Raw genomic sequence first — 72,089 nt, 5'->3', positions numbered from 1 at the left:
TATATTTTAATGTGTTTTTATCAATGACCTGGAAGATGATATAAGAATATCATTAACAAAGTTACCAGGAAGGACTAGAGCTTGGCAAATAATAAAGAAGAAATATTATTAACAAAGGACAATCTTGATTGCTTGATAAGCAATAAGCTTGCAAACAGTGTGTGTTTTGATTCAAACAAGCAAAAAAAGAGAGACAGAAGGACTAAAGAATAAAGACCATAAATGATACTAATGGGAGAGGAAATGCTAACACAGGAAAGAGTAATTCTGGGAAGATCCATGCGAATGGTCCTGCTCTGAATTGATCTGAGCTTCACATGAGATTCTGTGTTTCAAAAGGCTTACAACATCTTGAATTTAGTAAAAAGGGGGTACTGAGTAAGTGTAAAGAGTCAATACACTTGTATATTTCTCCCAAAGTAAACATTACTAGAATACTCAAAGAAATTCCTTTGCCTGCAGTATAAGAAGGATTGATATTTGGAAAGAGTTCAGAGAAGATTTGTGAGAATAACTAGATTATAAAAAAACATGACTCATAGCAAAAATATTCCAGGCACTTTGTCTTTTGAAGTTATGAGGTGATTTTGGCCTACTTATACCTATGTAAGGAAAAAAAATTAAAAAGGGTTATTCATGGTCTATCTCCAGTAATATCTAAACCAGGCTAGTCTGATGTCCTATGTCACAGGCCAAGGTAATTAACCACATTAGTCCATTTTTGAACATAACCTGTGACTCACACAATACTACTTATTTCAAACCAAGCAGAATTACAAGTTGAATTTGAATAACTTGAATTAAGGTTATATTTTTGAGACAGACTTCTGTAAGATATCACATCTTAAAAAGTTTGTCTTGACTTGATAGGACCTATCTAGCAGGAATGAAAATCAAAAGTTTTGTTAGAGTATAAGAATTACAAGTCTTAGTTATAGATGACATACCTCAAATATATAGAGAAAAAAGGACTAACTTTTTTTAGGAAGCAGAATATCTGTGAAAAAGATAGTGTTCTTTTTTAGTTCTTAGTTAAACTGACTTTTTCTTTTCTAGTTAAGATTCAATACTTAATTCTTTGAGATAAGTAGGAATGAGAAAAGCAGTTCAATTAGAATAGGAAATAAATCGCCTCTGTCCCAGATTCCAAACATGGATGACCATGTGAAGAATGAGGTCAAGACAAGGGGTCACTCAGTCTAAAGAGAACAAGTAATTCATATTATTAGTTTTGCTCTGAAAAAATGAAGTAAAAATAACAGGCACATCTGCTGCCTGAACTACAAGTGCAGCTGCATGCAGATACACAGATGCAGCTTTAGAGAGAAATACAGCATCTCATCTGCAATAAGAGACAATTGATAGTCATATTACTCAATAAGCTGCAATCATTGAGCCAAAGAGGATACTTATTAGTGTTCAAAATGTTTCAGTGCACAAAAGGGAACACAAGAGGAAGGACAGTATCACCATCAACTCTTGCTTATAGAACATTGCCTGTCTTAGCATGCTTTGCTTTATGGTTACAAAAGTTAAATTCAGTTCTTTCAATTTTCTGACTGGAATGGGTGGAGAAACAGTCAGAGGTGTCTGCAGAAGGAAGTGACATATCTATGAAGAGTCGATGATGAATCGGAGCTCTAGTTTAGATAAGGAGAGGAAAAAGGAAGAAGTAACTGACAAATATTCAAACTTTTTAATGCCTTATCCAAGTCTCTCTGGTCTGGACACAAAACTGGAAATAACTCAAACAGAATTTCTTGAAGGATTTCCAGAAGCACTTTGTTTTGGCTAGGTCATTAGTACAGCAAGAATAGACTATCTGGTGTATTTCAGTATTGCTGTTTCCCATCTCAGACACAAACAGAAAATTTTGGGTCTCCCTTCCCTTCCCCTCCCCTTCCTTCCTTCCCTTTTCTGCCTTCTCTCTCCCCCCTTTAAACATTTCTAAACAGTTCAGGCTGTGGTTCAGCTAGAGGTCAGGACAAAAGCTTTGCTTTGGTTGAAACAAGGGTCACCATATTACCTATGTGCTTTCCCAAAGAAGATTGACACACGGCAAAGCCCAGGACCCTACAGGGAAATAGGAACATTTGGTACAGAAAGGAAATGGAAAGTTAATTAATATTATCATTCAGGAAAATATATTTCTCTTTCTCCTTGAAACTATTGTATATACAGAAGCACAAATGTGTACATGCACAGATTCTATCCCCAGCTATGCTCACACTGTTCCCATTGAAGCAAGGAAGCCAAACACACGCATTTGAGGGCAAAATGGGGAGCCAACAGCTGGATGTCTTAATGTAGACACATTAATTACAGAGCTCAGTTACCACAGCATACAACTGAAACTCTGACCACACTGAGCAGACCAGCCTTGTAGTGCTGTTCCTGGCTCCTGGATGGCAGACAATGATGTCTGAGGGAAGAGAAACAACACACTTTTGAAAATTCTCATCTGTTCATTCTCTCTTTGAACACTGGCATTGGTACCATTCCTTCCTTCACCAAGGACTGACTGTTACATACATGATCACACACAAAACCTGCCCGGCAGACAAAGAACTTGTAAACCAAGCATTGTAATCTATTTTGCTGGCAGTACTTAGTGCTATGGATGGAATTGGGATAGTGGTGTTGCTGACTTGGGGAGAGTTTCTTTAGCTGTTTCTGTTAACATTTCAAGATTTGGCTGCTACAAGCCTTCCCAGCTGCCTTCTTTCACTGGCTTGGTTCAAAGGCCCAAGTGAATTGAGTGTATATAGACTGGTTTTACTTTGTTCTGGTATGTATACATACACACACAATTAACTGCACTTATTGAGTTGAAAGTGGTTTGCTATTGACAGCTGAGCAAATGAAAATAAATTTCAGACTTGTGATAATAAAAATATAAAATATTCTAAAATTAGAAAAATATGTGATATTAATAAATATTGGGCAAAAAGGATACATAACTTCTGGGTGCTGTACAAGGCCTTAAGAAATGCCCACCTGAAATAAAGCAATGTGCTTTTTTCTCATAGAAAAGAATCTGACACAATACATTTGATTCTGGTCTCACCTTTGGTGTCTTTGGCAAAAAACATGCATTTTGGCCAGAAAGTCTTGTGGAATTACAGCATGTTGAATTTTGCTCATTCACTGTTTGTTTACCTCTTCCTTTGTTTTGATGCCCAACAGCAACAAAAAGGTTCATTCTTTGGGAGAATCTCGTTCTTAAAAATAGAGGAAATACAAATTACTCTTTCCCAGGAACCTGCACTACTGCACAGCAGCAAAAGAGTTACTTTCTAACAGTACGTCATTAATTTCGCTTTGTTTGCCCAATGTTGAATGCACCTTTGAAAAGCGGATGGAAAGGTGAAAGAACCTTTCCCATACAAATAATTAGCTTGGCTTTTTTTTTTTTTACAGACACAGTTCAACATCAGAAAGCCTGACTGCATTTTACCAACTGGAAATCCTACCCTACAAAGCCAGAAGGCAGTACCACTATTAACATCAAGAGGAATGACACAACGTGGGAAAGCATTGCCACCACGAAAGCATACCACATCAAGGGACATCTGCAGCTAATAACAGTTTGAGGGGGTAGTTAATTTAATTGTGCACTACTTGATTTTGATTTTTTTTTCTCCCTGAAACTGTTTTACAAATTTTTTTACAAATATTTTAAATATTTTTTTTCTCCCATATGACAGATTGGAAACATTTCTGATTTACTGACTCAAAGAAATGCTCACTGAATGCACAGTCTCCACTACAGATGATTCTGTGGTCCCAGGTTGAAAACCTTGCTCTGATTTTTAAAATGAAAATAAATTATGGTCTTATAATATGCTGCAAAATTAAAAAACCCACACCACAAAAACAGTGGTATTTCTTTAAAGAAAGAAGCAGTGTTTTTCACAGCAAGGAACAATACCCAGTGCAATTAAAGTAACAAAGAAAACAACAAGAGAATGGGCAATGACTATAAAGTACTTGCAGCTGAGATGTTTCCGTTTGCTTGATGTAGACCTTGTGTTCCAGATGCTCGCTTAGTCCTCACCCTCAGTCTCTTGATCTTTTTTGAGTGAGGTTCATTCATTCACCTTTGTTCCCTATACTGTTAATGGAAGTGTCATTCCTTGAGTTTGTCTTTATGTAACCATGATTCTCTCTTTTCTTTTGGCCTCTTAATATAACATTCAGCCAGTGATGAGTACACCTAGATTTTTCATTTCTTCACACCTCCTTTACTGTTCTTCAGACAAGGTATTTGTACTTATTGCCTTGAAAAGAGTATTAAAAGAGAGAAGAGAAAACAAGGAACAGAATCTGCTGACCAAATGGATTTCCTAAAGCATCTTCCTTTTGCTGAATAAATACAATTATAAATATAATATAGATTCTTTATATATATTCATATATTTAACACAGACTTGCTGAAATAATATTTCTTTTAAAGATACACTTTCTAAGTGTTTTCCCAGGTATGTCACAACACAGATTCATTAAGTACGCATTCCTCAAAATTATATTTTCCAGGAGATAGGAACCTTTGTTCTGAGGCTGTAATCTTTAGCACTAAAAACCTGATCATTAAGTAATATTTAGCCCCTGACATAGGTCTGAAAAAAATTAGTTTCTGGCATTTTAGCAAAACATTTTTAAATATTTAAAATGAGAGCTTTTTAAAAGAAAATGGTATTTTGAAATAATATACACAGATATACTGATTATACATAGAAATACTGAGAAAATTATTTTTAAAAAGAACATCATTGAGTTTTTTAATTTTGGTAGAGGAAGTCAGGTTTAAAATAGCAAACTATTTACAGTTTAATTTTTTGCTTGCATTTTTGCCTTCATGGAGTATGTTTCTGTTGCAGTATGAAAACATTCTCTGCTGTAGTTGGGATAAGTCTGCTGAAGACATGACTACGTGTAAGGAGGGCAAAGCCATGTAGAAATACCCATGTTAACTTTAAATGAACCACCTTAGAGACTTGGATGAAGAGAATTTCTTTAGTGGGATCCAACACTGTGGAAAAAAAATTTGTATCACTGTCTTCTGATACACATTTTAGCTCATTTAAGACTGTTTCTTATATCTTAGTTATGCAGTGCCTCCTCTGAGTTTACATTTAGTGAGTTTAATGCTTCAATGGAAAACCCTTGAAGGATAGCGTCCCATGGCTCAGTTCAAGTCTGCTCTGCTGAATTTCAATTCAGAATGTGTGAAGTTTGGACTGCATCAAACACCTTGATGCAAAAGACAGCACATCTTTTAATAGCACCAAAGGGAGGATACTGCCTGCCTTGCAACCTGGTCAAGAAACTGAAGGAGCAGATGGCAAAGAGATTTGCTGCACTGTCTATCTGCTCTAATCTCACTCCCCAGTAGTTCATATCATATTGCCTCATGATTCCACTGCCTCAACTGCTCCCTTTAATTAGAAATTCTGCAGCTAGACAGACATTAGGGATTTTCAGTTCAAGATTTTTAATATCATTACTTAAAGTAAGAGATTTTTAATTCAGCCATTGAGATGGTCAGGAGCTATATAGCCAATTCCTTGATATTTTCGAGTAATTGCCAAAATTTCTCACCACCTGCTGAGTCACAGACGCAAGTCTCTGTCTAAGGTCTATCCACAAGTATACATATATACATTCACTATAAATGTTAACTTCATAAGAAAATTCTTTACTTTTAAGTAATTTTTGCATGTATCATTCTAACTTTATTCTTAATCTTTATTGATCCATTGGTATAAATATTTCATGATCAAAATCAAGTATATGATTAAATCTCATATCTGAATTGAAGCATAGTGGTCAATATTTGATTCTCATTCACTGCAGAATTGTTAAGGATCCTGAATACATAACATATACACCATTTTCATCATGAGGCATGCCATGTTTTAGAACACAATTCTGTCTCAATATCAAAAAATAGCTCAAAACGCCAAATTCTAAAAATTTTGACTGGCATTCATCTCAGTGAACTTTTAAGAACTGATGCAGCAGGCACATACATCCAAGTTACTCAGCTAGATTCTTCTTATTGGTTTTTGGGAGAAAATGGCATTATTAAATCTTACATTTATTATTTAAGTCTATTAATCAGGATGAGATGAGGTGTTTATTAGGCATAGCCATTCTCAAAGCAATCGACAAAAGGAGACTGGAATACCCTGTTAGGTATAGATTTCTACAACACAGATACCTATACTAGAGACATTTTGAAAGCTACTATTGTTGTCTGGCTATAAAGGCATCTTCTGAAATACAGCCATTCAGAAAGAGCTATATGGGCTCTTATGTACATTAGATTGTTAAGTTTAATTACCTATTTATCCTGTGATTTCCTTCAATTTGCAAAACCTATCTCTTGGTCATATTTTTTTCCCTATGAATAATGCAGATCATGTCCCTCTTTCCTCTCCTCATGAAAAAAAAAAAAAAAGAAAAAAACAACACAGTTGTATTTCCATACGGATGAAACAAAGAAGAGAAAACTAAATATATTGAATTCTGTATAGAAGACATATTCTATTAATATATGTAGGATAAATAACAAGATACACAGATGAATGAACTTCTTGTATCCCTTATCCTTCTATGGTTGTAACATGTTGCTAGTATAGCATTACCTTGTGATAAGAATGTCTGCAGCCCTACATAAGATAGGAGTTGAAAAAGAAAATAAATTAATTAGATTTGTATTCTCAAGGCCAGTAGCAAATTGTGTCTGAAATAACTCATGTTAATTCATCAGAAACTTAGTCCAAAGACCTTTGCTTATATCTTTTCCAAGCTGTACTACTAAACCATTCAGAACAAAATAAATAGGAAAATAGATCATAAAAGAATTACAGTCCCAAAGGTAGTTGATTGAGGCTCAGATGCTCTTGGCAGCATGACAAACTACGCACATATGATCAGCAAAAAGCATGGAAAAGATGCAAAAAATAATTACATATTTTGCTATTGTATTTATTTTGCTTCTATTTTGTTCATTATGTACAAAATTAGAGGTAGAGGTCACAGCCAGAAAGCAACAGCTCATTACAAAGTAAAACAGAAAACCTATTCAAATAGCTGTCTTAAATAAACTGGAAAAAAAATGAGGAGCAGTAACAAAACGAAAGAGATTTTGAGTCAGAAGATAAAAAAAATAAACCTAACAAAAACAACAAACTAAAAAAAAAGAAAGCCTCATTGTTACATCTTTTCAGTGATGAAAAGATTGAGAAAATTATAATAAAATAAAAATTAAATCATTTTCGGTGTTTAATTCCGGCATTGTCTTCAAGACAAATTCCTACTAGAAATCTCTGTGAGAATACTGCAGCTTCCCTAGGCCCTACTGCTTCCCACCTTCACTTCACTGCTCAGCCATGCATTTGTGTCATCATCCTCATCACTACCTGCTGAACACAATGAATTTGTGGAGAAAAAAGAATTTGCTTCCTTAACAACAAACCCAGTATGATTCCTATAAAATTTCTTTCTACATTTACAGAAAATATATTTGTAAAAGTGGAAAAAATATCAAAAAGTCAGATTTTCTGACACAAAAAAAAAACCCTGAAGTTTTTTTGAAAGGCATTCTGTGCCAAATAAAATTTTAAACGAAAATAGTCCACCAGTTCCAACTTAACTGTTTTCACAATCATTTAAACCTATCTTTACAAGAACATTTTGCACTCTCTAAATTCACCCAAGTTTTTCTGTAGGTTGTGCAGGAGGATTTAGTAAGTACAGGAACCTCATGCAGATATGTTCATATTGGTAAGCTTTTGTGTTTTGACTCCAAGGAGATATCTTGGTAGCTGTACTTGTGAGAGAGTGTCCCTGTAAACTGCCTTTTGCACAAATTGATTAATAAAGAGAAAACTAAAAACTACATTTTGCCTTGTGAACCCCTGCAATCTAACAGCTTCAAGAGCTGTTGAGCTCTTTGCTCTCCATTCATGTGAGCCTGTGAAAGACAACAGGGTAAGCATCTCAAGTAACTTTCATTATCTACCAACCCATTCTGTGTTCTGAGTTCCTTTCTTTATTTCAAAGCTTTCCTCTAAGAGCCATACAGGAGATTAAATAGAGACTGAAAACAGTGCAATCCTGTTATTTTTTCTTCCTTTTCCGTTTTAAAGGATTGGGGTTTATCATCTTTGTATTCTTCATTCCCTCAGCTGAACTAGGTGCCTCTGAAATTTTGTGTTTTCCCTCTGGATTCAAATTCAGACTTGCCCAAAACATACATACAGACATAAAATTAAAAAAAAAAAAATACAGAGAGGAAAAAAATGGGGTTTTTGGCTCTAAATTTCCATGTGACCTTGGACAAACCAGTATAGAGTTATCTGATTCAGATTCCTCACCAGCATAATTTTTAAAGACTATTTTCCTTTTTCTGACAAGTTGCCGTGGTTTGACCCAGGATCAATTTTCAAACCCTCTACAAATTTGCTCAAAGTTTGAGAGAAGTTTTCAGACAGGCAACAGACTCAGCATGGGGAAATAATATCAAAATTTATTGCTAACAGAATAAAAACTAAAAAATAATATATACGACAATCATGACTAATTCTCCTATGATGATAAAACCATGTATTTACAAAAATCTCGCCTTCTGCCCCCATAAAGTCGAGGAGTACAAGTTTCTCTTTCACTCTCAGGGCCACAGCTCCAGTTTGTAGTAGCTGGAAAATCTCTTTCTCTCTCATCGGAATGCAGGGAGTCTCTACCCCTGCCTCTAGCCACTCAGCTACCGAGGGTTTACCATGGGCTTTCGAGGGAACACTTGTGTCACCATGTCGTCACCATGGAGTACAGGGAGTTAAAGCTTTAAGTCTTTATTCTCTGCTTGGTGGATGTTCCTTCCACAAGGAGTTTTGGGGGATCCCTCTTCAAGCAGGATCGACCCCTTCCTGGGTCAAGGGTTCTGGGGGTTTTGGCTCAGTCCCTACCCCAAGAACATTTCCAGCTGGTTTCTCTCTCTCTGTTTGTTCAGTTCCTGGACGCAGGCTACTCTCTCTGCTCCATCTTGTTGCTGTTGCTGCTGCTTCAGCTGCTTTGGCTGCTGCAAACTCAGGATCTGGCTCCGTGACATGCTGTGCTGCTCCAGGCAGCTTTTCTCTCGCTCTCTGAAATTCTTCTGATCTCTACTTCACGATCACCCCCCCTGAATTCAGGATTCCCCCTCGGCCACCGCGCAGTCTCTAATTCTTTCTGCGCAACAAAGTCTCAGTGAGGGGCTCTGCTCAGCTGCTGTGCCACACCTGGTCGGGGGGAAAAAGCACCCGGTCCCCACTGGAAAATCTTCTCTCTCTCTCTATGTCATGGTTTCTAATTCCAACTGTGCCAACACCTTCTTTTCTGGTCCTGTAAAAATATGTCATTTTGCAAAGGTGTTATCAAGCTTCCGATTGGCTCAGCACCAGAAATCCACTCCTGGAGCTACCCATCTTTGTTGACATTACAAGCTGAAATTAAATTATTGCCAGAAAGTCTGCCACGGGAGTTTGAGAAGCAAACAGAAATGGATGAAAGACTGAATCCCTACAATAATCCCTTAAAATAGCATTGGTGATTATTCCAGTTTATGAAAGATTGCACTAGTACTGCTCGTGACATCCCTGTTGTGCATGTAAGGGCGTAAATTTGCTCTCTAGGACTGAAAAAGCCACAAGTTATAAATTCACTACATAAACAGACAAAACGCTAAAACATGTTTCTACTTTCTATGTGTGAATTGTACTTGTAGCTTTCGTTTATCAGCTCAGCACTCCACACATACATGTAAAATTAAGGTGATTGCTAAAGACTTAAAGGTTAAAACCAGAACCAAGCTATAGTCCATCAATAGTTATAATGTACTCCATCCTTTTCTTTTATCAGCCAAGTGTGAAATACAGGCAGAGAGACTGAACACTGGTTTAATTGAACCACAGTTGCTTAAGTGCTCTCAAGAGGTGATAAATTAAAAAGTGTTTTATCAATGAAAGAAATAGGTTTCTCTAAGTTGAAGAAGCAATATGGCGTGAATCTAGTAATAAATTTTTGTTTATCCACTAACACCAAATTGCTACCGATAAAAATTATCTGTGAGATTTTTAACAAGGAAGGAAGAATAAACAGAAGATTCTAGCCCAGACATGACATTGTTTTGCCTTTTTTTTTTGGTCAAATTAATGTCACGTTAAATGGAGAGCTAGTCAAATTATTTCTTGGATGTAATTATTTAAGGTAATTTGATTTATTTTGTCTTGAATAAGTGTTCCCCTGGATATATTAAATGGTTTTGTAGTTGTTTTCCAGTTTTAAAACTATGACTTTTTTTCTGTATTTTTTTTCCTGAAAAAAATCTTGTCAATTTTTAAAAGGATTTGCATTCCCAAGTTGTATTGCACTGGTTATGTGAAGTCACTGAGTAGGTTAAAATACTTAAAGGTTTACCTACAAAAATTTTTTCTATATTTTAATGCAATTGTTTTTCCTTAAATTTTCTAGGTAAAATCCTGACCCTAAAGATAGTTGATTTTACAAAGGGCAAGATGCCATATTGCATGTCTTCTAAGTAACTTGCAATGGAATAAAACAGGAAAGGCATTTAAAAATAAGTAAAAAAGGATGGTATCAGGTAAATTTAAAAATATTCCCCAGTTATGATGTCTACCTTTTCCTCCTGTACTGGTTTTGGCTGGGACACAGTTAACTTTCTTCATAGTAGTTTGAATGGAGCAATCCGTTTTAGATTTGTGGCTGAAACGCTGTTGGTAACACACTGATGATTTAGTTACAGCTGAGCAGTGCTTTCACATCATCCAAACCTTTTCTGTTTCTAACCCCATCCACTAGCAAGGAGACTAGGAGTGCGCAAGGAGTTGAGAGGGGACTCAGCTGGGACAGTCTGTCTTTTTTTTCCCTAGAGATATTTCACAACCTTCTCTCTCTCTTTTCTCATTTCATATTTGAATAGAAGTCTTTGTTATGGAAATAAAGATCATAGCCACAACTTTATTAAGAATAAAATATAATCATATACTTTCTTTAGAGGCCTGTTCAATAAGTGGAAACAGATATAAACACACCCTAAATAATCCCAAACTGATAGATGCTTAGAGCTATTCCTCCTTCTTCCCTGCCTGCACATGGAGACTGATGCCCTAATTGGGACCAGGCTGTGAATTCAAGCAGCCGAAGACCTAAATTGCAGCTTGTGAGATGGCAGTACTTGTTTTGCACCACACAGTCATCAGAGCCCTCCACCCATGGGCCCAATGCCTGGCTCTAGATCAAGTGACACGGTGTGGCTTGTGTGCATGCTGCTCAGGACAAACTCTGATACAAAGCCCTGGCAGAAGCTCTTCAGAATAGCTATAAGCTTGGGTCACATCCAGGCTCAATTTGGCATCTCTGTGTGAGTTTAAGACAACTTTATATCTGGAGCTTTTTCAAATCAACCTTTCTGTCTTTCTCTCTCTTTCTCATTCTCTCTCTCTTTCTTCTCCCCTTCCCCCACCTTTTTTTCAACATATAATGCCCTGAAATTATGTAAGGACTGTGTTACTGTCTATAAAACCAATGATTGTACTTTGCAATGCCAAGGGCATATGTTGTGAGCCCTGGACCTTGATTTGAAGGCATGTGAAAAGGTTCTGCAGGGGGACTACTGCTACTCCTTCCCTATCTGACCACTGGGAACAGCCTTGAACAGAGTTGTCCCCAGAAACATATCCGAATTTAATCACAAAAGGAAATGGTTGATTCACTCAAAAAAAAAAAAAAAAAAAGGTCTGAACAGGGAAACTGAGATATTAAGACAATAAAGATATTCTCATCATTCTGTAGAGTCCCAGTGTGGAAATCTCATTTTGCTGTACAAGTTTATGGAGTGAATCTTTCTAATACATGAAAGACAGGCTTTTGATTTATCAGAATATCAGATATTTCTGGTTTGTGAGACAAACTGATAATGATGTTTGGACATTTGTGAAAACTTGAAGATGTCACTTGGGAAGCACCTTAAAACTTCACTATGAGAAACTAAAATTGAAAGATTCAAACTTAGAACAAAGAAAGAAAAATAAAATTATTTTTTCAGCCTGCACCTATTTGAGGAGGTCAACAATTTTTTCAGGATTTTATCAATACTGTACAATATTTTTGTTGGAAAAAAATTGTTAATCTCTTTTCCATTCTGTACCTTAAAAGACATCTTATCTTTTGTTTATTTATCTGTCTGGTAGTATAAAGTTATAAGAGTTTTCCAGCTGCAAAATATCATTTTCCCATTCAAACTTACAAAATATCTATATAAGGGACCATTTTATAACAACACAGTAAATTAAATACAATAATTCTTCGTGTTCTTTGCCCTCACCTCTCAGGATTCATAATCAGACTGAATATATTAGGTCTTTGGGAGTGTATGACAAAAATTCTGCCTGTATTCACATTTGGGTGCTTAAACAAGTTCTTCTTCACTTCACCCACTTTAATAGTAAAATCCTAGCTGTTAGAATCTCATATGTGAATACATTTTTGAATATTTGTTAGTGATAGTCTCTTCATCATGAGAAGAGCAATGCAAAGCAAAAGCCCAGAAGTGATTCTTGCTAACCAAGATGTTTTCCTAGATCTCTGCCATAAGTACATTTCATTGCCATTAGAGAAACACAGGCATTTCCAAAGGCTTGTCTAGGCCATGGGCTTAGCCAGTCTCTTCAAGGCGTGGATGACGATGCTACCCTTAAAGCATTCTTGCCAAGTGTTTCAGGAATGATAGGATGCATTAAAAAGGTAAAATTTGCTTTTTAATTTGTACATTTTCTTCTGTCTCTAGGTGCTTTTGTGCTCATCTGATGAGGGGTTTGAACAACCTTTTCCATTAAGGAAGTATTAATGGGGAACTAAGCATTCTGTTGTAAGAAAACTAATTCTCTTTAGATGATGCTGGCTGCACAATACATAAGGGCAAAATCCTTCAGCAAATACACAAAAGCAAAAGTCAAAACAAAAGTGAAGTTAGAAGTAAGCACCTATTGAGCTAATGCAGATTCATCCTGCAGCTGCAGAGCAAAGCCACCTGCCCTATTTGTGAAATTGTGAGGAGTGTGAGGAATCACAGGAAAAAAATAAGCATCTGGTGCCCAAAGCTGGACTTGAGGGGTGAAATAACCTGTCACTGGGGAAATCTCTGCAGACAGCTGTAGGGCTGTCTCTGCTTACTGAAGGAATGACCCTTTAAAGAATAACCTTCTTCTCCTGCTTGGCCTTCGTGTCAGGACACAGAGAGAGAGGCATTTCATAAATATCTGAGCATAGCAGCAAGGTAACCATTCCCACATGAAGTTTATAATTCAGGCAATTATAAACTTATAAAAGGCCATGTTTCTTTCACAGTTTATCTCAGTTTATGCTCAGAAAGCAAAAGGGAGGTAAGCAAGGAAAACAAGACCACTAAGTATTGAAGTGAGCATCAACAATGCTGGACATGTAGATGGTCTGAATATGACTTCATTTGCTTAGTTACTTTCTCAGGAAAGTTGAGGCTTTGCTTTTTTTTCTTTCACTGCTTTCTTCTGTATATGTCATTTCAAGTTTAAATCTAGAAATATAAATTGGTACAGTGTAGTTAAAATTATTCAGTGCTAAACAACTAACATTCAGTGCAGTCAGAATGGAGATCAGACAAACTGAAGTGTCAGAATATGTTCTTGCTTTTCATTAAAAAACAGGTTTATGAGAAGTGACACATTTTGAATGTTGATCAAATTGATTTATTTCCATTAGTTGTAAGTGCCAATAGATTGCTTGCTGCACTAATGAAAGATAAGATCATTTTAATAGAAAGATCCAAACACTTGCACTGTAAACAGCCCCTGCAATCATCCTATACTTCACTGCTAGAACACTAATAAAATCCTAACTTAAATAGAAATATTACCACTGACTTCCCACCAGGCCAACTTGCACTCATTGTAACTTGACTTGTTTTAGAACAAGACAGAATCTTTTTGTGATTCTACTCAACATAAATTGATTTCTTCCTTCCTGGAGCTACACTAGCTCTTGTAGTCTGCAGAATTTGGTGGGGCTGCATTATAGGTTTAGTGGACCCCACAAGGGGTCTTTAATTAAACATGAAGGATATACCTAGATTCACTCTTTTCTTCCTTCTCTTGGGGAAGAGTCAATATTTAACTCAAAGTTTTGCATAAAGCTAATTTTTCAAAATTTTTTCATTGTTTATTTACAGTGATCTTTGGTTAGATTTATAAATTTAGAAGAAAGAGATGCCCAAAATGGGTACAAGTGATTAAAGAAAAGGCAAGGGATATTCAAAGGAAAGTACAGAAATTTGGCTTTTTGAGCCCAGCAAGAGAAAGGCTGAGAAGGAATATGCTTGGTCTTTATAAAAACATTAGAATCTACATATTGGGTACTGTTCCATCCACCTTCAGCAACTGAAAGCTGTTATTCCAAAGAGCCAATACGTAATCTGAGTAAACTTGGGCTGCAAATCAGAAAGAGATTCCTACCTTTGTGAGCAAGCAGGTTTTAGCAGACCTTTCTAAGTGGATTGAAGGAGGAAACCCAGATGGCTTTTACAGAGGAACACTTTCTGCAATAATTTATTTGTCATAGTATTGGCAAAACAGACCAAACTCTGACTATGTCTAGTCCTCTTGTCTTCCATTCCTATGAGCATTTAAAGTCGGCAGAAAAGGTTAATGTTAAAGTCATGTTAATGATCTCAGCTTCAGTATCCAATGCACCACAGATTACAATTAAATATCTGTTAAATATCTGGGGTTTTTTTGTTTGCAGCTTTTATAAACCCTGTTTGGAGCTTTCTGAAGTCAGCTGAACTGTTTTTTTTTCATTCCTAGTGAGGAACAAATATTGTCATATCACAAGATGCACTGACCTACCCCTACCTGGCCACAAGTCTTTTAATTTAATCTGTTGTCTGAGGTTGTCAGCAGAAGTGTGGGTAGCCTTGAACAGCAGGGTAGCTCCTCCTCAGATGGGTTTCCAAGACATGTAGGTAAAAGCATCTTGTCTCCTGAGATATTTATCACTTATCCGCTGAGCCCAGAAGAAACCAAGACAGTTACCAGAGGCTAGAGGCCTAATCTTCCATCAGCTAAAAGGAATCAGGAAGAACCTGAGCCGTAACTACCACGTGTATCTACTTATATGAGTTACAGCCTCCTCTGAACTCACCAAACTGCACAGCGTGGGCTTTTAATGGTGCACCTGAAGATGTGTCTTTAAGGAGTGTGGGTTGAGTGGTGCTAATATAAGACAGTGAAAGTAGTTTATGTGATGATCTCTGACAGAACAAACCAATTTAACTTTGTTCCAAATAGCTCAAAACATGCAGAGCAGACCCTCTTTGTGGCAGCAGGACAAATGTTCGACTTTCTCTTCTCCTTCTTGCTCTTCCCAATCTCCAGGCTACAGTGACAGCTGCAGAGAGGAGCCAGTCAGACTCTTTCTGCTGATTTGTTTGGACTTCGAGTTTTTATGTAGTTAATCATCCCTGTTCCTCCCAGTTCATACATATTACATGGTCCAGTTCTTACATCCCTCCCACACACTTCTCCCTAGTCAGTCTCTCTCTATTTTCCTATATTTGCTCCCCTCAACATCTATTGACTCTTTCCACCCTAAGCTCCTAAAAAAAACCAAACAAGCCACCCCACAACATCATGTTCATACTGTTGCCCTTGACTTTTCTGTGAAAGCTTGAGGTTCAAGGCAGGAGTCTCACCAGGTGGAAGCTAGTCTTGTGTGGCTTCTCAGCATTGACATAAAAAAGAGCCCAGAGAACAGCAGCAGTAACAAGGAACCACCACTTCACCACTTAAGGGAAATTACTATTTTGATCACCTTTTGGATAATTCTGTTTTAAGTTCTACAGTATCTAGTTTTTAAGTATGCCATTTTGCAACATGCAGGGTAATAATTTTAAAAGTAGGCAGATTTTGAAGTCTGTTGAGAATAGAATTACAAGTTTTTCCTAAAGTCAAATACTTTGATAGATAAGAGGACGTAAGTTTAAACATGCTCTTTTTGGTAAATGCTGGTATAAACACTAATAATGATAAACCAGGAGGAAAAAATCAAATACTTTCTCTTTAGTTTTTCAATTAAGATACCTGATTTATTCCACAAATTTTTAATTTTAGTAATCTTTATCTGTTGAAAATCTTGTTGCATTCAGTGGGTGGACTGTATCTGAAATACAAGAAGTGAAAACACATGACCAGATTTAGGAAATTTTTTGTTTCCAAGTAACTAAAGACAGAATGTATATGAAGACATTGACAAGGTCAAATACTCATTTTTACCTTAGAAACACCTGATCTTAGTCTGTAACTGTGAAAATATTCTTTTAACACTAGTTTTGTCTGCAGCTAGTTAGTCACCATACCTGTGCTCTATAAATATTATTATGTAGTGTAAGTTGGTATTAAAATCATGCTTCCGTTGTGATGATTGACATAATAGCTAAAAAAGAGGTTTTGATGGTGAGCTTATTATTTGGTTGTTAAGCAGTTATACTTCTTACCATTCAATGTAAGAAGAGGCAATACTTCTAAAATCAGTGTTCTCAGATTTTCTTCCTGGTTTTCCTCCCAGGTAGTTCAGAAGAACTGCTCATTAAATTCTAAGATTCCTTCAAATGTTTTGCCCTCAGCTACTGTGTAACAGCTCCTGAGTATTCTTACACTCATGGATTCAAAGGAAACAGTCAGAAACTACTTATTTTTGGGGAAAGGATGATCTAACTCCTTTCCAGGCTCAGCATGTGTTCAGGTGAAAAGCTAGTTCCCACCAAGGAGGCAGCATGATTGACACAGCCAGGCATGCTGGATGGGGGCTGCCTTGTCAGCATGGACCATTCAGTAGGATTAGCTGAATTCCTAAACATATCCAAACATCTTGCCTCTTGGAATTGATCACAAAACAAAACAGAAAAAGATCACAGAAACCATCTTCATTGCCCTCCTTTGGACACTCTTTAACATCTTAATAACTTTCTTGTATTGTGGTGCCCAAAACTGCACACAATATTCAAGATGAGGCTGTACCAGTGCAGAGCAGAGCGGGACCCACAAGGATCATTGAGTCCAACCCTTAGTCTTGCCTGAAGAATCTAGACACCATGTGCCTGAGACTATTGTCCAAATGCTTCTTCAACTCTCTCAGGCTTGATGCTGTGACCACTTCTCTGGGGAGCCCATTCCAGTGCCTAACCACCCTCTGGGGTAAGATCCTTTTTGCCATATCCAACCTAAACCTCCCCTGACACAACTTCAGGCACTTCCCTTGGGTCCTGGTCCTGTCACTAGTCACACAGAGAAGAGATCAGTGCCCACCCCTTTCTTATATTGCAGTGCCCAAAACTGCAAACAGCATTCAAGGTAAGGCTACATCAGTGCAGAGCAGAGCAGGACAATCCCCTCCTTCGACCGGCTGGTGATGCTTTGCCTGATGCCCCCCAGGACACAGTTGGCCCTCCTGGCTGCCAGGGCACTGCTGACTCATGTTCAACTTGCCATTGACCAGGACCCCCAGGTCCCCTTTCATGGCACTGCTTTCCAGCATCTCATTCCCCAGTCTGTACGAACATCCAGGGTTGTCCCACTCAAGGTGCAGAATCCAGCACTTTCTTTTATTGAACTTCATATAGTTGCTGATTGCCCAGGCCTTTAATTTGTAGAGGTCTCCTAATTTGTTGAGATCTTGGGACAATGCACATTCCCATCCCTACCCAGCACTGCAAACTATCAGCACAGCACTCCAGCTCACTGTTGATTTCTCTTGAAGACAAAGAGTACCTCAGCTTAGACCTCTCAGAAGCAGAAGCTCATAGTGGGTTCCTGAAATAGCTCTATCATCATTACCTGAAGGGCTGCTGTTAAGCTTGTCGTGGCTTCCTAGGGCTGGCTCCTACCTACAGCCACCACAGCCTCCTTGCTTCAATTTGTGTGCACACATTCTCTCTCTAAAACTTTGTTAGCAAGATTATTTTGATTTAAATGAGAGTATTTCTTTTTTTAATTTGCTTCAAGTAGTTGAATTAAATCATGGAAGCGGTGAACCACCTAGGAGAACCACCTGTGCTTTAAAAAGAATAAGTATATGCAACCCCTACTACCCACCCTCAACTCACACATGTGCACACAGGCACACACACACACACACAAATTATTTATGATTATGTTTCCACCTGTGCTAACATGGACAGGAATTTACAACAGTATTGAGAAAGTTACAAGCAGTACCTCAGAAATTCCACATTTTACTGAGCTGTGTTATTATGGCACATTTGTCAGGCAGCCAAATGCTGTGTGAGCCCTACAATTGATTTACAGCAACATCTGCAAGAATACTTGAGGAAGAGGAGGAAAGCAATGTCCACTTTTGAATTCAGTGCTCCAAAGAAACTAATGGTGATAGAAGATACACAACCAGAAAACACAGAAATAAACAACATGTTTAAAGTGTTATGTGCTAAAAGTTACAAACAGGAGGGCAGAAAATAAGAAATAAGCTCAGACAGGAGAATAACCACAGCCTTTTCAGGCATGTCTTAACTTAGCTATATAAAACACTTGGTTTTAAAAAAAGCAGACCCTTTTCTTTTTTTTTTTCTAAGGAATATATGACGCTTGAGCAGGAAGCCAACATATGCTCAAAACTCCTTTGTGAAAGACCCCATTAAAAAAAAAAAAGGAAAAAAATCCCACCAAATTTATATAATGGTTACCTTGTAATTGCTATGAGCTACATGAATAAATCCCTACTTCTCCATTTAAGATCATTTTGTGAGGAGAAAGGAGGTCCAGTATTGAAGAGCTGGAAAGGTTTGGTAGAGGAAAGAGGTAGGAATGTCTTTCCCAGATCCCTTTCCTCAGCCTCTGCACCTACAATAACTTGCTCTTCTGTTTGCTTATCAAACAATTTCTCTGCAAGACAGCAAGATGTTGAAGAAAGCAAGAAAGAGAGCTGATGACATTTGGGAATGCTGAATATGACTTCCATTATCCAGCAATACAGTATTGTTTAAGTTGTTGGTTTTTTTAAAAGTAAATGTCATTGATCAAACATTATAGACGCCAAGAAGTTTCTGCAGCTGCCTTGTTTGAGAGATAGTTCCATGAAGGAGCTACAGCCTTTTATTTGCACTTCAGTTTAACAGGCTGCTGCTTCTTTTGAGAACACACGCAGAATTATTCTTGAGGAGAAAAGAGAACGCAGAAAGAACTGTGTCTTGCCAATACCACCTAAGGAGACTTTCTGCTGTGCCTTTTGTAACTGGACTTGTCTATCTCGCACTGGCCTTTTTAGCCATCAGTGTGCTTGTAGCAAGCGTGGATAGAATCCTTCTCAAATCTTCATTTGCGAAGCCTAGCCATGATGAGTTTAACAAGAGAGATGATTTGGGTGTTGCTCACACAGCTCCTTAATCTGAGGTGCTGCTTGAGATCTGCTGGAGCAAGGCATCCCTGGGGTAGGAGTCACCTGGAGAGCAAGGCTGCCACTGCAGCTCCCACGTCAACAGCAGCAAGTCTGAGAGGCTGCTCGGTGCTTGTTCAGAACCCACCTTGGGTTACACAGAAAGTGTAGGGACCAGCTTCCTACAGTTCTCAAAGCATACAGAAAACAGAACATTTCTAATCACACAGAAAAATACAGAGCCTGACTCTTCATGATTATAGAAACTTGTTGAGTCAGTACTTCTAAGAAGAAATCAAGAAAAAGAAACATGCTCTGGCAGCAGTGAGAATCAATCCACAGGGACCTGCCAAACTCAGATCAAATGGATTTGGGAAAAGGGATGTGCAGCAGGGAAGAACAAGCAAGAGTTCTACCCTCTCTGGTTGTGTGCCTGGTCTGTGCTGCCCTGATAACCTGAAGGGCTCTGCACTCTATGTTCCAGTTCCGAATGGAAAAGGGAAAATTAAAAAAAAAAAAAAAATTGAGACAGGTCATTTCAAAGTGAAAATTCAAAGCATTTCTATTTTTCAGATTTTTTTTTCATGTTCTGATTCAAGCCACTTAGTAAAACAAGTGCAGTGACTCAGCATCTCAGAGTTGTTTTTTGATTTCATCTTCTCTTTTCTTAAAAAAAACCCCTACTTTGAGTGAAAATGCTATTTCAGACAAAACTGCTGGAGTGTGCTGGTAGGTGAAATAACACGGTTGTTACAAGCTACAGAGCAATAAACAAACAAACACATTTTTAAAACAAGGCACTTAAGAGCCTCAGTTTATGTTAAAGGATAATTTTATTCATTGTTAATGCAACTTTATGATTAGTCATATTTTCCATCATCACCACCATTTTACTACTTTACCTACTGTGTGGTCACAGTTGCGTGAAATTTAATTCATTCTAAGTACATTTTTAGACATAGGTTTTTGTGCCCTTGCCAAAACCTGAGAGCAGATTAACTTTTCCCTGTTAATAGCAAATACCTATGATGCTGCTGCAAGCACCCCTAGCACCCCTGACACTTTCCATTCTTTGGCTTACATGGAAGGCTGTGTAAGCTAACTACAATGGAGGTCGTGTTTCCCCTTTCCTAAGGGAAGGTTAATAGAGAAAGAACTTTACACTAATGCAGAATTAGATCAGTTTGTGGCAGAAGCCCGGCTGTGGGCAGCTGGCTGCTGTAGCGCTGATGCTTTCCTAATGCTGCTGGTGTAACGACCTGCAGCAGGCAGCAGAACAAATACAGTTTATTTTAAGCTAGGAGAGGGGCTAGTTTTAGTTATAAGAGCTGGCTTGATTATATATACCTTCTACCACTTACTCAAATAGCAGCTTCTTCATTGCTGTGCTAGTCAGTCACAGCTATTAAAAATCCACAGAACAAAAGCCTCATTTGGAGAAGTGTTAACAATTATTATGTGGTACCAGTGGATCAAATATTTTTTTGTGTGAGCTCTCTGGTTAGTCAATAGTCTGCAAAATTTTTCTATATGCTGTAATGCAGGTCATGAGGGACCTCCAGATGCCAAATGAAGGACTAAGTCTTTCTAGTTACTTCTAAGAGTCTAGAATGACAATGAGATTGAAAAGCAATTCCAAACCCCCAACATACTCTGTGTCCTGCAGAAAATGCACAGTTGCCCCATTCAAGGGCTAATAGTGTGGCAGCTCTATCTCCTTGATAAGCTTATTGAACTGTGTTATGAGGAGTAAATGTTAAAACCTGCACAAGTTATTCCCTTGGAACAAGGGGATTATTCAAAACCCCCCTAAGATATTACAGGAACCCCAGCATTCCTCCCCTGCATTCACTTCACAGTATCTCTGTAGTTCTGCCTTACAGTAGCTTTGCCTACTTCCCTATCATGGTGTGCCAGCACGTTAGCAGCAGGACAGAATTAGATAGGGCTGTCCATTGCTGGCACATCTACGAAACTCAGTATGAAACCTCACCATTTGAACAGAGGTTGGAGCCCTGAATTCTCCATGTTATAGCAAAGCAAAATGGAAGCATAAACAAAACCCAAGGACATCAATGTCAATTACTCCATTACAGTCTTTTGTTCAGTTATTTCTAAAATAAGTAGGCTGAACATCAGGAAGAGTGTCAAAGGTAGTTTCTTTAACTGGATAGGAATGGATGTGGTTTTTCATCATTTAGCCATAAAAGAAGTTGAAGACTCACTGATCAAGAAGTTATTTCAAACGGCTCTATAATCAATACCTGGATTTTGATAATCCAGCAGCAGACTCAAATCATAAATCATAGCTTCTTCAAGCACATCCACAAAGGAAGTCCTGAAAATAAGCAGGCTGCACATTGCTATGGCAAATGAGAGGGTATTATATCATTTCCAGTGGCATATTTGAAATTCACAGGGCTTAAAATTAGTCACCATTCATTTCAGAACATAGTATGTAGAGGTGCTCAGATTGCAAACTCCTGCACTACACTTGCTGGCGAACAGCCCACAGTCAACAGCCAAACTGAACAGGAATAATACAAAAGCTCTTGTTGAGGGCTGAGGAAAAGGGATCGTGTAGAAGTGCTATCAGTAGTCCTTAATCTAGAGTAATTTATGGTTCTGTTCTCTGTTCTGTGGGAAATAAAATTCTGAGCTCAAGTCACAAAGCCTAAATTTGTTTTACAAGCAGTAAAGTGAAATGCTACCAACTTCACTCCCAGGTCCTGCTGTCCCATGGCATTCTTGAGTCACACTGATCACACGCATTCTGACACAGTGGACCCCATGACTCTGGGAAACTATGCACTGCACCAGCAATATTTAGACTTGAACACAAACACAGAATAACAAATGGATCTTGTTTCTTGCCTACAGAAAAGGACATTTTAGATGCAGTAAGGCGTAACTCTCCAGATGATGTGCTCTTTGGTGCACAGCTGCTTCTGGTATTTTAAAGCAGAAGATGAGTGGAATTAAATATACAAAAAGCATTGTAAAGAGGACAAGAATGCACGTATTTGATTGTAGATATTTTATTTCTGCCTCCTCAATTATGAATTCACTGCACATTTGTACCAAAATCTTCCTAATGCTGTGGCTAGCCTGTCTTCCCACAATTCCCCTTCTCTCTTCTAGCATCCAACCTCTCCTTACTGCCTGCAACTGCACTATACTCTGTAAACCGAATCCATTTGTCCTAGCCTGACACCACAGTGATAGGACAAGCAGAGAAACTAGAAGCAGAATAGTGTAGGTTATCAAAGAAGGTCCCCTGAGGACATGGGAGCAGTACTGAGCTGAGAAAAAGAGCAGCCTGGGAAACAGGAGAGGCTACATGTGCCTTTTGGTAAGTGATAGGGTGTGCACATATGTTATTTCAGTGGAACTACTGACCTCTAAATACTTTAGCACAAAAACCATGAGAAGCACCTTTTGCCACACATTAGTGAGCAAAGATACTATTGCTTTTATTCACTGCTATATAAGTAACACTTCCCTGAAACATAATAAAGTAAGGTATCTAGTAAGTTCTTCACTGGAGTAAAATGGTTACATACAAGAACTGCATCTTGTTATACATTGGCTTCTTCCGTTCACTAAACAGGCTGAGGCTCTTTTCTCCCCTTATTTTCTTAATAAAATAATTAGATAAGGCTGGTAAACTGATATCCAAGTAGTCAGTCACGTTCTCTATGACAAAGCAATACACAAAGTGAGAAAAAAAGGCAAAAATCTGTAAGTGTAATTCTCTGAGATGTATCACATCTGCAACAAGAAGTCTTACAAGTAGCTAGTACAATTTCTACTTATATTTATATTCAAAAAAGCAACACAATCCACAGTTATGGTCCTGGTCTGTAAGGCTGGCAGAACACAAATTTTTGCAGCGCAAATATACCTCTTAGTTTTAAGCTTCTTTGAAGCAGCTCAAGGAATAAGGTTTAAGTGTTCAAGAGATCCCTGAAACTGAAATGTTTGGTGACACTAACGAGTCCTCGGTTGGAGAAGTGGCAATATTCTCTGGCAGAAACTTTGGGCCTAGCTCTTTGCCATTTGTCAAGATCCATTTACACTGAAGTAAAGAGCTCTAAATTAAAGCATTTGGTGCTGAAATACTGTAGCACTCTGTAAGGTTTTGTCTTTGAAATAGTAACAGCCTCCAGCATGCAGGTATCCACCAGTGTTATGCACACCATTTAGGTTACTGTTTTGAAATGCTTGCTCCAGAGAGATTCTGGTAAATGAGTAACTCTATTTATCTGAAATTTTTAAAATTATTATTCAGGGTTTGCAGAAACTATACCTCAGCAGTTGCTTGCATGAGTTCAACAAGCAAAACATTCTGTTGTGTAAAGCATTAAGAGCATACTGCCTTTAAAGAACATTCTACAAGTTTTGAGTCCATGACAAGATTTCAATTGCTGCTGGTCATGAAACTGCAAAATGTCTGTCATTCAGCAACACTTGTTTCTCATTCTAAGACTCTGAGATGCAGTATAAGATACTGTTGGCTGCAACTTATTTTCCCATCACATCAACTTAAAATTTAGCTTTCAGCTGTGTAAACATCCAACTCCCTAACATCTGAATCTTCAGAGGGGAAAAAGAAAGGGGTGGGGGGGGAAGAGAACGAAGGCAAGTGAACTTGCAAGCCTTTAAAACAGATGCTTGGTTACATCAGTGGCCTTAAAAGAACTATTAAGATATTGCAACTATCTTGAAATTTACAGATTACCACTCTATTTAAGCACAATCCATTAATTAAACACAAAAACTGGCTGGCAGAAAAGAGGACTTTTGAGCTTTCACTTCCATTTATGGGTACTTAAGGCATCAAATAAAAGTTTAAGTCATTTGTATGTTTAGGTTGCTAAATGAAATTTGATAGAAAGCATTTAAAATTCATTGACCCTGAACATTTATTTAGGTACAGAGATCCAAGCCTTTGGAAGATTAGGATCTTTTCAAGGAAGATGAAAAAGTAATAAATGGCATTGCCATTTTTCTCAACCCTCCCCCCCTGCAGAAAATAAATTTAAGGCTTGTTTTTTATGATGGGTTATTAAGGATAAACATTAACTCTGGAATGAAAAATGTACTTACCGTTTATAACTTTGTTGCTTTTTAATATGTCAAAAAGGCAATGTTTGGTTACATACACAAGCTTATTACAGCCCCCAGCTCTTCTCTCCCTAAAAATGGGGTCAGGGGGGAGGGGGTTGAGGAGGAGAAAAAGGAGAGCTATCGAGTGAATAAAATTTAAGATTTCTTGCCTTATTGACTTATAGCTTTTGTTTAACTCATGAAAAATTATCTCTTTCAAATGCACTTAATTATAATCAAATACCCATATCAATGTCTGTCAGCACATCAGCACATCTGGCAGCAATGAAGACAAATTAACAATAAGTCAAAAAATCTGGCAATATGATCAACTAAAGCATGCAAAATCCATTCTGTACACTTAGACCACCAGCGACCAAGGATGGATTAACTTCCTGTCTCTAATACTGGTGCCTAAAGTAAAGGGAAATTGCATTGCAATCTGGGTACCAGGTTTCTGGCTACAACTAAAAGCCCTTAACTCAGCTACACCAGGCAATGAAATCTTTGCTCGAGCTTTAGCCATGATGCCTGTGATGGCCTACTTTAACAGCTGCATTTAATTAAGTTTAAAAGAAGATATCTGGCAACCATGTAAGTTTGCACCTTCAAAGCAGGCAGATTTAAAAAGCCAATCTCCTATAGTAACCACTTTAGAATCTCACTGTTCTAATGGAGTGATGACAACAAGATTCACAGATTTTTAAAATAGTAGGTATCTGTACACAGAAAACCAAAATAGAGTGTTTTCACTAAGTTTTAATTACTATGTTATAATAAGCAATCCTCTTTCTCCAACTTCTTAGAGTTGAAGATATTGTGTTCATTACTGCAAATATAATCCAGCAAGAATTCAATTGTTCAACTTGGCCGAGCAATTAAATAAAGCACAGATCTCATTTACAACCAGAGAAAGGCAGCCAAGTAAGGAACAGAAACACAAATTAAACCAAAGTAAACATTATCTTGTACTTGGATTACCTTCTCATATTGGGCATGGAATGGTCGTAGAAGCAAAAAAGGAGGGAGAAAGGGTATGGGAAAGCAAAGACTCAGGCATGCACGGCATATTTGGCAAACACTGAACACTAACCCGCTCAGAAAAATGCAGTGTTACCAGGCAGATATATAGTGCCTTTTTTCTTCTTCTACTGAATAGCTTGATATGAATTTGTGCATCTACTGTGTATATCCTCCAACAAATGCAGGCACACTACAACACAGGCATGGAAAAACTGGCAGTACTACAGCCTTGTGTGCATGAAAACTGGGAGCGTGTGCGCACAGTGGAAATTCGCTAAGTGGAAAAGACTCGCATACTTATTTTGGTTGAAATAGCTTCAAGCCACTTTTCCAGCAGCCATGGCAGGACCACACCAACTCTTTGAAGATGAACATATTTTACACAGTAAATCTAAAGGTACAAGTTTAGGTCAAACAAAGGTGCAAACATGCATCAGAAAACACTGTCTAGAAACGTAATTCACACTGTTCATTCTTCATACACTAATGTGGGTCAGAGACCACACAGCAGCAGATTTTATTAAAAGTAATGTGCAAATAAGATGCATGATACCTGCAAACAGCATGGAGTTTCCATTTGTAAGAAGGTACAAGTAGCAATAAAAAATTAGAATGCTTACTGCTTATTTCAATAAAATGAAGTCTGACATAGAAATACATGTGCTGTATTATTTACACCATTAATTTACAAAATATATTTGCATTAAAAAAGCTATAAAATAATTACAAATATAGTATTTTTTAAGGAATGTTTTTTCAGTACAACAAATGAAGAGCACTTTGGCAATTATGCTTTATTGGAATAAAAATACATTTTTTTCTTCAGAATTCATAGCATCATGTGGTTTCTTTCTTTCCTTCTTCTTTTCCTTAGTCTCTTTTTAAATAAAGTTTCATACTGAGGTAGTAGTATGTCAAAGTATTTCTTGGTTCCAGAAATCAATAGCAAGTCCAAAAAGAGCTATGTATCCAAATCACAGGATTGGAAAGATGAAGTCCTAAAGTTTTCAAATGACTGTTGGCAAGTATAAAAGCTATTTTCTCCTCTAGAATCTGTCCTTTCCTTTCCCTCTTCATCTGCCTCTGCATCAAAGTCCAGTGAGGCATGATGATTATTATGGGAGGTTTTCGGTTGGCAATTTGTTGGCTGCCTACAACTTGAAAGAGTGTCCAGCTGAGGCCTCCATAAAGGCTTTCCAAATGTTCCTGAAAGACAGTAAAAGAGTGAGTACAGAAATACCGATGCTAACAGCTTTGTGCCTCACCAAGGGCTGCATGTTGGAATGCAAGCCAAAGATTGACAGAAAAAGTTCACCATAGTGAAATTTTACTTCACTGTTGTTTTACCCCTTAAAAGAAAACATCGATGTGATCACAAGCATAAAGCAAGACTCTGCCACCTGAGACATTAAAAACATTTCCAAAGCACTTGTATAGCCACCCACAACTTTCTTTCTTTTGTTTTCATGACTACTTCCATACCCATTTTAATTTGGAGAGGGTGGTGAGGGAGGAGGTGGGAACACAGACCAAACTGCAAACACAAGACACTTTCCAATGCAAAGGTCACAGCAGTCTCCCTGTTTTGTTCTTCAGTGAACGAATGGCACATACCATCTGCCATGTAGTTCAGAAAAAATAAAACAGGTTTTTAAAAAAATTTAACTCCTGACCTGTATTGCGTTATGCAACATCATCCCACAGTGCAATCCAAATGCTAAAGAAATCTTTTTCTGGCTAGCATGTCTCATTAATAATAAAAGTCCAGCTAGCCACATGCTCCATTCATAACTGATCATCTAGCCATTTGTGGACAAAGAGAACAGTTGTAACCCAACAAGAATTCAGCATTTCAGTTCAATCTTATAAATAATTATCTGGATTTACTAGTCAGAAAATAATTAGCATCAACACCTCTGCAAGAAGGGCCTTCTCTTTTTTCATTGATACAGCTATCGCAAATCAGCGTCTGTAAGAGACACTCAAAGGACTTATTTTTAGAGGAAAACATGCCACAGGCTGATTTTGAAGAACTTGAGTTTTTATTAATAACTTAACACTACTATCTTTAATAAATTTTGAACCCAAACCACCACACTTTTGCTTTTGCTTAGGGGCTAGAAGCAAGGGTTTCAAGTAAAACTGTCATCTGAGAAGTTACTAAAAATGGAATTGGACAAGATCCACATTTGCATCAATGATTTGTAGAGCAATTTTAACCTAATACAATATGAAAGGATGTTCCTCACAACAGCAAAGCTACAAATGAGTCCTATCTTAAAAACCAAAATCCAAGCTATGAACTTCCTGATTCATGCATTGACAGTAAAGTTAATTCCAGTTGTCTTCTTCATTGTGACTGTATAAGCAAAAGGGGAGTTGAATTTGAAGACAATGCTAAAAAAGTGGATTCACAACTAAGGACAAGAAATCTATCACAACTTCTTCCACAGCCACCACCTCCGAGATCTAGCCATAGGTTCTTTGAGGCAAGAGCGCTAATGATTAAAAAGCATCCAAGGCAGTGATGATGCAACTTAAGTGGGGTAGTAGCCTAAGAGAACTGACGAAAAGAGTAGCTCTGTATGGATTTTTAGGGCAAAAAGAGGACTATGTGCCCTTGATATGGCATTAACTCCAGGGTATACCAATGTACAGCTGAACTACTTCCTGCAGGAGCCCTATCCACACAGTCCCACCACAGTAATAGTGGCAGGCAGCCAGGGGGCTGGCCACGTGTAGTCGCAGGGCCTCTGCCAGATGTCCTGGCATCTGCAACATTTTATAGTTCAAACATCTGGCTTTCTTTTCCAAGGGGGAAAACTTCAGAGGTTGTGCCTCCCTCCCCACCCCCTGAGAACAAAGAGCCCAGTGATGTGCATTCCCCCAGGTCCCCTTGCAGAGCCATCAGACCCAGGCCTTGATCAGCCAATGCTGACACACCAGCCGGGAAACAATCCACAGTACCAGGGCTGTGCTTGGTGTAAAGATATCACAAGGATGAGAGCAGTATGTGGTTTTATATGCATTTTAAACCAAACAGCCCAACCAATATCCAAAACTTAAGAAGCTTCAAAGGTAAAGCTTTTCTCCTTCCCCCCTACTTCTTCCTGCAATCTGGATTAAAATTGTAAACCCTGAACTAAACTTTGGGAACTCTTTTTGTCATACAAACCATGAGAAAAGGACAAAGGGGGGTAGAGAGAGCATTTTTATATAGTGCCTTACTTTGAAGGGTAAATAATTCTGGTTCCCTATGTTACATGATACATACTTATACAAGTTCAAGTCTCCCCACCTGCCCTGAGCCCTCCTGAGACCTTGCATACCTTTTGTCTGTCATGTATCCTAACATTTACAGAAATTTGCCATCTATATTAAGACAGAAGATAAGAATCACATCACTGATGAAACTTTCGTGTAAGTGTGAGCTATTAAGACATCCCAGTAACCTAAATATTCTCATCACACAGTGTTACTATAACCACTCCTCTGTTCCTCAGCTTAAAACATTTGGGAAAGAAAAAGCTGAGAAATCAGTTTTGCTTAGTGTTGTAAGGAGGAAGCAAGACAGTAAGTTTGAATAAAAAACAACAGCTAGAACATACCCATGAAAGTGCTGTTACTCATAACAGATGAGGGTTCCAAACTTCTGTTTAAATCAAATGTGTCCAAGTTCAGAGACTTGCTTTTTAATCCAGTTCCTTCATTTTGAGTATAAATAGAATTAATCAATCTGCTACTTGCAGCCTGCATCCCGATAATGCCAACACACTGGTCAAAGGGATCATCCAGTGGAGGCAAGTATTGATAGCATTCCTTTTTCCTTAAATATCCAGAATCATAAGGATCCAAGCATGCTGTTCTTTGGTCAGGGCTGCAACCTAAAGAAAATGAAAAATTGTTTTCATACAGATTCATCATAACACAAGACTGAATTAGGACTAAAACTTCCCCCCTGCCAACTTACTTGCATTATATGCTTCAAATGCATCAGAACTATATGTGTTTCCTTTTAAATACAAAGTCCCTGAAGTCCCCAGATAGTGGCATAGGAATGGATCTGCAACACCCTCCATGTCTGTTTCACTGCTGTTATCTAGATGGCAAATGCCTTAAAAATAAAATTGACATGTCAGTATAAAATCTTTTCTAAATCTTTGGCTTACAGTTTCTTAAGAATCCCATGTGTTCAACTGCATTTCATAGTGTATTTTAGAGCTTGATTAGGTTCAACCTAACCTTTTGATGAGAATTCTAATTCCAGTAAGTGTTCAATTAATTAGCTTAACAGAGAATGTGTCACACTTTGCTTCATGATACAACCCCTAAATAACAAAACCAAACCCATCACAGGGATCAAAGTCAGGGACGACTTCTAAAGCACTGGAAGCCAGGTTATGTTCTGTCTCACAGATACCTTTTGGAGCCCAGACTGTCAACACAAAAGTCCTGGGTGGAAGAATCTGAAGGAGTCACTGGCTGCTTGAACAGCTATAGAGATTTTCAGGTAAAATGTTCCTGAAGGTGTGGACATGGTCTGTGGTTCTTGACCCACAAAGAGGCTGCTCCTCTCACTACCCTACAATTGTAGCACTATCTCACCACCACTTCATTGCCACCTGTTCCAACTCCCGATTGTATCTCAATCCCTACCTCTTCCCAGCAAAGTGCCTTTTCCTCCCTAATGCAGGTATGTTGCACTAGATTTTCAGGTGCCAGATGTATAAATACCAAGTACTGCAGCATAAGGTAACTTGCAGTCACTTTAAATCTCTTGACTCTGACCCTAATGACTTTTCTAACTGGCAAGTTTAAAGAGTTAAACTAAAGTTACACTGGTATTATCACGTAGGCCTACATTCCATTAAAGGATCCTTTTCAAGCTGTAAGAGCTGAAGACAAGCTGTTGCTTTGGACACTTCTTTTGGAAATGTGATCATCAGTTTAAATTTACCCTTGAGATTAGAGAAAAACTTCATAATTTAATAAAAGCCATAACGTTATTTGGATGAAAAGATACGAGTTCCTGTTATTATCTTTTTGAAGCAATATTAAGCAATAAATTTCACATCCTCAAACTTCAGTAAAGACGCTTCTTTAGTGTTATTTCTACTAGTCAGAAAGGCAATAGCAAAACTACAGCTACTCAAGCAACATAGAAAATCTGCTTAGCATTTTATACCTACCATTACTGTCTCTCTGCTGCAAGAAATACCCTCCCACAGAAGAGGTGAGGAACTGATGATGACTGCCATTTTCAGATGAGCCATATCCATCCTGCCTTTCAGCTAGTGTCCCCTGGGATGACAGGTAACTGGGAATGTCAGCAGGCAAATTTGTTTCATCTGCGGGGATGCAAAACACATACAAAAGCCATCAGCATACTTCAGCTTGTAGAAGTACTTATAAATTTGTCAGCAAAGCACTGAAAGTAACAAGTAATTCGCTCTTCTGAGTCAAAGCACTCAAATGTTCCTACAATAAAGTCTTTGCAAAGCAACCACAAACATTTTTTTTCCTTTCCAAGGCAAACCTTCAGTTTACACACCTGTATTTGTGATGCTGCAATCTTCATTCCTCCTTCTTGTGTGGTAGATGATGATTACCCACACCAAGGAAGTGCCCACCACACAGCAAACCACAGCTATGATCACAATGCCAACTGTGGCCCATCCATCATCATCAAGTGATGGGGCAACATTTTGAGGAGAATCACAAGTGGGAGTAGGAATTACATTAAGACGGATGTTGCCACGTTCTGTCCCAAGCGTATTAGACATTTCACAGGTGTACTTTCCAGCATCTTCTACATCTGTATCCACAATAATTAGTAACTGATTGCCTGCAGCAAAGAAATGTCTTTCTGTTACCACGAGAGGGCTGTCATCCTTAGTCCAGTTCAGTCGGGGTGGAGGACTACCACCAGCAATACACTGCAAGACTGCAGTTTCCCCTTTTGTTACAGTTCGATCCATCAAAGGCCGCAAAAATGATGGTGTTTCTGAAAAGAAAGTACAAGCCTTATATCCTAAATGACCTTGCAAAAATGAGAACATGTCCCTTTCCTTCAGAGCTCAAGAGGAAAAGCTAAATTAAATGCATCAGTAAGGCCTAATGAAGCTTACTCTGATTTTCAGAAAAAACTCAAGGACTCTGACTTTAGAGCCTACAATTTACTTGTCAACTGATCAGACCTAAATGTTTGATTACCTCAGAAGGCAAAAAGGCCAAATCATACATGCTTAAGGTTGCAGAGAACTAGAATAAAAATGGTTAACAAAATGTAACAAAATCAAAAGTTAAACAAAATCTACTGTCTCTGAATGCAAATAGAAGCCCCTTTGCCCTACTCCCCCCTGGCATATGAGCTGTGAAGACACTGAGAAACAAAACTAACTTTTATTATTTTGCATCACAATAGTGATTACGCTATTAAGGATTGCCAATATCTTACCTAGTACTGTTAATGTTGCATTAGCTGAAATGCTTCCAGCAGTGTTTTGAGCTGTACAGCTATAAACACCTGTGTCCTCAATCTTTACATCAACAATAAAGAATACATCATCTTCAGGCATGACATGCATGCGCCTCTTGCGCGCTGCAGGAAAATCTGTTCCACCATCTTTCTGCCAAGCAATCTGTGGGACAGGATGCCCAATTGCAGCACATTCCAAACGTGCCATTGCTCCAGCTCGAATGGTTAAGTCCATGGGGATCTTTGTAAATGAAGGCAGCACTAAAGAAAAGTTAGTGATACCAAAATGAATACATGAAACATATGTTTTCTTTTTTGCACAACATTTTCTTAACACCCTTTGTTGGCCTAAAAATGCCAGAGAAGCACACAACCTAAATTTATCAGTATCCAGCAGAGAGAAACGGAGGGAACTGTGAAGTATGTGAGACCCCCTAGATCCAAATCTCATTTCTGCAAACAGCCTCCTACATGACCTTTCCACAGCACCTTGAAACAAAGCATACACTTACCTCCTGTGAAGACAGGATTAATGTTTTTTCCATCTTGTAGATGTAGAATTTGTCCATAAGATTTACTATGAATCTTGTTACTTGTTTTTTCCTATAATATGCTTCAACACAATGGGACCAGATGTAAAGCTGAATGGTCTGATCTTAGAAGTAGATGTATTTTAAGAAATAATCTCAGCATATTAAGGGATCTCTTAAAAGATGCAGATGATGAGAATGGAAAAACTGTGTTTACGTATCTTGATTAAAATCATTCTACTTTTAAGGCCACAAGCAAAAAGTAACATACTTACTGTTTACTGTAAGTTTGGCTTTCACAGAGTAAGATGAACCAAAGTGATTTGAAATAACACACTGGTATTTCCCTTCATTACTGAACTCAACATTGCGCAGTCGAAGAATGGTAGTGTACTCCATCACTTCACCGCCCTGTGCCCGGAGGTGTGCATAATTCTCCATTTCAGCATCTTGCAGTAATTCATTGTCTTTCTTCCATGCAAAAGTCATTGGGGAATCACTGCTGCTGGCTGCCGAACACACAAAACTCAAATTGGAGCCTTTGATTGCTGACTGGGTTTCTGGCTGTACGGTGATCTGCGGTTTAGGAAAATCATCTGCACAGAAGGGAGAAAAAGTAACACAGGGCAAGAGAAAAAAAAAAATAAAGGTGAGGCCTGAGGACTCTTTTCAGAAAGAGTTTGTAAGCCTTGTTTTATAGGTTTGAGAGAGGAGTCAGATAACTGTTTATAAAATGGATACACAATGCTTTAGTTTTAAACTTCACTAGCCTTAGCACATTGAAGATGCCATATTTTATGAGTTTATTGTGCCAAGTCATCTCTCGTTGAAAAAAAAGCACATTTAAAATCAGACTACGTGTATAGTTTGTTTAATAGCAGCCCTAAAGATGGAAGAACTACCCCCTGACATCCATAAGAACTATTCCAAACATCAGTCAAGAAGCCTACCCTTCATATTTATAACACCTGAGGCTGTTGCGGGTTTTTCTTTATTGAAAGTACAGTTCCTCTGCCGTCAGAAACTGTAAGTTATAGTCAAGGGTTTTACCCAAACCCATAAACAAGAAATCGTGTACAAAAGCCAGTGTTTCAGTGATTTGTGGCTGTTTGGTCCAAAAAGGATAAAGATCCCTTAAGCAGGACAGCACACAAGAACTTCAAGACATTAATCTCTTGAGGTCTCCTTACCATTGAAAAGTTACCTTCAAAGTGACATGCTGTGAGTTTACAGAATTTATTGCCTTCTGAATTATTTATTCAATTGTATGTACACTGCATGTATAAAAGCAGTGGGCAATTAGATGCCTGGTCTCCCAAAAGCAAAAGCCTTAGCATATTCCCATTTTTCAAGATGTCTCCAATCTCCTGAAAAACTTCACAGGAACTGCAGGAAAAGGCCTGTGCCCCAAATACTCTTCCCTGCACAAGAGTCCATTTTTATCTAGCCCCTTGTCTCCTTACATCTCATTTGTTTGGGAATCACATACCAAGGTCAAAGTGTTACTTCTTAAAAGAACTTTCACGCTGTGTGTTACAAAAGAAAATAAGATGTGCAGATAGCCGAGCCTTGAGCTGCCTGCAAAAGACACGCGGGTCTGAAGCTGTGCTCCAGTGACAGGGCAACGTGAATCTGGGACTCTAAGCAAGGACCTTAAGAATCTCCAAGGCCATTTGTTTTTCATGCCTCATACCCATGCCTTAGGTCCTCCATGACAAACTATACAATTTGAAAATTAAGTTGATACTTTCACTGACTTTGCACAGAGATAACTAAAGTAAAGCACTGTAAATACTTAAATTAGCCCTGTGAGAGGACGGGAGAATATATTTTAATCTTAATTATTTGACAGGAAGGGGGGGATAAAAAGGTCACTCAAATAAGCATACAGTACAGAATACAGAAGAACACACCGGAAGAAAAGAACTATTTGAATGGGTATTTGGATGAATGTATCACAGAGACACACATTTATACCCACATTTTAATTTCACTCAGGAGTCAATACACTTCTCTTAAAAATTCTATAAAAGCAAAAGCAGTCATTGTAAACTCGTAAGGCAAGGTGTGTACACCCAAATGTCTAGTGATGGTACACTTTAAAGATTTAAGTGAATCACTTATTTGATTGTATTAAGAGATTTTAGTTACTTCTGCATGACAATTACGTTAAGTATTAAATATAACAACTATTAGTACATTCCCTTTTGCTAATACATCTTAAAGGGTTTGAAATGAATTAATTAAAAACGGTATTCAGCAGCTAAAAGAAAGGTCACAATTTGTTAAAGCCCCTGGTTTAACAAATAAAAGTTATATATTTAAATTCCCAATTTAATTTTTTGACAGAATGAGTTTCTCATAAATAAGGATGTATACTTCATATATACTCCTTTAACCACTAAGTAATCTGTAATTTTCTGCACTGTCAACTTCTTTTCAGCAGTAGCCAGCACCTACTCATTATTTATTAAATATTTGACTGCTAATAGAAAGAGAGAAAACAACATTTTTGTATACTATTTTATACTCCGTACCTGCTTTCCCACTGAAAAAAGGATATGAGCAGCAACAGTAAAAATTAAGTAGTTATATTTGTTATGAGAGGAAAATTATTGAGAAGATAGTTACTGTTTTGTCTACGAAGAATACAAAGTTTGACTCCTTTTTAGTAAAAAAAAATGTATTCAACAAAAATACATGAAATCCAGTTAGCTTTTAATTTCCTAATATTTTTGCAGTTCCCACTTTATGTATCAGAGTACCTAAACACACATCTTTACTCTGAATGCTTAGTTTCACTTTGCTTTAAATAGAGAACACAACATACAGGTGAATAATGAATGCTACTAAACACACACAGAAAACTTTGATTTTTAAGGCAGATACTATCACCTCAAATTCTCAAGTAAAAATATTTTACTAGCATTTACTGTCTGGTAATACAAAATATCAACAGTGTAAATGGAGGCATACACATATACCACCACGAACTATTGAGCCTTCCCTTGTACATTATGCTACGTACTATGTAAGCAAGCTGTACATAAAAAAAAAGCCAAAAGACTGTCACTCCCCAACTTGTACAAAACTACAAGTTTTGAGTATCTACATCACAGTTTGGGAACAGGAAAAAATGTTAATAAATATCAAATCCTCTCCATTTTATTATAGAAATCAAAACATATCGAAGAAACTACAACAAAAACTAAGCATACAGCAAAATTTTTCTATGGAATGAGAAATAGAGGCTATACTTACCACAGACAAACCCATCCAGGCTGACAGCAAAAATACTTCTCCCTTTTAGCAGCTGAGGATGGGCACAACTGGCATTTACAAAGCTCTGGAAGCTGTTCTCTGACATCCACTGTGGTAGCCATTTTAACTGGCAGTCACACAAGAGACTCGATGTGTTGAAGTGCCTGAGAGAAAGCAGTTACACTCAAAGTCAATTTGTTTGTTTTTTTCTATTTGTATTACACATCTATATGAGCACACATTAGTAACAAAATAAATTTTGAGGCTAAACACATGTATCACAAGAGAAAAGACAGCAATATTGTTCAGCTCAGGTGTAGTGACACTATTGTAGTGACTCCTACATTCTACAAAACAGACACGTTATCCTGAACTCCCAGCTTCTGCTACAAATATGAGTACAGGCAAACAGGCATATTTGTGCTGTATCAGGTACAAAAGGACAGTCAGCAGTAGGACACATGGAATGGACATGCAGGAGAACAGTGCAGAAGGCAGGCACTGTGGAAGTCAACATCTGAGACAGCTTCATTCTCTCATTTCCCTTTCAGTCAGAATTTATCTTGGCGAAGATATTTAAAAAGGGGAGTGGGGAGACAGAATAGTAACTTGTTGAAATAACTTGTGCAGAACTTACCTAACCTGTGGGAATATCTACACTCACACAGTGAAAAAATAAAAAAGCAAAGAAATATTCTGGTAAGCATCTAGAATCAGGAGTTCAAGCAGAAAGAGTTCTCGGTTTTGGCTGAAAACTCAAAATCACCCTTAAAAAAACATATTAAAAAACCACATTCAGTAGTAAAATACCTCTCTTCAAATCTCACCTGTTCTTGAAAGAAAAGCAAAAATAATTTATGGATCCAGGGAGATATACAGTTTTAAAGATAAATGAAGACATAGTAATTCTTAATTTTTTTTTCTTGAAGAAAAGGAAGAGTGCCTCTGTGCTCTTTTTCACATTAGCACTGCATAAAAACCTAGGGATGCCAGCTCACCAGTTTACATTGAGATGAAACAGGTCATCTTTCACTTAAGTTTTAGACTCATTCTTGTTATTTTTATGAGCACACAAACCACAGTTTTTTTGCTATCCTGATGAAGTAGGTAGGTATCTGTCATATTATTTTCCTCTAGAGTCTCAGAATAAAACTATCAGATATGAAGTTATACTAAATAATCTCACTTGTGGGAAACTACTTTCTACCATCTGTCTGTATCTTCCTCAGACATAATATGTCTACCAGGTGTTTCAAGAAAAGTACAGGAAAAACAACACCAACAACTCTTCAATAGTTATTTCATTGAAGTTGTTTACAGTCTAGTATCTTACAGCATCTTACACCTCCTGGAGCAGTGTTAGCCTGTCTTTCCATCACATTTGATCACTCTTCAAATCATCTGTATCAATTCCTAACTGTCAGCACTGTGCTCCCAGTTCTCCTGTGCCAAACTAGCAACTGCCTTGAAGCTGGCTGAGCGAGTTCAGCAAACTAGATACAAGAAAAAAATATTTTACAGTCTGAACAATCATACACTGGAACAACATGTGACATGGTGGAGTGCCCAGGACTGGAGGCTTTCAAGACACAACTGGACATGGTTCTAGATAACCTCATCTAGCCGCCCTTTTCAAGGAAAGGTAGGACCAGATGACCCTTTTCGGTATCTTCCAAGCTGGGCTGTTCTCTGAGTCTATGAAATATGCAAGGTTCCTTGCTACTTTCTCCATGGCACTCAACATGGAGTAATTCTGTAAGATGAACGGAGAGCCAGCTCCCAATGATACTTGATAGGAGTCTGGAGAACACAAATGAAAAGCTCCAGATGAGCTTCAAGCAGTTTCTACTCATGAGAGCAGCATCTTTTTGTTATTCTTTAGTTTGCTGACAGATTATCTACAGAGCAGTTCAGGGCAACAGGTTTGACTAGAGAATGCCGATAATAATAGAGGAGACACGATATATATGCAAGAGGAAGAATTAGCTGCACTTAAAACACAGGGAGCAGTGACAATGTTGTTCCATATCGATCAATAGAAAAAAATGGTAAGAGGACAAAAAGAAAATCCTCACTAGAAGAATACATTTTTCCCAGTGACCGCTTCACAACTTCTCTGAAGATCTGTCCCTTTGCTATTATAGGACAGAAGGACCCAATTACAAGCACTGACAACCAGGTCTTTATAAAAGAATTGCAGCACTGTATTTCACTGGTCCAGTAAGCTTTAGCTCAATGATAGCACTGCTGATCTTATAGCATATTACATCAAAGTCTTCCTTATTTAAAACCCATCAGAGACCAGTCAATTTAAAATAAGGACTTTTTATAGACACCAAATGTAGCAGAAAACAAATGCCTCCTATCCCACACTCTCTCACTTAAATACACCCATCATATAAAAAATAAAAGAACCCAAAACACTGACAAACTTTTTATGTGACTTCAGATAGATTACAGCACAACTTTATCACTGCATTAGGTGACATCTTACAAGGCTTTTATTTATATATTTATATATATATATATTTAATAGAGGTGATGTCTTTTGATAGAAACTTACAATTCTTTGAGTTTCTTCATTTGTGAAAATGCATTTCCTTGAACTGACATAATTGCATTGTTACTTAGATCTCTAGGAAAACAAAAGAAAAATAACATTAGAGGAAAGCAGTAATTTATTAAACTGAATATATTTAAGACTCAAGGAATAGATTGCTATTCTAGTGATATACAAAGGATCCTCAAGCTCTAAAGTGAACGAGACACAGTTAAGGAGTTTTATAGCACGCTTAATATACAACACTTTTTGCATTAATTCCAAAATACTCAGCATAACTCCAAAACTGAAGAACCTTCTGAAGATCACAGTAGCAACCATGATAATTGTATTTCATCCAAAGTCACAAGTAAAGCTTATTAGTCCCATTTTTATTTCAATCAGTATCAAAATTATTTTTTTCCAATTTTGGGTTAAATGTCAGTTTCTACTACTTACAAGTGTTCAAGTGCATCCAAACCAGAAAATGCTTTCTTTGTAATGGATCTAATCCTGTTTCCTTGGAGCATCCTAAAAAATTTAAGCACATAATGCAAAGAAGATGAAATTAAATCAAGATTATTTCTGAGCTGAATAATTGTGCATTTGGCATTTGTTTCCAAACTGTGACTAATATTCACTATTAAGCCATCTCCAATGCAGCAAAATCTCTCAAATCTAAAAGATATTAATTTATTTACCTTGAATAAATATCTAGATTTTACCATAATTTTAGAAGACATTTAAGGTGTACAGTTAAGTGACACGCATTATTCTAAATATATACATATAAATATCTTTTTATTTCATAGAACTGCATTTGAAAATCTCAATGAAATGAAGCCACTTCCATTGGATGCTGCATTACTTTATCAAATACTATCTCTGTCACTATGCCTTTGTCATAGGATATATTTATTATTTCGTATTATAGGAAAGCCTCATTCTTTGATAAATATTTCCAGAAGTAGTAATAATAATTAAAATATTTCAGATTAGTTTGACTTGAAAAATCTGAAGTTTCTTTTATAGAAAAGGAACATCTTATATAGAATAAAATGGTAAGGGAGAAAAAAAATCATCTCAGCTATGGAAAACATAACATCATTAAGTGTTGGGCTTGTACCCTGAAACACACACAAGTTAAGCTAATTTTTTTAAGGAATGATGATATACAAATATCGTAGCAATACTCACAGCTTCCTAAGTTTATCTAGGCCAGAGAAAGCACCATTCATATCTTCAATAGTCCAGGATATTTCATTGTTTTTCAGATCCCTGTTTAAGAGGGATGGGGAAATCAAACCACAAAAGCTATTAAAAAGAACAAGGTATATAATTCTTTGACAGCACATTTTATTAAAAAAAAAATTCTAAAATAGCCTTCTGGTAGGTTGTTTTTTTGTTTAGTCATTTTTTGTGTTTTTTTAAGAGAAACTTTTCCTGACTAACTATTTCAATTTTTACTGAGAGACTGATTCTTAGTACTTTTCCGATTGATAGTTAAAAAGATCACAAACTCAAAAGTTTTCAGAATCATTAGCAAACAAACCCACATTCCCCTCCAAGGTTATTCAGATACAGGACTATTATAAGAGAAGGAGCATCACAGGAGGGGAGGGGATCATGCCCAAAACACATTCATGTCTTTTTAAGTTCATAGTATTAACACCCAGAGAATCATTTCTATATCCCAAAACATCCACAACATTCAGTTATCTATGAAGGATAAAGTGATTAGAGATTTGTGTACAGAGTGGTGTGTCAGCAAAGAATCAAGAGGGTAGGACTAGAGGAGAAAGAAAAATCTGGAAGGAAAAGCCTAACAATTGCTAGACAACTCTAAATTCTCTGACTTCCTCCCTTTATGATCTACAACTCCCTGTATTCTTAAAAAAACATAGCACACATCTCTTTGAAATGCATCTGTGCTAGACCCCCAAAGTATCAGTATGTGAGCAAACCCCTGGAAGTAAAGTGTTAGCATCCTTTTAAAAACCTAGAGGGAAAGGCAATCATTTTGCTCATCTGGCCAACAGATGGGTCAATTGTACGCAATGGGACAATTTTAACAAAGCAGAATATATTTAGATTAGTTTACTTTGTTCTTCCCCTTCCTTTAAGAAATGCTATTTCAAAACAAGTTCAAATGCTTAGAGCAATTGTCCAGTCAAGATAAGCATCAGCATCCATAGTAATACACAGTTTGAGTTTTGTCTTCTTATTTGTACTATGAGGGAAAATGTTGATTTATTTAAGACACAACTATGATTCAGATCCCTAAAGCTGTGGGTAGCAGTGCTGCTCACTGCCTTCAAATGGAGACAGGTCTTTCCCATAATAATGCTACTGAAAATTCATATAATAATTACCACAATCCATTGTGCACAGCCTTAACAAAAGACGAACTCCTCCCTTTCCCAACTATTCTGAAAATAAATCCTACTGTAAGAGAAACATACGCTGATAAGGGGAAGGTAACAAAAGGTTCTTGTATATTTCACAAGGAAAAGAACTAACTATAAATGCTGAGGGTTTTTCTTAAGGTTTTTAACCTTACAAATTGAGTTTGTCAACTTACAAAATCTGTAGACTGGAAAGTCCCCTGAAGGCACAATCAGCAATGTAATTTACTTTGTTGTTTCCAATGTATAGTCCAACCAGCACGCTTAAACCAATGAAGCTTGAATCATCTAACCTTGCTAATTGATTGAATGTCAAATCTCTGCAAATTTAAGGGGGAAAAAAAGCATTTTAATGTTCAACTGCAGTGCTTATTTAACTCAGATCAACCCAGGTGAATTTTTGGGAGGAGCACATCTTTTCCCCTTAAAGTTATCACAAAACTACTACACCATTTTTGACCACACCACTTGTGCATTGTTTCAAACAATTCACAAATTACTGCAGAATGAATTTCTTTCATTTGAAAGTGACTGCTACAGCTTTCGTACAACTCCCACAGTGAAATAAAGCAGTCACAGTTGACTACAACTTCTTTCAACAAAATATAACTCTCTAATACAGAAAAGTTGTTGTCACCTTGGAAACCCTGTTATGAAAAATTCACAGATCAGTAGTAAGAAGCTCATGTTTTGACATGTACCCGGCTTTCAAAACTGGAATAGAATAAAGCTACTCACAGCTCACTGAGTTTTTGGCAAAATTCCCAGGCATCAGGACTGATCCTGCTGATGGCATTTTGACTGAGATGGAGTTGCTGCAGCATCAGCAAGCCATAAAGCCAGCCTTTGGTTACCTCTGTTAAGTTGTTATGGTCCAGCTGCCTACAAACACACACAAACAGACAAAAGACATAAGGTTCAGAAACTCAGCAGTGGGCATGCTTTGCCACAGGTCCACATCTGACTTCATGACACTGGCTAGATAGCTGCAGCCTCTATTTACATCTAAAATTGTATACATGCATTCAGAATGTGCTGCCCTACACACTGACTACTGACTGCTGTTTTTCAAACCACACCAGAACAATTTAATTCAAAGACATCTCTAAATTTTACCAGGAAATTCTATTAATTTTGTGCAATTCTACTTAATATGTTATCAGCAGAACCTCCCAGCAGAAGTTTGATACTTACAAGACTTCCATGTTGGTCAATCCCCAGAAAGCACCATCCATGAGCCTCGTAACTCCATTTCTCTGCAGCTTTAATGATTTCAAAGCTGGAAGTCCTTGGAAAGTAAGCCCATCTATTTTTTTAATTTTGTTGCGATTCAGTTCCCTGCATCAATAAAATTTACAGTTACAGCACAGTAATTTTACCTGCAAGCCAAGAACCTTTCTTCCCTCTCTGGAAAACAACCTTATTTAAATGCTTTTTTTGCACATAAAACACAGACAAGAAGTAATAAAGATCAAAAATTTTATTGTAATCCATTATGTTTAACCATGCTAATACTGTTCTGCCATTTTGATACTGAGGACAAGTACTTGGTAGTTCCTTGATTTTCAGACTTCCAGAATCCCTGTAGACCTAGAATGTCATGGTTAAGCCTGTTCACAAATTTAAAAGTGAAAGCAAGTTCCTGGTGTTTATCCCGCAGTAGAGCTGTTAAGGTTAGCTTGTAATTGCAACCAATAATCCGTCAGAAAGAAAAACTTAACAATTTAGTTGTGATAACTAGGCAAAAATTAATGTCACCGGTGACCCCTCTCTTTCTTAATCCGGAGCCAAGCACTCATTATACATTTCTTCCTCCTTCTCCACAACTAGTTACACAAAAACACCTTCCCTCTTTCTCAAACGGTCTTGGCACTCCCCCTTCTGCCACTACACACAGCCTTTACAGTGTTCTTATGACCTTGCACTTTCAAAGTTAACCTAAGAGAATTTGTAATTTTTAACTCTTGACTATCTGATATGGGAATTAATTATCCAGTATTTGCAAAGTGTAGCACATCCTCTTGTCCATTTCCTGGACACTTTGTAAGTTTTTATTTAAAAAAAAATTCCCCAGTCTCTTTCATATTAAGTAACTTTATTAAATAACTTCATTCTTTATTTCATAAAACATTTCTAGACAGCGTTGTATCAATGAAGCTGAAGGTCTATTTACTCAAGTATATTGCTTATAGTCATACCTTCTGAAAGCAAGTGAATTTCTTTCATTTTACCATGAAAGAACAAAAGTAAATGACTGCTGCAGTGAACTATAAAAGTTTATTTCACTTACTATTTTCCCCATGCTTTTTTACAGGAATATCGCTATTACCCCTTCTCCAGCCTTTTGGTTTTTTTTTTCTTTTAATAGGCAAACAATTTTAAACACAAAGACTACTCACATCTCACCAACATATAAGACTAGTTTTGTTCACTACAGTGCTGCAGTTACAAAGGGTTGTAGTAATATATTTTTTGTATCCGTCTCACTCTGTCTCTGGTTAAATTAAAGGCTAAAGTTCAAGCACTGCCAGTGCTTTGGAAAACCTGAAAACAATTAGTCAATTGTAGTTTGCACTTACAGGTGCTGCAGATGGGAGAGTTTAAACATCTTCTGAGGGATTGCTGAAATTTTGTTCCTGTTCAGTTTCAATACTTGAAGTGTGGTAGACAAGTTATCAAAGGTACCAGGCTCCATGGAGGTTATTCGATTATTGTTAAGATATCTGTTGAAATAATGCCTAGAAGTTATTTAATTATTACAGTTATTTATTAAATTCTTAATACCAAGTAGTGAGACACAAAGCTCTTGCAGTGCTTACTCATTTATAAATGGAATTTTGTTTATCATATTAATTAGAGCTCGACAGCTTATTCTATAGTCAAATACTATTTCACCACCACGCCTGCTCTAGTCTGCAGGAGTATGATAATAGAGGAAGATAATATGCTGTAATACCATTACTTTATTCTCATTCAGTATAGGTCCGGAATTGCATTATTCCTAAGAAAGATTCACAAAGTCTATCAAACTTCATGTAACTTCAAACTAGCCTAGCCATGGGGAACTTAAATTCATTTTGTTACATAACTATATTTCTCTCAAGATACATCTATTTGATTCATCTCAGGATAATGGCCTTTGCTTTTTTTATGAACAAAAACATCTTACTGTAACAACTCACATATTCAAGATAGCAGCTGATATTAAGCTGAACAGGTGAAAATAGCTGAACAGGTGAAATTTAATGTCTGTCTAATTAAAAGATTTGAGTACCTTAACAAACAGCTGCTAATCTAAGTTTTCAAACAAGTTTTTTGAAAGTAACCTGAAAGAAAAATGAAATAATACTAAGTTTCACTTACAGATACTTGAGCTGTAATGATGGAAATGACGACATTTTTAGTTCTGATATGTTGTTGTTGCTCAAGTCCAAAGTTTCTAGACTCTGAAATGGCTTCAGATGTTCAGACAAAACACTGGCAATCTTGTTACTGGTCCTGAAATTTAAGGGCAGTACGCAAAAGACTGTCATTTCCAGAGTAAACACATGTTAACTACACAACCCTGACAAGAGTTAGTTCTTAATTCCCCAACTTGAAAATAATTTCTCATTATATAAAACTAATAAACTATGTTCTCTATACATAACACTAATTTTTAGCCATCTAAAATCACAAATTGGAATACTCTAAGTGTTCATTCATATTTCTTAAAATATAATCCCAGTAAACAAAAAAAATGCAATATAATCCAATGACTACAATTCATTGCTTTTAAAACAAGATGCAAAACCCTATAATCATCTGTTTCTGAACAGCAGAAATACCTGGTATTTGCATGGAACAGTACGTCACAGTACTGTAATGAAATGAAATTAGAGTTGTTTTCTATTTTAAGCAAATTAATATCATAGGAGCTAGACATAGTGCTTCGGGTTTCTTGAAAACTCCCTTGGCATGAAAGTCAAGGCTGAATTTTCAGAAAAAAAGCAGAGCTAGAACAGAAAAGATGGATGACAGTGCACCCCTTCTGAAAAACATTCTATAATTGTGTAATTAGACCTAGTATTTCATCCTATAGATTTTTCTAGCGAATGGGGAAAGAACAAGATTTCTACTTATTAGAGCTCATTACAGGGGTTACGGACTTCATGTCTGGTCAAACTTCCGCTAAGCATCACATCCAATTCAACAACAAGAAGGCTGCAACTGTTTAAAGACACGGATATCCTAGTCTGCTATAAGGAACACCCCTTCTTTCACTTCCACTGGCATGTACTTTTCCCAGCGATCATACTTCTGGTTCATACCCAGCAATCGACCAGTTTTTCCATCTCAGCTGCATGTACAGAATCATACACGCATATCAGCAACGTTAACAGGGTTATTTTGGGGGAGCTAACAGTACATAGGTGAAGGCAGACCATGACCAATTAAACAAACGTTACCTGAAATGACCCTTGTTACACTGGGAAGTCAGTTTAGCTGTGGTATATCCTGTACCTTGTATGATGAACTATCAAAATTTCGGAGCTTCCCCAGCTCCTAGAGATTGTATGCAAAAGCACTTTCAGTAAAACAATCAACAAGAACGTTGATTCTGGGAGATGTTTGCCTTTGTTGGAAATACTTGCTCTGGATCAAATAGTAAGCCATGCATTAGGATAGCATGGACAACCCTCACGTATTCAAAGGGTGTGGGGGGACTACTGCTCAAGACAAAAAATTCTTAACTCAGAAACTGAACCAGAAGTTAGATTAATGGGCCCTCTGACCACATGTGGGAATGGGTAAGTGATCTTGCAGCCCCTCCAATGCTGAGCTTGTATCATGTTTCATTCCTCAGGCTGTCTGCAGAGGTACACTGCATTTTTTTAACTCTTAGCTGAAAGTATTTATAACAAATGGAAACAAATTACTTTAATAAAAAACAACAAACACCACCACCATGTGTCAGTTCCACTGGCTAAATAAGACTGTGAGTTAGATAACAGGTCACAGAGCCTTGCCTTTATGCATTAGTTTGTTTATAAGGTAATTACTATCAAGGTATTAAAACTGCCAATTACTTGAGTGACGAATAAAATTTTCCTTGCAGTAAAAGTGTGCTCCAGCAGAAGCCAGCAATTTCCTGAACTGCACGCCTCCTAAATTGCAGTGTGAAAGTGTTCAGTTATAAGACGGCTTGCACAGTGCTGTCTTTGTGTCAGCACTGCTCCATAAAACAGAAATTCCTCACAACTGGCAGGATAATAGCTCCTGTATTACAAAGTTTAGTTGGACCTAATGGAACCGAATAAAACTCATACACAACCTTCAGATTAGCACTTACACTAACTGGCAAATTACCTGACACAGACCAGGTTACACAAAAAAACAACCCTTTGTTTCAGGGAACATTTTTCTTTATCGGAGATGGTAAGGCCATACTGTGGAAAGAAAAGCAACTTCTTTTGTTCACTGAAACTGCACTACACATCAAAGTCCTAGTCCATCTTAAAACAAAAACAAACCAGCCCTCACTGCACCTTCCTGCTTACTCATATTTGTAGAAGTTACTCAATTCCAAAATAGCTCAATGGTTCACTCCCTATTGCTCCAATAGCCTCATCCAGCTTCTCTTCAAAAATATTTAAGTGTGATCATTCACACATGGAAGGCGGTTATTCAGCACTGAAGACATCCAAGTAGTTCTACTTTAAGGCCCAACTTTAGTTAAAATGGAAAACTTCAACTCTAACTTAATTTTTCTTTATAATCATCACTTAAGCAAATCAAATAAAAACGACATATCATCTTCCTCATAACTGCCAAATCACCATTACAGTTAGTCAAGGAGATGTTTGAAAACACAAGCCTATCTAATTGTCAAGATAGAAAGAAATAGTATGTCAGCACAATGACAGAACAGTTTGTTCACTGAGAGGAGGTTGGGGGGAAGAAACCCCAAAACAAAACCTTTCCAGAGAAATGCTGTTATTGCTGTGCTCAGACAAAAGGAGCTGCACACAGCCCATTGGCTTCATTTCACAGACATTAAAGGGAAATTAGAGAAACAGAGATCCTCTGCAACAAGAGAAGCAGTACATCAAATTCCCCCAGAAGCAGACCTGTAGCAATTTGATAACTATTTCTTCATGTGCAAGGAACAGCAACATGCTGCAGCTTCCTTTCAACTTCTCCTGTTACAGCTAAAGCAGCAGGAGTATCAAGCAATGCAGATAAACCCACCAAAAATATCTGCATGAATTTGAACATGCCTTTTGCTATTTGAGTGCCTATACCCTGACTTGGAGCAAAAAAACCCCACAAGCCAATGACCCGTGAGTGCATACAGCCTGATTTAATTACTTTTACCTAAGCCTGTGCGAATACCAGCCTCAGACAGAATATCAGTTTTTCATTACGGGTATGAAAAACCTTAGCTTTGCCTCTCAGTATTCATAACTTTACCACACCACTAGGCCAAAACATATAAAAGAGCCCTATCGATCACGATCTCAAGATTCACTCTATATAAACAACAGCTACAACATATCTGACATATTGACTGTACTTTCCTTGCCTCTGGGGAAATACAAAGCAGAACATAAACTTCTGTAACCATTTTGTTGAGGATCTAGTTAGCACCTTTTAGACATAAAAGTTCTTAAGTGCTGAAAAAAAAAACAACAGGTTTTTTTAAGATCTGAGATAGCATGACTATCTCTTGATAAAGGCTGCCAGTATGTAATGTTTTCTACCTCAGAGAAATACTGTGTAAGCTTTATAACTCTGATCCTGTAACATGGAAAACGCAACTCATGAACAGATTAGGACCTCACGTCCTATCTTTTGTTTCTATTCGAAATCTCAGAATAAAAATAACACTCTTGCACTTCCACCTCAGCATAACTCTTTCTTCCAGATAGATCCTAATCTGCTGTGCTTTGAAAACCTTAGTAGTATCATCCTGACAGGGAAAATGCGTAGAAGCATCGAGGTGGAGCAATCTGGAATAAACAAGTTGTCTAGAAAGACAATTTTGGAGAACTGTGTTTATGCAGACTGTTCTTCAAAACTGTAAGATGTAAAACAAGTGTTTTAACATCAATGTGATTCTGGACTAATACAGTACCTCCTGTCCCTCAAATAAGCTTTGAGAGGCAAGATATACTGAATCTGAATCTCAAACAAACGAAATCACAGTAGTCTCTTGCTGGAGACTAAGAGGCTAGGTAAAGAGAAAAAAAGCACTCTGCTAGGGTTAGATGTATCTTTCTGAGCAGTGCTGAATCCAAGACACTGGGGTTCACAGATGTTTAGTTTGACCATTTTGCGTTTGCATGACTTCCAGAATAGAGCTACTTTGAAGGCAGCCTTATCAGAGCACAAGCAAAGCAGACCTGACTGTCCACATCCAAGAATGTTCCCAATGGTCTCCATTACGTGCCACTACAGCTCACAGCCTCCCTTTAAATTTTTGTGGTTGTTTCATCTATTCTTCCCTCCACTCACTCACTGACATCATATGCCTCCTGGTATATCATCTATTATTTCCTGCACTCCCACTCCTGCCCTCCCAAACTCCAAACTCCTGTAAGAAACAATGACGTGAACACACTGAGCAGAAGCAAATTTAAGCAAAAAGATTAAAAGAAAAGGTACTAAAGGTGAAAGATCAAGACTGTAATTGAAAGTGTTGGAATATATATGCTTTGTGGCTTTTAGCCTAAGACTGGAAAATTTTAAGGAGTACGTACCAGAAGAGTCTCAGTAACTACTACAAGAATAAAGAGCAAAAAGGTTCTTTTTTTCTTCAATTTCTACTCACTTGACTACTAAAATTAGCCCGACTGTAATTAACAATTACATCATTTAAATACTGAAATTATGGTTTCAATCTGAACATTATTCTTATCAAAAAGCCCCTGATATCACAGGTTAATCTGAGTTGGAAGGGACTCACAAGGACCATCGAGTCCAAGTCTTAAGTGAATGACCCATACAGGGGATTGAACCAATGACCTCAGTGTTATTAGCACCAAGTTTAAACCAACTGAGGTTATCTTGAATACCTAATGAGACTACATGCTTATCTCACCATTAAGATACTTAACCATACTGAATTAAGAAAATCTAGGGTTTTTTTAATCTTTGCAACTGTTAAACATAGAAATATTTCAAGTGATACTGTTTTTCTCCAAGATAAACCTGTCAGAAATGGAACCAGAATTCTGGCTCACTTCCAGTTCTACTGGTAGGTCTACAAGTCTGATGCATCTTTCACACACAAGCTTCTTGAGGCAAGCGGTTGTACTTCCTTTTGAAGGTCTCCTTCATTTCATGATCCCTGTCTCTAGTTGTTCTTTCAATGCAGATGTCAGCAAGTCTCTGCTTTTATATTTTGTGAGTTTTTTGGTATGCAGGTATAAAGTAGAAAATGAAAACTCAGAACTCTGTAGGCTACTGATACCCTGTCCAAAACTTGAAACCAAAGGTTTATTGATTCCCAAATCAAACAAACTGGGAAAAGGGAAAGAGAAAGATGCAGACTGAAACAACTCTGTGATTGGAGATGTTTCCATCATCAAAAATAAGACAAAGGCAAACCCAGACTTTCAAACACATGATACTTCCATAGCAATTCTCTTCTCACTCCATCATACCAATACGAACCTAATAAAACTTTCCTTACAAACTCTCTTAACATCCTGAAGTCTGTTTCCCATTCAGTTTTCTGGCTTTTCCAAAATAATCACGATGACCTTAGCGTGTGATGGGCAAGTGAATGTATAAGTTCATTCCTTTATTTTAACAACTGTAAACAAAAGCAATGCAGGCATAACTACTCTGGCATGAACTGGAAACAGGAATAATAGCCTACTGCAGATTTGGTGTACTCTGTGACTGTTAGCTAATGCTAAAGTCTTGGATAATTTTAAGTATGACCTAGATTAAACCCAGCATAGTGTCCTCCAGTATTATAAATCATCTTTCTAATCTAATAGAGTCGCTATAATAGACTCTAATAGAGTCACTAAGTAAAAACACCTATACTTTATGGCTACAGAGCCAACTTCCCTTTTGGAGGATGAGACCAAAGTCTAGGCACTTTAGACTGCACACTCTTCTAGACCTACCCCCAAGCTCAACTGCAATTACAAGTAAGGAATATTCTCCTATGCTTTCACTCAAGGCACAAGCCATTTCACTGCTCTACTGCAATCACCACATACCGGTCCTCTAAAATGCAATCCAAATACTTATGCCTGATCTCTTAGTTTCATTCTCACTTCCTGTATTTTCCCTACTGTATGTCCGACAACTTGTACCTCCTTCTTGGTAGAATTCATACCATTCTTCCATTTTGTCACACCAGAACAGTGTTCTCTATTTTTCTGGTCCATTATTATTCTTTTTAATTCATCATTTTCTTTAACACTGTGATCAGAAAATCATGACAGATTTTTCCACTGGAAATACATCATAAAATTTGCATTCTTTTCCATTTTCATTGCAAAAGCATTCATCTAGACTCTCACTACTTTATATTTTTACTACAACAAACTAGGTTTCTACACACTTCTTCCCTTTCCCATCACAGGGCCTAAATTGCTGCCATAAAAATTGACTTTCCATGTCTGTAAGTCTGACTAAGAAAGGTTCCTTTTCAAATTCTTTCCTTTACTTCCTCTTAAGTCTCCACACCAAATGTCAAAAGATCGCAAGAACTAATTCCAGTAAGTCTCTTCGCTCTAGCTTTTTGCTCACAACTTCAGCCTAAGTCACACATGGTTTACCACCACTCTCATTTTTGGGACATTTTCCAAGAAGCCCAGTCTGGCATTCCTCTATCCTTTCTTTCAATCCTTCTTCAAAACAAACTCTTCCAGGCAGCATCCAAATCTTAATATTTCCCATAATAAAGTGGTAGCTGAAGAGATGACAAGGATGTAAAATATTTGACCAAAGTTTTCTTAATATTGGAAGCCAGACTTCAGTTTAGTATGCTAGCTTTATAAACACACAATACCACTTTCTCTGGCATCCACTTCTACTGAATGTAAGCTTTCATTTTCAGGAGTTCCATCTAAACATCTTTCTTGTGACTGTAGCTTTCTAAATGCAAACTGAGACAGCATTCTCCTGGATTTTGCACACAGCTTCCACGCCCAGACTACTGTGAGATGACAAAGAGGTAAACTTCTCATATCTACCCCTATTCCAAATAACCTTGCACAAATGGACTGTGAAAATAACTTCTGTCTTTACAGAGGGCCCTTCACAGTGCAAACTATCACTCTTTTTTCCAAATTGCCAGCTGGGACAAATGCATAATAGATTTTGCATGTTTGCTTCAATTAGTCAAATTGTACTTTTCAAAATGACTATCTGAAGCCTGATTTACAATGTTTATTATAACATAACATACATAAATATACTTTTCCACATTTTAAACAGAAATGAACATACAATATAAAAAAAAATCCCTTCTAAATAGAATCAATGATTAATTGCCACTTTTCTCCAGTAACTATGTTTCTACATAAAGTTAGATAAGTAATCAGACTAATTTTGTAGTGGCTGCTCAGTGGCTGCTCAGGCTACATGTAAAGCTGAAACCATTTTGCTTACTATGAAAACTTGTGACCCCTGCAGTCACCCAGGACTGGCTACTTTACAGTCCTTTTGCCCTATTTTTATCTCCTGATCTTTTTATCTCCTGATTTTTATCTCCTATCTTTTCGGTTAATACTTTTTGTTCATTTACGTTTTTAAACATGCAGAACACAAGACATGTCTTCAGATGATGAATTTAAAGTCAGCACATATGGACAGAAAGACATTGCAAACCAAAGGTTGTAGAAAACCCTCAGCAAAGGGGCTTATGGATTCAGTCCATCACCTAACAAACATGTGGACACATTTCAAGCATCTGCCTCGATTTTGGCAGCTCTTTTCACTGTATCAAAACTCAAAAGTGAATGGCCACTGCTTTAAAGGCTTCCTGTACAGATGGGGTTAGAGGGTTTCCTCAGCAGAACCTCTACTATGTTGCATACTCTCTAATTCTCTTATGAACACAAGATTTCACATTCTGAAAAAAAGTGAAGTAGAAACCTAATACAAACCACACATTAATGTAAAACTTGAAAAACATTCCTCAATTGTGAATCATCCATTCTCCCTTTAACTTCTGCACTGTGAATTTTGCATTTTCTAGTCTGGCTTTACTAAGCCCAAATATTTGTTTGTGTTCTAGACTAACATGATCAGTCTTTACAACATAAGCCACAAGGCTGTTTTCATTTAAATCACCTGCACCATATATACTAGTGCCTTTAAATATTTTCTATTCAACAAAATCTAAAATCACAAGTTTAAAACACTCCATTGTTGAAAACTAGTCTAATGCTGGAATTTCACTATGTGCACTATAGACTTGGCTATGTACAGCTTATCTAGTCTCTACAGACAGCAAAACGATTACTACATTAACATATTCTGGACATGGATAATAAGAAACGTGTCTTTAAAATTAGTTCTACACGTGCATTTTTATTAGAACAATAAAATCCAGTTAGAGAGTCAGGATATTTTAATACTCAAAGCTGTTCTGTCTCTTCAAAGTCACTTTTGCCTTCCATTTTCCACATTACTCATGGATACGGTGCATTGATGATGTTGGATGGAGCCTACAATTACATATTTTTAAAAATTCTGCAAGTAGCATGGGTTTCTTATTTAAACCATATATCCTTGAACAAACTTTAAACAGCATCACATAAATTGCAAACCAATATCTTTCTTCCTTATAAAGTACTAATAACACTAAAAGTAGGTAACACTTTCAGAAAAACTTTAAAGTAAAACCCCCATGCAAATGGTAGTTGTTAGTTAAACACCGAGCAGGACTTCTATACAAGGCTATTTTATATATATATTACTTGGTTTCTCTCAATTTCTGGATTCAACCTAGGCACAAAACTACAACTGTGATAGACCTAAAATGCAATACTGTTTTTTTTCTCGTGTATCAACATCACCTATTCAGGCCAATTTTCAGGATAAATAGGAGAGGACTGATATATCTTGGATAAGGAATGTCATTAGAATGGAAAACAAATTCAGAATCTTTGCTTGTTCTCCTTCAATGAGGGCATTAGTGCCCATTTTAATACCTGACACAAAAGCAATCCACCTATCTTGAAATGGTAAAAAGTAAATTGTTTTTTCCCACCAATGAACAATTTTCTACTACAATCATTTAAAGTAATTCTACATTATTTAACTGGTTTTATACGCACTTCAGGAACACAAATTAGAAAACATCTAACATTTTCTTCTAGGGATAGATAAATACACCTACACTACTCTAAGAGGATCGACAGTAATTCATACTTACAAAGTCAAACTTTTGAGAAATTAGGCTAGGGAATATGAATCCTACTCTTGCTCTCTCTGAAACATATTATATCTGTTTATGTCAGGCAGGCCAACACAGTTTCACAACATAAGGCCTCCTGACCAGATTTAGCCCAAAGTACCAGCCATATAGCTCACAGGAGTTTCCAGATTCCCAGGAGGTTCACAAGCTCTCCTATTCCATGTGACAAGATACATATTCATCACATGAATAAAATCATAGATGCATCTCCAGCCATGTAATAAGAGTGTGCCTGAATATGCTTGTATACTCGCTCACACTGACATAAGGTCTTCCCAGGGTGGTGAGGGGATGTATGCCTGCCTGATACTTTTCTCTCCCATGATGGTCAACTCTCAACTGGCATCTGTAAAAACAAAATACTGGCATTGTTGTTTCATGTCACAGACAACTGGGACCACGAGACCAGGAACATCTGCTGCTCTGGGTTTACCTTGAATAATTCATTAGTATGTAAATACCTCCATTAGGTATATATGAATTAGGTAGGTAGAAATGAGGCAGCTCCAGAAATGGAAACTACACTCACATGATAATCCACCTATGCTTGTTTATACTGCTCCGAGAATTTAGATATACACAGCTGTGTGGAGATACCCATACTATTATGCAGACATATCAACAGCATAATTTTCTCTGCAGGGCAAGAAAATTCTTGCAGAACAGGTAAAATTTTAAGGCTCCCTAGCCGAGTGACAATTATAAAGAAGTAAAATAAAACTCTTGTGGGAGAGCTTCTTCTACAATAAAGATATTGGCAAGAAAAGAGGGCACCACTTTCACAGCATTCCTTGAAGACTCCTCGATAAAAAACAACTAACTGGCTTTTCAACTGACAGTAATGAACCAACATATACATATCTCATAAGAAATGTAATGAAATCAAGTTTCAGAAGACTAGCACCCTCTTTTTTGCTATTATTTGAAAGTCAGAACAAAGATGCAACAAGGAAACAGTGGTTTGCTCTGGAAAGTCTCCACAAGCTCCTTTCACGTAGAAGTTTAAAATCCTGGAGATAGTCATTAGATGTTTCTTTGAAGAGTGGTTCTAAAAATTATATTCTAATTGTTCCCTATGTGTTCTCTTTGCATGACTTAGATATATTAATTTAGTTTGATTCAACCCCCTTCAAATAACATCCGCGACAGAAAAAAATAAATGAACATATTTTTTCACTTTTACCAAAAAAAAGTATCATTATATTGAATATTTGTCCTTCTATGCTACCACTATATTACATGTATTTTTATGCTAGAAAACTGCTGTATGTTTATTTCTCTTCATTTATATTATTTTCTGTAAAATGAGATTTAATATATAACATCTAACCAGTGAGAAAAGGAGGCTCAAGAGAGATCTTATTACTCTCTACAACTACCTGAAAGGAGGTTGTAGCAAGGTGGGGGTCGGTCTCTGAAGTAACAAGTGATAGGACAGGAGGAAATGGCCTCAAGTTGTGCTAGGGGAGGTTTAGATTGAAATTAGGAAAAATATCATCATAGTAAGGGTTGTCAAGCATTGTAACATGCTACCTAGGAAAGGGGTTAAGTCACCATCCCGGGAGGCATTTAAAAGATGAGCAGATGTGGCATTTACAGACATGGTTTAGTGGTGGACTTGGCAGCGCTGGGTTAATAGTTGGACTCGATGATTTTAAAGGTCTTTTTCAACTTAAAAGATTCTGTGATTCTATTCCATGTTTTAAAGAAAACTTTCGCAAAACAAACAAGATGCTTTATTTCTGAACAATACCACTTTAATTTTATGTTTTATGTTCATCTGTTTTCATACAGAACAATTAACTATTGTACATCGACATTCATAAGTTAACATATAATATTTAAATACTTAATTTCTACCACATTAATCTCAAGGAATCTCTGATGTAGTCATAGAATAGTCATTAAATCTCAGCTGTAGCACAGTTATATTCAGTAATCTCCTTTTCCACACAAAGAATTAGAGTGAGAACAAGCTAACACCCAACCAGACCAACTTTAACCACATTGGTAGTATGATAACACTTCTAGAAATACCTTTTTTCCCCCTCTTACGCGTCAGCATATACAGTACAGAGCAGATCTAATGAAGATCTTTCCATGTTTGACCACCTGAGTAAATGAACCAAGCCAGGGACCTAAGGATATGAAATAACCAATTCAGCAGAGCCTGATAATTCTCTCAAAGGAATACAAAAATTTTTGCACAGCGGCAGAAGGATGATTTTAGGTTCATCTAAACTTGTTAGGTTTCCATGAGAAGAACTAAAGGAGATGTTAAGATAAATTCTCAACTTTGTATTCATCAGAAGTAAAATACGAGGATATAAACCACTTTATTATGTTAATATTTCTAGCCTTGTGGTAAAAAGAACCTTAGCAAGGTAGTAAAAAAAGTATATATTCTTTAGATCAATTAGATGCTTAAAAGTACAGAATGCTATGTCAGTGTAAAAATAATGTCAATGGTACTGCAAAATAAAAGATGTGCTTAAATGCAACACTTATTTGTCAGAAACCATCTGCTTTTTCTTTCATTTTTTTCAGATTTTGATCTGTAAGAAACCACATCAGTATCAAATGTCACTTAGTTCTTATTCAAACAGAGCAGTCCAGACACAGCGGCTGCACCAGCTGACTTAGCTGACCTGGGCCTAGAGTAACAACAAACCCCTATAAATCACCAGATGTAAGCAATTGAACAGTGATCGATTTAATTAACTGAACATCCTTCCAAAATTTACTGTATGTTTTAACCCTTCAGGCTTCTTCAAGCAAGGTAACTTGCAATTTGTATTCAAGGACAGGATTTGGCCAGAGGGCTACATATTGACAGCTTTAGACACTTTAGATTCTCATTGATAAAACGCAAATCACACACATGAAAAACACTTCTTTTTTTTCTAATTAACAGTATGATAGTAACTATTTTTCTACAAGTTCGCATTGAAACTAGATCACAGAAAAAAAAACAAACAACTAATTTCAAGTGAAAACTTCAGGATTAAGATTTCCTTTAAAATCAACTTTTTTGGTTACAGGCCCTATACGCCTTTTGTAATTTTATACTCGTATTACAGTTGTTACTACGTCAACTGACCTACTCATTTCTTTCAAATAAACAATGAACATGGACACAATTGTGTGCCACAATTATATGTATTAACTTCAGCCATAAAAAAAACATGCCACACATTAAAATGGGCTCAGAAAGACATTTTTGAGACATTGGCAAAACATCTTCTAACCTAGATACTTGTCCTGAAGCTGTCTCGAGGGGATTTCCCTGTGTTGCCCACTGAAATTAATGGAATTCTACCATGATTTAACACACGAGGATCTCAGCCAAGATGCATAATGATAGAGTATAACTCTTGTTTTAAAGACTGCATTGTACAAGTTTGTATAACGATTACTGATGTTTGTACAGTGCCTAGTGCAACAGGACTGAGGCTTCTGGGCACTACCACAACATAAATTAATTCTAATGCAGTCTTTGTATCTGAGAGAAGCACAAAAACTACCAGGATTAAGCTCAATTATACACATTTTAAACAACCTGCTAAATAATATGACATAATCAACTTCCTAACCACAAGCTGCTCTATTTCCAATTATTTCACTTTAATCTCTGTAATGCACGAATTTCTATGAACTCTGCAGAGTTAGTTCCACTAACCAGGGACAAGAGTAAGATCTACTTACAAAGACAGAAGAGTTATATTCGCAGAGACTGGTCCCAGATCTGGAATGATCTCCAGCTCATTGTAGTTCAGCTTCCTATTAATATTACAAAAGGGTTAGCTTTAACGTTAATCAAAAGTATGTACACTGAATTTGCTAAATTGCTGAGCTGTGTCACCTCAAAATTAAAAATAATTCCAGTTTCACTTAATGTAAAATATCAGAAGAGCAAACATCTTTGTTGTTTAACCAACTATCCCTAGAGAAATAGCTATACAATTAGCATACACAAACAGAGGTTAGGTATTTTTGGTTGGAGTTTTTTGTTTTGGTTTGGTTTTTAATTAAGACAAATTAACTTACACTTCCTGAAGACTATGAAGGTGATCCAAGAGACTGGTCTTGATTGAAGATAATTTGTTGTGACTTAAGTCCCTATGAGGTTACAAAAACAAACAGCCTGTCAGTTTTGCCATACAATATCGGGTAAAGCAATACTATTTCAATCCAAATAATGTTATCACTTGTCTACAAGTACGTAACAAGATATTTTTATATTAGTAAAATCAGAATAGAAACTCGTTTGAGTATACACGGCATAAGTAAGTGCAAATACCTTGATCATTGCCAGCAGTGTGAAAGAAATTTCTCTATCTCTGAACAATTTAGAATGTTCATTGGAATGTAAGACCCATGAAAAACGTCTTAAGATTCTGAGTCATATACACCGACAACCCCCTCCTGCATCCCTTCACAACAAGAGGTCTGGCTAAAACAACCTCTTCGTTGTTTGAACAAGGAAAATTCATAAACCAATAGTCATTGCAGCCTTATTCCTTCAGCTAATCATAACATTTGTACCATTTACTCTTCTCACTCCCCTCTTTACAGCAACAGACAGATCACAAATACATAATGAGGACTATCCATAAATCTAAACTGTATTTTCATGCTTTCACACAATTCGGGACACCATTTCTACATAACCAAATTTAATGGAGATCTTCAGTAGTATCAGAAGAAAACAGACATAGGAAGAGCCAGTTCTGAGTTTTAAGATGTCTATATAATAGTGATATTATTACCACACTTAACTACACTTGAAGAAGCAGCTCAAGCACTTAGCTTGTGCCACTTTGTATTGAAGATTCCAAATATCTTTTGATGCAATTCATAAAAAAATCCTGTTAGTACCTTTGCAGTATGCTGCAAAACAAGCCAGGTACTAAAAATGCAACACATTTTGTTTACCACTGCCAAGAAATGCTTTTCCTTACATTATCATGCATATTTGCCATATGTGCTCTCAAACATTTGACACCACGCAATAGAGACTTAAGAAATTTTTACTCAGAAGTACTGGAAATATCAAAGAAATACGAGGGATCACACAGTAAAATGCACAGCCAACTACAGAACAAACTTGCACGTCTATAAACACCTGCACAAGCAGTACAGTCTCACAACTGATCTAACCAAGACCAGCTCTGTTGAAGGCCTCCCCCTTCTCAGTCACTCATCCCCCAAAACATGCACTTCCCTGCCCCCTACTACAGACTGTCACTACCTCATCTCTATCACTCCAGCCCTCTGCAAGCATTTCTTGCATGTTAAAACACTGCATTTATCCAAGTCAGCAAACAAAAACTACATTATTTTTAAGGAATTCTTAAACTCCAGTGAGCGTTGTAATGCAGGCATATAAAGAAATGAATCAGCACACCTCAGCAGTGAATGGGTAAAAGGTGCTTTAAAAAGCAGTCTTCTGAAAAAGTTTCTCACATTTCATGACACTTTTCTCTGTGCTAATTAAGCACTCAACAGTCATCCAACATGCCTGGGGTTCTCATCAAGCCGCACAGGCGTGAAGTGTATTTCAAGTTGAATCTATGAGTAAACTACAGGATTCCTTACTTTTTCCAAGCAAGATGACTCAGTACAGTCATCCATACTGAGCATGCCAAACACAAGCCTGACTGCCATGGATGTGTCTACTATCCCTCTACAGTTCTGGAAGTGAAGAAACCTGATGAACAGCATATCCTTGATGCACACAGACCAAAACTAGCTTAAATTAAGCCAAGTCCAATGTCTCTTCTAGGTGTTCCGCTCTGTGACTAAGTCCTACACAACTGCAGACCCAGAAAACTCATTTCTCTGCACCCACCATTGCATATCCTGAAACACAGCTGTAATGCTGCAACCCAGCCAGGCACGTACGTTTCTTCAACAGCACACATGGATAGTAAAACTGTGTTTTAGTCTCCCCCAGCTGATTTGTTCAACATTGCCAGGATAGATTTGTCACTTTTGTCCTCCCCTGCAGTTGGTGGTTAGAAAACCAGTAGTAATAAAACTCAAATATAAAAAATAATCCCAGGCACGTATGGGTATTACGAGTGTACCACCAATACTCAGTTACGAGGTGTGCTCTGAGCCAGCCAACTGCACCAGGCCTAGTGGGCTGCTGAGCTGTGGCACCAGCACCTGGCTCAGGGCCGTGGGCAGAGACAAAAAACATGCTGCATTTCCCAAACCAGGGCTGCACAGGAGTGTGCATAGGGTAGACCTGCAGGTGCAAACAGCATTTTCCTGCCCAAAAATTGAGGCCGAAGGTTGAAGGAGAGCCACCTAGAGAAAGAGAACGTCCTCAACCACCTTCAGGTGGCCACAGAGGGGATGTTTTCAAAGACTCAGCTCTGGACTCAAGCACCTAATATAAAATCTGTGCCTTCTTCCAGGTGTCTAAATCCCTTCAGATTTTCCTCTTAAGGATGGAAAACCAATACAGTGTCAACATTTCCTAAAACCCACAAATGTTAACTTCACCATTATGATTTTGAGTTCTCCTGTAAATTAGGTTAACCACACTTAAACTAGAGGATTGCATCTTTCACTGCTTAACAATCTAGTGTAAACATTCTCCTAGCCACAGAATGGAGAAAAATCCCTTTGTTTAACATCTGAAGGCATTAACTGCACAGATTTGAAATTCTCATACTGCATTTTTAAGTGTAAATACTGAAAAAATATGCTGTTACAAAGATCTATACTGGAATCTAGCTTAGTTCCTTAAAGCAGAGTAGAGACAAATTTTACCCTTAAACTTAAATCAATATTTGGCTTTAATCTGTAGGGATTATAAGAACTATGTGAATAAACAGATGAAATTCAGTTAAGTTATGGCTGTTAGTGCCCAATATGTTACTGTTCTTCATGCTTCAGACAAGACTTAAGAATCAGTAATTATTTCAACAAAGACCTTTCAACATTAGTGCTAAAAACCTGCTTTCTTCATTTCATCTAAAAACCCTGCAAAAGGTTTATTTAAAGCATGTTTGCCTAAAGGACCTACCAGACAGTAACAGACGTGAGTAGATTTGTTCTGCTGGAGTTATAACATGTTAAAAAAAAAAAAATCTGGCAGAGTCCTTAAACTATAAAAATCCTGCAATTACAACCACTGCTGTGCATGATCACCACACTGGAGCCAGACACTTTCACTCATAGCTCAAGCTCACATCCATCTGGAGTCTATCAAGGAGTGTAACTTACACTAAGTTTCAAACTACTTTTTTTGTGTTTGTTTTTTTAACACTAAAGATACATTCACATTTTCCAAGTAGCATCTACTTTAAAAAAATACATACATACAAATTCTTCATGCCTGGTTTACTTACAGCAGGTTGTCAAATATGAGTTGCAAAAAAAAAAACCTGAGGCAAAAGAACAACAAAAAAACACCAGCCTTCCAGACAATATTGAACTGCCTGTTTCATAAAGCTGTATACATGCTTGTCCACCCATAGTTGGATAGAATATGAATTACCAACATTTTATTAAACATTATTTTTAGTACTACTGGCATGAGAAACTTCTGGAAAAGAAAAAAGCTTTGCAAGTCACATTTAAAGTTAAATCAGAGTGGCTGGAAGTGAACCAAGAGTTAAAATATTTGCCTTTTACTAACGTTCTAAGTGAAGCTTAAGCCTGCAGAAGTTTCTCAAACTTATAAGCACTGGACTGGAGACATTTTTTAAATATAAAAATCTATCATCTCTGTTGCAAAGCTACAAGTACATTTCAGTTCAATGCATTTCTCAACATATCTTAAAACAAGTAGGAAGAAAAAGTTGGAAAATTAAGCAGTATTTTTCCTTCATAGAAATGGAAATGACAATGTTAAAACACTATTACTATGTCTTTTTTCCATTTCTAAATTTTCCTTGTCTGTTAAAATCACATTACAAGGGGGGAGAAAATTTCCTCTGATTACTTTTGCTACTAGAATTTCAGAAGTCATTAAAGATATAGAGAATGCACTCTGAAACTTTAGAAACCAGATTTATATTAAGAAATTATTTATAAAAATAATAAGCATATATACCTGTACTTCACTTCTGAGTTCTAATAAAAGTGATTGGACATTTAAGTAGAATTGCCCCAATTGAAAAAGCACGTCACAGTTTTGGAGGCCCTTTAAGAACCTGTCCTATGAAAGAAACTATTTTCTATGTTCCATTATGTTTGTATGACCATCTTTCATAAGTCAAAAGTCTCAGCATTAGCTGAAATGTAACTCTGAACCACATTTGTTTGATCAAAAACTGAAAGGAAGGCCTAATGCAAAGAGGGAGAGAGAGAGCAAGTGCTTCTTCACACATTTTAGAGATATAACTTTTAGACTCTAACTTAATATAAAACACTTAGTCACAATTATCATCTTCCTTAGAGAACTCAGAAACCTGAGCCCAAAGTCAAATTTTAAAATGCAAATCCAGCAACAGCTCCTTAATCAGTCCCACTGGGGCCTATAGAGCTGCTAATTCAGCAGAAATCAGCAGAGCTGAAAAACAAAAAGCCAGGCTGTAGCTGTTTTAAGACACTGATCCAAAGTGACTCATAAATCAGCCTGCTATGTTCAAGTTTTAGTCTGGAAAATACTGAAAAACAGCTGTGAAAACCATACGGCCTTTTTTCTGGCAGTTCTGGTAGACCACTAGAGGATTTATAAAATATAAATACTAAAGATGTAATATAAACACAAGTGAAAACCATCTTTCAGACTTTCCCTCCTATCCCACCAACAGTTTCAGCATTCCTCAGTGAACCTGGTGAAGGGTACAGCAATGCCAGCAGGAGTTTGCACACCTGGGAGACACTGGCCAACACTCAACACTCTTCTTCCCCTCCATCCCTCCTCTTCCAGCTCTGCTACACCAGCTCTAACAAAGCCACATTCTTACAATCTTGGGACACACATCCTGGAATTAAATGTAAATCTAAATTCAAAACTATTTGTACACAAAGCCATTAAAAATGTTTATGAGTTTTCAGCAGACTGTTATCTCCCACGAAAGCAGGGTAACAGAATATGGTATTTTTGGTTAAAATCACAGTAAAGTTGGCCTGTTTACACCCCACTGTGAAGCCACTTCTGTACAAAGCAGTAGACTCATACTTATGATCAAAAAGAAGAGGACAGAACTCAGGGTCTATTTTTTTTATTTCCCTCCTTGCCCACTGAGAGGTCACTTTTATTTTATTTCAACAGAGGATTTGAACACAAAAGGCATGAAATAATGAAACAAGAGTTTCAAAAACCTGCTAACCATCTGGGCAAGATGGTTAAGACAGATGGGCAAAGGAAGGTGTAAAGCATAACACAGGTCTTCTCAGGCAGAAGAGCTTTCACTCTGCTGCTTGGGAGACCTCACCTGCGTATGTTGAGAACACGGGGTAATAGTTGTTTTCTCAAGAGGATTGGAAAGCCTGGAATTAAACTACTAGCCTTTGGCTATACCCGCTATGGACTTCCATGGAAAACACAGTAAACATATAGCAATAAAATTCATAAACAGTCTTTTACAATTTGTAATGTTGCAACAATAATCTAGACTAGTCAAACCTTTTTTGCATATGTAAAGATGAACGCGTTAACCTTACAGATTGCACAATCCCAGCTCGAAGTACTGGGGTAGCTGGAGGTAACAGGCAACGCCACACTCTTCCGTGTTCTCTTATTAAGAGGGGAAGGAAGAAAGCTGGATACTTCTAAGGCATTTGACACAATCAAAAGAAATATTTACACAAAAGCGGTCAGACCACATGGTTTGGTGACACCTAAAAGATGTACTCCTGTGAGTTTAAAAGCAAGTGACACAGCTGTCCACTGAGTAATCACAGCAGGGTTTCTTACAGCAGGGTTTCTTACAACAGGCCAAAGCTTATTTATACAAGCAGAACTTATTTTCTCACACTTTTAAAGGAATGTGAACTTACATAAGGACAATTTACACTACCAGGGGAATTCTAATTAGAAAAATCTCCCTTGTGCTAACAAAAAAGCCCTGCAATGCATTTTATTGTCTCTCGGGAACATAAGTGGAAAAGACAAATTTGAATTACTGCTAATGTAAAATGTTTTTTAAGGCAAGTCTAAAAAACGAAAGTGTTGTTATTTTTCCCCTTGTTTTTTTGTTTACCACACGTGGATTTTAACTTAATAGCACTAAAGTAAACTAAGCTAAGAAACTAAACTATGAAGCTTAGCTTAGTATCAAAAAAAGCCTTAGGTTTTGTCAGAAAGCTTGTGAGCATCCTGAAATAGTTCAAAAGAACAGGAGGATGAAATATAACAGGAAGCAAAACCAGTTGTTGAATGTAAAGCAGATCCAGTGTTTGATCCATAAGCTTCAATCACATAAGCCAACAAAAAAAAAGTTTCTTTCCTCTCACACTTTCCTACGCCAGTCCTGGAAATATTCAACTCCTAGAGCCATGTCTGTGTTCAGTTCCATATGGTGTCAATACAGCCATCCACATTTCATGAGTAAAGCAGCATGACCTCCAGACAAGGCAATTGAACAGAATTAGCCATAACTAATTGAAAGTCTTCCTGTTTACTTTAAAGCCCTTATCTCAATCTGCTTTGAAAATGTAATCGAAAATTAATACGACTAATATAGAAGATCATTCAGTGACAAGGGATTAAAAACAAATGTGACAAGTCCCTCAGCTATTTTCGGGCTTTTAGAAAGCTGACATAATTTATGCTTTTTCCATAAAAGTTTTTCACTGGAAATAGATTTCCGCAGCTGTCACCTGGGTTGGGTCGCTCCGCGGCGCTGGCCGAGCGGGCGCGCTCCGGTGCGCGCACCATCGCTAGAGCCAAAATTACAGGGGCGAAGAGCTACACGAGGAAACGCGATAGCAGCTTTCCCGACACACTAATCAGTGTCAGCCTGATGATTATTGAACGCTTTCCAAGAAAGTCAACAGAACTTTTTCCTCGCTCTCTCCGACACTGAGCAGCGCTCCCGGGCCCCATTTCGCCCAGGCGCTTATCGCCACCGCGTCCCGGGACCGCAGCCCGCCCCAGGGACGCTGTCCTGCTGCGGCCGCCGCCGCCCTCGCCGCGCCCGCTGACAGCGCGGCCGCGGCCCCCGGCGCTGCCCCTCCCGCACCTCGCGGCCGCCACGACACCGCGCTGCCTCTCAAAGCCCGCCCGCGGACCGGACCGCGGCCCCGGGGGCAGAATATGGCGGTCGGACGGGCGCGGGCCGGCGCCTTCAGCCCCCCGCGGTGCCCGCCGCCCCGATACTCACAGCTGCACCGCCCCCCGCGGCAGCTGCTCGGGCAGCCGGCTCAGCTCCAGGCGGCTGCAAGCGACGAGGTGCCCGGCGCAGCGGCAGGGTGCGGGGCAGCGGGCGGAGGCGGCGCCGCCGCCCAGCAGCAGCAGCAGCAGCAGCAGCGCCGGGAGAGCGGCGGGCGCCCCGCGGGGCCGGCGGGGCATGGCGGGCTCGGAGCCGCTGCCCGCGCTCCCGTCCCTGGCGTTCCCCCACTGACAGAGCGGAGCGGGGCGCGGCGCGACCTTCTGCTTCTCAGTGCGGGTGGCTGCTCCCGCTCATACCCCAGAGTGGCCACCGAGGGCGGGAGGCGGTGGGAGCGGGGGGCGGTGTAGAAAAAAGTAAAGGCAGAAAGCGGGAGGGGACCGCAGCGCCGCCACCGCCGACAGCCACTCTGCAAACTTTCCGCCGCCCCAGCCCGCCTCCGCGGGAGCCCCGAGCACCGCCCGCCCCGCCGCAGCCCCCTCCCCCTGCCATGTGACAGCCGCAGCCCCTGCCCGCTCCGCCGCGGCCGGGCCCCGCGGGGCGGGGGCTGGGAGAGCGGGTGCCAGGCCTGGGCTGCGGTGGCTCCCCGCCGCTTCGCGGCCGTGGCGGCGGCACTCGCGGCCTCCCGGCCTGCCCCGGGCGGCGGCACATGGCCGGCCTCGCATCACGGCGGGCGCTACGGTGGGACCTTGCTGCTGTCCCCGGCCTGTCCGTGGGCGGGCGGGAGCGGGCAGCGGGCCCTGAGTGCTTAGAGCGGCAGCCACGGCGCACGGGCCGTGGTGAGAAGGCACGGGCACCGTGGTCTTCCTCGTGCGGGATTTCCCTTTGCCGTCGCGCCAGTTAGCGCATGTCGTGGTAATCCAAAAGCTGCTCCAGAGGCCCCAGAGGGTTCCCAGGCAAGCCTGGGGTCACTGGCATGTAAAAGGTGAGGTGAGGTTAACTCCTGCCTTCCGGGTCCTACATGGCTAGTCCAGACACCATAATTAAGCCCATTATGTTCCCCACAGGATCCCAGCTCCAAAGGTTCAGGGGAGTGGGCAGGGTGTACAGATTCCACATCTCTGAGGTAATCTATGTAATTTAAGTAAATACCTATTGTTCAAGTTCCATATGTAAGGCTGGACCCTACAATGGTTTCAATTACTGTAGGCTTCACACACCCCTGTTCCATAGCAGCAGCCATCAAACTGCTCACGGACACTGTTCTTTCCTTCCCAGGTTTGTATGTTTCACCTGAAAGATTGTAGATGTCTTAGACACTGTGAACCTGAACCCTTCAAAGTCTTACAGCTCCGATAGCAAGATCTGTAAGGCTGAAACTTTGTCCCTGTTTTTATTGTTTCCATGCGTATCTAAGGACACGGGGATTTTGTTAAAGAAACAAAACTACATTTCAGTCAGGAATCATGAATTTGCAAGCCAAGCAAGCAAGTCCTGAGTAACTATGAACATTCACATGCCACTCTTGACACAACTGTTCCAGGTGCATAGGATGTGCAGAGCTGTGCAGTGTTGCTGTGCGGTGTTTTGTCAGCTTGTGCTCCATTGACCACTGGTGTTCCTTAAGGAAATTATTGTGGGAAAACAAACAAATACTGAAGGAGCACACTTTTTTCCTACACTTTTTTCCTACACTTTTTTCCTACACTTTTTTCCTACACTTTTTTCTTTTTGCTATAAAAGCAAGCAAGTAAAGAAACAGAATACAGGATAAAAATTAATTAGTATGTCTTTACAAGTTCCTCTCATTTATTTGTTGTGAATGAAAACTGTCCTGGCAGCATTGACATGTCAATATTTCATTGTCTTTTGCAGCCTTCTTCCTTTGGAAAATATTAGGGTGACATTAGATCAACAAAGCCTGTGAAACACTGAACTATTCTAAACAGACAGTAGGACAGTGGCAAATTCAGATTTTTGAAGCTATCCCTCATTAGTCTGTACTTGTTCCCATTAAAGTCAATGGGAAAGCTTCCTTCTCTTTCTAAAGTTCTAGCTGTCCAGGTGTTTCACACCATTACACCGAGGTACAGAGACACTTGAACATGTTTTGTTCATATTTAGGTAAGATATGCCATACTTGCCACTTTTGCAAAGTGATCAAAAATTCAAGAGGAAGATCTTCATGTTTATGTTGCTCTGGGTGATTATTGAACAATCCACTAAAATTAAAAAGGATTTGAGGTAACTAAGCCTTGTACTATGGTTCCTAGAGTGCACAGCAAAGGGCCTCAGTTATCTGGGGAAAGTGAGCTTGTCTTATCTTGAGTTTGGCAAGGGCAGTGATTGACTAGTAGGTGGCAACAGAGTCATTAAGCTGCCAGTTTTAACATCCAAGGAAAAGAAAAATTAGAAACAAAGTATTTTGAACTTATTTTATCATAGCAGAAAATAATTTATGCAGTGCATATGTGAACCATGAAACGAGAATCTGAGAAACAAAGGTAGAAAAAAAAAAAGATGAAAAGGGCAGGAACTTCTGGTTTTGTGATTTTGAAAACCACTCATGCAGGCAGGGAATACTGTGCCTTAGAAAAACCTAATGCATATTTAGCGCTAGTAATATATGAAACTGTTTTAAATTAAGCAAGGTAAATAAATTCAGAAAATCCATTTGTCTTTGCAGCTTCTTTTCTCAAAATACTCAATAAAACGTTTTTAAATTGATTATGTATTATGAATCCTAAAATGCTTATATGCTGCACTTCAGAGTCCATGACAGAAAGTCTTTCTTCCCACAGGGAAATTTGCTCTCTTTGGAAGTCTCAGGGACTGATTCTGCATCTCATATGAACACTGTAAGGGCTGGCAGTCCCCAATCCCAGGGGTCTCTTTATCACTGGTTTTAGGTTGAGAGTGCACTGTGACTGTACATAAGCAAATACAAATCCCTCCTTCACAGGTTTGGCTAGCCTATACCCGTCCTAAGTAAGCTTATATCTAAATGAAAGTCTCCCATTCCTCTACCTGGTTATCTCCACACGTAGCAGGGGATGTCTGCTGACCCTTGTTTGGCATTAGCATTAGTGTAAATGCACATTCAACAGTTTTAGGGGACTGATTTGACTGAACTCCCTTAAAAAATAAAAACACTGTGCACACACACACACACACACACACACACACTTTAATTCTGAGTTGGAGTAATTTCCTCATCCTCCAGTTTTCCATGTAGCTGCACAAGGAAGGCGGTTATGCAAAGGCAGGCCCTTTCCATGGCAGCCTGAAGGGATGATGTTGAGGAGGGGGAAGCATGGCTGCACAGAAAAATTCTTGTAAAACTAGACCCTCAAGCTCTCTCTTTGGCTAACGAGATTAATTTCCTCCACAAGATTACCAGGCATAGTAGTCTGGGTGAGTTGGGAGTGGAGCAAAGGAGGTTGTGTAGAGATCTGTAGACCATTCTTTGGGATGTTAGGGCTTGATTCTAATGGTATCATTTTCAGTCTCTGATTATTTTAAATCAGATAAACACAGGTTTATAGATTCAAGTCCAAACATATGCTGTTTAAAATATGTATTCACTTCAGGCAAAAGACACACCCAGAAGCAATCTAAGTATGATTTTTTTGCATATCATTAATGCACTGAAATCAGGGACTGCTTTCAAGTAACCTACCTCCAGAAAAGTTCAACCCTAAATCAGACTCGGTTTAGCAGATTATTAAAAATAATTTACCAATTGCTAAGTTAAGCAAAACCAAATTAAGATACTATACATTTTCTGAGTTTAAATTAGAATATCTTTTATAACACAAGTAAGAATTTGATTAATCTAAATACAGTTTTTTATTCAGTTTTTAAAGGAGTCTCAAGCCACTACATCAGACAATTATATATTGCTGTATGTACTTATAGCTAAATCTGCAGAATTTATGTCAGAAGGTCAAAAGGAGTGAACAGTTACATTTACTAAATGATTTTGTCCATTAAGGCCACTTCAGGAGTTAAAAGTCTTCCCTTGTACTCCTGGATCATGTCGTAATCCAATTCTATGTCTAGTATTCATTTTGGATTTTCTACTTTTCATGGGTAAATAAAGTCATTTTGTTAGTATTCAGCAGCAAAAAGCAGAAGCAAAGGAGAATGACATTGCTTATACTCTGACACATCTTGGTTCTGATAGAGCGATGTAGAAAATAATGTCCCATTTATTGACTTTCCTACCAGTAAATGATCTTGTAGGAGTATTGGCAGAATTAACGTCCTGTCTATTTATTCCTAAACTTTCACAGTTCCATTTTATTTCTAGTCAAAGAAGATGTTTAAGGCTGTCTGGGAGAAGGAAATGAAGAGGCCATCCTCTCAAGACCATCACTCCCTATTGCAAGTTCTCCAATATAGTCCAGTAAAAAAAAAATCTTAACGCTAGCAAAACTTCTTACTAAAGCCACAGCTGGAGGGAGAGGTGAACTAGTGAGACCCATCCTACTTAAAAAACAGAAGTGGAGCAGGACATGCTTTTTGTGGAGGCTGCTTGCACACATTGCCTGCAACAGGCAAAAGGAAGTTTTGCCTCAGGCACCTGTCTGGAAGTTACTAGAGAGTCCCACAAAAACTCCTTATTGAATGCAGAAGACCCTTTTCACTTCTTTGCTTTGTGTGTAAAGAACAATCTCATCCAATATCATGGAATATTTTTCATGGAAATTACTCTAAATGCAGAGCTTTCCCACCCTCCTTTTCTTCTACCCATTTGGTATGGCAATTGATATTAATTTTAATTTTAATTTATAATAGCACTAAGACTTCATGACCATTTATTTCAATCCCTGTAATTAACAATTGCAATTTCACTTGTATTTGAGGAAAACAATAAAATATTCTTAAATAATTTCCCAGTAATTGTGAATCTCCTACCAATGTGTCGTAAGTCCATAGTGAATATTCCAAGGTGCATACAGAAATTTATTTTTGGTAGTAATTATACTTGACTTTATGTGATCCAACAGTGAAACCATGAAAACCAAATTATGCATAATTGAATGCACTGATTACAAACAGAAAAACCATATGAACTCTTTCTGAAAACTTTGCCTAGGGCTGAATATGTTCAGCTTTTATAGAATTCATCCAAACAGTGAGTGTTTGCCTCCATTACAAATAAACTTAAAACATCCTAAGGCAGTCCACATTAGTGAAGATTGTTAATGTTTTCAAGTCATGTCCTGCTGGGGCTAAGTGGGAAGTTAGTGCATGATTGCAAGGGCAATTAAACAGTCAACATCTACAATGATGTAACTTCAAAGAGGGTAAAAGAAGACTTAGTTTTATGCCATTAAGGAACACTCAAATTGAAATGTTGTCAATTTGAATAAAAAGAAGTAGATGTAATGTCAGGATGGTGCTACTGTAATAAAACACCTGCCAGGTCTGTTCTACCCGTTCTTTTAGTTTGTTGGGGGGGTTTAAATAAGCAAACGTTTTGTGGTAAGAAAGATCAAGAAGTAGCCAAAAAGGGAATCTGAAAGAGGTGCTCTGTCGAACCTAGCAGTGGCTCTCCCAGACAGTAATGTCTTCAGTGTTCCCCTCCTCCACTTCCTTGGGGTGGGGGTTATGGTACTGTTAAACTCAAACATATGTTCCTTTCTGCAACGGGGATTGAAATTTCTGCCAGAGGAGAAAGTGCTTGAAGGTTGTTATCTGCTTAAATAGTCAGAGGCCAATTTGGTAAGATTTTTGTCAATGTTTTGTGGCCCCCATTGCGGCCCCCATGTTAAGTATTCACCACATTTAGGTGTGTAACTCATTGAAGTCAACTTCTTAAAGAATCTCACAGTGAGAAATCAATGGGAGTCAGGCCTTAAATCTTTGAGGAATTTATTGTCTGATTGTCTGTTCCAGGGGGAGAATGAGCTGCAGCTGGGACTCATCTTGTGTAATTTTAGCAATTTGGAAGTTTGATATCTGTTCTAAAGCAGTTGTCTTGGCTTCTTCTGTAGTCAGTGGAGAAAGAAACATCCAAGGAGTGATTACTACCTTTCTAAACTAGGCAATCAAAACATTTAGAGTGAATCAGTCTCTGGACGATTTTCTCCTTCTCCGTTGACTAGAAAGAGCCTTTTGACTAGTTTAGGCTAGACCCTGGATTTCCAGATGATTCTTAATCTGTACCTTCAAATATACATATTAAATAACTTAATAGAAAAATATAGAAGCATGTTTCTAAAATTTTTTTCTATCATAGGCACCTTAAATATCACTGCAAAGTTTATAAATATGAATTGTAGTTTTTAATTTTATTATAGCCCTGTTATAGTTTGCTTTGTTTTCTGGTGATGTAACAAGTTCTACTAAGGATTTATTAGCAAATTAAATCTTACAAGATTCAGTAAAACAAAGGGGAAATGTGAGTGCTATGCATAAGTATCATGTACAAATACAAAATGAGGACCACATGGAGAAAGATCTAGTAATGCATCACAAACTAAATATGCGTCAACAATGAAACATCATAGAAGGCATTTTCAGGTATACCAGTTGGAGTCTTCTACGTAAGAGAAAGAAATAATGTTCTGGTGAGTACAGAGATGAAGTATTATATCCCATTTGGGGGTCAGATATAAAAGGAAGGAGTGGAGAGAGCTACAGAAAGTTGGTAGCAAGCTCAGGAGGACAGTTTCCAGCTCTCACAAAATGAACACCTAGTGTCACAACACAGCAAGCAACACTTGAGATTTTGCACAAAGCTATCCCATTGCCATCATTGGGAAACCAGTGAGTCATAGTAGACTGTAGTGTCGTCTGGACTTGCTCCCCCGCTTCTGCTGTCTGCTGCCTCTTGCTTTCCTAATTATTATATGAAACAAAATAAACAAGCACTATCCCAGTAAGAAGTTGGCCAAACACACATTGCACCACTTCCAGAGCTGCTCGAGTGGTTACTTGCAATAGCTATGTTTGCCAATAAAGTCTGACTTTCCAAGCGGGAGTATCAAAGGAGCAGGCTGGATCCGACAGCAGCAAATACAGCGTGCAGATCTGGATGGGCTGTGTGCCAGCTACAGCCCAGCAGGAGTTGCAAGCAACACCAGCCCTGTGCACCAGCTGGCCAGACTGATGAACAATGGTCTGCAACACACTCTTTGCTTTGATCTTGTTAGTATGGAATCAGGAGAAACTGCAAGGGATACTGGTATGAATCCTGTTCATGGCTCTGAGACTTTTGGGGAACCTTATCAAAGCAAAACTTTCTGTGGCCTCTTTTACATCTCTGACATTCAGGCAACATGGTATGGGAAGTCTCTGAAACACAGATGTCACCTTCCAAATAGCCCTGTTAGCTGCCACTGGGAAGCTGAGGTTTGTCCATTTCCTAATGGTCATGACACTTCTTTTGACCGTCAGTAACTTTTTCAAGTGGGTTTTCTGATAAGGTAAGCTTTCCACAGCCCGCATTTCCACAATGTTGTCAGTTGTGAAGTTTTTCCTTTGTTGTTTTCCCTCCTAGGTTTGAAGCCTAGTCTTCTCTTCTTAGTCATTTCTCCCTTTCACCAGCCTCTCCAATCTATCAAAGGAAATCGTCAGCAGTGCAG

At 38.1% G+C, this 72,089-nt stretch overlaps 1 protein-coding gene across 3 annotated transcripts; it reads right to left on the bottom strand.

Moving 5' to 3' along the window:
• Positions 1–26,086: 26,086 nt before the first annotated feature.
• On the bottom strand, positions 26,087–65,498 carry LRIG3 (leucine rich repeats and immunoglobulin like domains 3). Of its 3 annotated transcripts, none has more exons than XM_051795754.1 (19): positions 64,549–65,498; positions 57,305–57,376; positions 56,963–57,037; positions 44,191–44,325; positions 43,407–43,550; positions 42,022–42,165; positions 41,566–41,709; positions 41,004–41,147; positions 39,620–39,700; positions 38,882–38,953; positions 38,447–38,518; positions 35,884–36,047; positions 32,898–33,218; positions 32,072–32,353; positions 31,166–31,618; positions 30,804–30,962; positions 29,585–29,728; positions 29,223–29,498; positions 26,087–26,820 (listed from the first exon to the last, which is right to left on the bottom strand). In XM_051795754.1, exons 1-19 carry the CDS (start codon positions 64,734–64,736, stop codon positions 26,576–26,578), a joined length of 3,315 nt encoding a protein of 1,104 aa, XP_051651714.1. In that variant the 5' UTR covers positions 64,737–65,498; the 3' UTR covers positions 26,087–26,575. The 3 variants fall into 3 exon arrangements, with proteins under 3 accessions (XP_051651714.1, XP_051651715.1, XP_051651716.1); XM_051795755.1 differs by lacking the exon at positions 64,549–65,498 and adding an exon at positions 62,093–64,398; XM_051795756.1 differs by lacking the exon at positions 64,549–65,498 and adding an exon at positions 55,295–55,395 and having other exon boundaries at positions 57,305–57,353.
• Between the last annotated feature and the right edge of the window lie 6,591 nt (positions 65,499–72,089).

Source organism: Manacus candei, unplaced genomic scaffold (genome assembly GCF_025592945.1).
Source record: "Manacus candei isolate 608988 ecotype Guabito, Panama unplaced genomic scaffold, ASM2559294v1 h1tg000043l, whole genome shotgun sequence".
In the NCBI taxonomy this organism is placed as follows: domain Eukaryota; kingdom Metazoa; phylum Chordata; class Aves; order Passeriformes; family Pipridae; genus Manacus; species Manacus candei.
Note: the sequence above shows the minus strand (reverse complement) of the source record. Positions and strands in the feature narration are given on the sequence as shown.

What these genes read in the sequence shown, in the direction of transcription:
- LRIG3 (XM_051795754.1), bottom strand. Translation starts at nt 64,736, where the DNA reads ATGCCCCGCCGGCCCCGCGGGGCGCCCGCCGCTCTCCCGGCGCTGCTG. An exon ending in CTTTCCAGTCTACAGATTTT is followed by an intron (nt 39,701 to 41,003) that starts GTAAGTTGACAA and finishes CCTCTTAAACAG; the next exon opens with GGATCTGAAAAACAATGAAA. An exon ending in TGCAACATTAACAGTACTAG is followed by an intron (nt 31,619 to 32,071) that starts GTAAGATATTGG and finishes CTTTCTTTTCAG; the next exon opens with AAACACCATCATTTTTGCGG.